The 72,089-nt window shown below is 43.4% G+C and overlaps 1 protein-coding gene across 1 annotated transcript; it reads left to right on the forward strand.

The window, feature by feature from the left end:
- The first annotated feature begins 259 nt into the window (after positions 1–259).
- On the forward strand, positions 260–38,115 carry LOC109990648 (B-cell lymphoma/leukemia 11A). Its single transcript, XM_020642827.3, has 3 exons — positions 260–692; positions 3,414–3,806; positions 32,598–38,115. Exons 1-3 carry the CDS (start codon positions 638–640, stop codon positions 34,583–34,585), a joined length of 2,436 nt encoding a protein of 811 aa, XP_020498483.1. The 5' UTR covers positions 260–637; the 3' UTR covers positions 34,586–38,115.
- Positions 38,116–72,089: the final 33,974 nt, after the last annotated feature.

Genomic DNA, 72,089 nt, shown 5'->3' on the forward strand with positions numbered 1-72,089 from the left:
TGCTTTTTTTTATGTTTGCTCAACGCGCTTATACTCGTCCACTTCCTTGGAAAGCTCAAGTCCCCTCTCTCTCTCTCTCTCTCCCTCTCTCTCTCTCTCTCTCTCTCTCTCGCTCTCTCTCTCTCTCTCTCTCTCTCTCACTCTCTCACTCACTCTCTTAGCCCAACCCCCTTGATCCCTCCTGTCCATTGGTGTCTTCAGGGTCTCTCCTCGCTCCCTCTCCCCCCCACCCTTCCATAGGTAGTCCATAATGAGTGTCCATTGGTTTTTATTACGGCTTGTACCCCCTCCCCCTGGCCGGCTTCGCCCTGCCCATGTTTTCTATGTCTCAGTCTGTCCATCTCCTGACGTTCAAGTTCGCAGGAACGTCACGTCCGCACTTGAACTTGCAGCTCAGGGGGGCTTCTCCGTACCCCCATCACTCTCTCTTTGCGAAAAAGTCATGAAGAGGTCCGCACGACCCGCCGCGCGCTCCGCCTCAGCCTCTGCATGATCCGCACTTCATTTCTTCTTTGCTTGTTTTCCCCCCCTCTCTTTGGATGTCAGAGGCATCAATGAAGATATTTCACTTGGAGTCTACCTTATAGGAACGGATTTCCCAATGTGAACTCAGCTGAAGAGCCGACACAAAACCAACATGTCTCGCCGCAAGCAAGGCAAACCCCAGCACTTGAGCAAACGGGAGTTTTCGCGTAAGTGGAGTTGAATCATATATTGACTTAATTTAGCTGCTTGCCCCTCTCGGAGAGCAGCCTCTTGTGTTTCTTTCGTATAGGGCAACTTCCTAAGGGGGATTTGAATAGGTAAGAGTGCAGCCACGTACGGACCCACCGCTGTCCTGAGTGAAATTACAGATCGCAAACCTTTCAGAGAACACAGGTGCTTTGAAAGAGACATTTTGGAATCTTCTGACAGAAGTTTTAAAACAGCTTTAAGTTGTGTTGGCGAACGTGTTGTATAACGCAGTCTTTCAAGGTTTCTTTTCGCCATTAAAGGGCATGCATGGGCTTTATGAGCGGAGACCTTTGGCTATATGAAGGCAGCTGAGGCACTCTGCTGCCCCTACACATTCTGTAGTTTCCAGGTGCAGCATGTAAACCTGCTTCACTTCAGCAACCCCTCGCTCTTCTTTTTGTCGTCCGAAGGTGCTTACAGAGGTTCGAGCTGGCTTGAAACACAGGGAAGTGGTGTTTACATACCCACTTACCCACAGCGCAGGGACCTCGTGCGCGTTATCGAGAAGCAGAAGGAATACAGTTTCTGTGCCACAAATTCCTCACAGCTGCTGTTTGAACACGCTGTGGAAAATGCACATAAGCGTTTCTATTGTTATGAACTGACATATTGTGTGTGGATACAGAAGAATCTCCGCGCGCAACACTGTTTTACAACTAAAGTGCATGAAGCCCGAAATGGTTTAATGCGCGCGCGTGTGATAATGCTACCCGTCATTAAAAGAGATTGCGTGAGAGGTATTTTGCGTGACACTCAGATCTGCAGGAGAATGACTCCTCGTAATCCGTCTGGTTACAAAAGGAAATGCTTCATCAATACACTCATCCGTGTAGGCTACCACAGTTTATGCAGACGTCTCCAGATGCACAGGTTGTTATAATTATGAGTTTTAAGTGGACATTTGGAGCCATGCGCTTCTTTTGTCCTTAATTATTCTTGTCCTAAACGCTTCTCTGCATGCTCTTCTCATTTCGGTAGAAACCAATTATGCTCTCGCAACATGTATGCCTTCAATTGTCGAGTAATTGTCAAAAGGTTTGTCGGTGGGGGGCGCAATATGATTGTAGTCCTGTAGACCACTTATGAACTTGAACTTGATCCAGTTTTTCCCCCTGTGCAGAGGCGTCTTATTGCAGAAATGAGTGATTCTTTATTTCATGCTACTAGTGCTCCTCTTGTGTAGGTTCAAAAACGAGAAGAAAATAGTATAATATTTCACCATGCTCACAGAGAATGTATCCATCAAATGATTTTAAAAAAAGACAGTTACTCTTTATGAAAGTCATATTTTAGAAAGATGTAGGCCACATTTGAAGAAAGAACTTCATTTATAATTGCAGAGGTTTTATTTTAAAGCCTTGTTTCTATTTTTGGCTTTGACCCAGATCTTTCAAACCAATTCACTTTTGATTGATGTTTTTTTTTTTTTTTTTTTTACACATTAAAGTTATTAATTTAAACTGCTTAATCCTACAAGATTAACACATTTTAGTTTTGTAGGGCTTTGATTAAATATGAATGAACGTTCTGTTGTTTAAGGCCTCGCTAAAAACATATGAGAAAGTATATTTTCCTCTTTGCCATTTCTCAATGTCTCCTACAGCTGAATAACATTATTGATCCTAATATTATAACAGGGAGTTTGTCATGTTTAACATTGCAGAGGAAGAGGCCTTGTGATTTCTCTGATAGTGAATCAGACCTGCTCCTGTCGCCCAGAGCGAAAACACTGGCCCAAACTACTTTAGATTCTGGCGCGGTCAGATGTCTGAAAAACGGATTATATTTTAGTTTCCAAAGTTATTCACATCACTCTTGCTTGGCATCAAAATGAGATTATTTGGTTTGAAGAAAATCTTTCCACCTAACCCAGCCTCACACACCTCGCCTGTGTCTGTGGCATAAGCTGGTTAAGATAAGCTCTGGTAAAATAGGGGAAAGAGTCCCTCATCTTTAATGCAGCTGAACATCCAGGTAACAGGGCCTATCTTGCATAGTCCCTCACCACCTTCTCATCCGACCCGACATGGAATTAAAGGTTGAACCAGCAGCGAGAATTCATCACATCTTATCTCAACATCCCAGTCGGGGCAGCCGATGTCGTTTACCGTGTGGCTAGATTACTTCTTTAAAAAATGCTCTCTCTCTCTCTCTCCCTCCCTCTCTCTCTTTTTCTCTCTCTCTGTCTCTGTCTCTGTCGGTACTTCAGGGACCTACTCCACATCCAACCCCTCAATGTCTAACCTTGGTTCACGAGATCCCAGCACTTTTAACGAAATGGGGTCCAATCATCTTGAACTCAAATTAGAATCTATTTTTTGATTCTCAGAGGTGTTAGGTTCATTAAAAAAGTGAGATTGGCAGCACAATAAAGAGGGTCAAGCAACTTAATCGTTTGGCTGCTGCCTGTGAGCTGAACATGTCAGTCCTTATCGAAGTCTGTGTGCTCTTTCTTTCTTTCTTTCTTTTGTTCGCCTACTAAACTTTGCAACATGAACAATTTACACCTCAAATCTTTTTCCTCTGTGTGTCTCTATAGATTTTGCATGAGTGAGACTCATAACACAACTCACCGGCTCTCTGTTGCCTCCACTGACACATCTGTTTACCAGCTCCCCGGAATCACTACCTCTCACTGAACCATATCTCACTATCCTCTCTCTTGTCTTTCCTTCCAGCTGAGCCGCTGTCAGGCATTTTACCGGAAGAAGACTTTCAGGACTCCACCAGGCTGGGCGTGGATGAGGGTGAGCCCCTCAAAGGGGACCAGGACCTTCTCACCTGTGGCCAGTGTCACTCCCGCTTCCCCCTGGCCGACATCCTGCTGTTCATCGAACACAAACGGAGGCAGTGCCACGGGAGCCTCTGCACGGACAAACCTCTAGACAGGCCGCCCTCCTCCCCGCTTGCCTCACCCCTCTCTACATCCTCCTCACACTCGCAGACCCACCATCAGCACCCACGGAGGGTGTATCACCCTGTGGAAGTGGCAATTCAGGTGTCGCCGCAGGATGAGGATTGTTTATCTGCACCCTTGCAAGGAATAATCCCAAAGCAGGAGAATATCACAGGTAAACACACAGAGGGAGCTTAAAATGGCTGCCACTCAAAGGTACACAAATGAGAACGGGAAAAATGTGATTTGAGGTCTAAAGGTGTGCAGTAGGTCACACTTTCTGAGGGTCATAGAGAGTTGAGGTAAAAGAAAACACTTTCTCGGATTTATTTGGTTTTGCTTTGGGTAGTGAGGATGATTCCTTCCTTAAAAAAAAAAAAAACCACAGTGTGAATGATCTGCCACTGCATTTAGGAGCTGTGAATCTCCCTCGACCACATGAAGAACAGTCGCCCTGAAAAGGATTCTGAGAAGCGGAAACATTTGCAGAGAGTAAAAAAGACACTCGCACAGAGACAGACAAAGAAACAGATCATGAAAGAGTGAGAGAGGGAGAAAAAAAAAAGAAGATGTGCTTCTTTTGGTTTTGTTGCTGCATCACAGATGTGCTCGGACCGTGTGGCCTCCACATTCTCTCTCATGTGGTGCTGAGAGATGTATCTCCATCCCTCCCTGGCTTATTACGCTGCCATATCTATCCTTCCCTCAAATATGTGCCTGTGAAGCATCACTCTGATGCTAAAGTTAAAAGAGATAGAAAAGAATGTAATTATGCCGAACTGTCAAGGAAGAAGCGTTTATTTGAGGAAGCCTACAGCCACTAATTGTCAGTGCTTTTCTTGATTCGAGTAATTAAGGACTTCTTAAGGCGGCTGGTTTGTTGTTTGTCATTGGGGCTGAATGAGGCCGTAGTGAAAACATGACTCGCCGTGCAAACAAGCATGCATCCCTCATGACTGCTTCTACAGAGTGGGGTTTGATTTTGACCTGCCTTTTTTTGTCGTTATTCATCCCCTTTAGCAGAATTGATAGCGAGCCAGATCAGGCTGATTGTCTGTGCAGTTTTGATTTAATTTGGAGCCAATTGAGGATAAGTAGAGGAATAATAGTACTAGATAATGTGAGCTACTGTACTGCATTAGTCAGCGCTGCTGCTTTGCAGATGGCATTGCAAAGGGACTACTGTTATCTGTTGTTAGCTCGTCAGCCTCTCAATCACACAGAATGACCACTGTTCATTAGTGTGCAGTTTGTCAAACATCTGCCCGTGTATAAGCACACACCCACACACCCACACACACACACACACACACACACACACACACACACACACACACACACACACACACACACACACACACACAATTGGAAATAGGCATAAGCATTCTCACAAACAAACACACTCACACATGCACACACAGGCACACACACTCACACATTTAGTCCAATATGCCTCTTGGCCATGTCAGCTGTTCGAACTTGCTTTTCTTTGCTCATTTAGATCATCATGCAGTGGAGTTCACATGACAACACAAGGTCACTAGCATTGTGAGCTTAGCTTTTTTTAGATGGCTCATGTCTCTTGGCATTGTCTAACAGCGGGGGTTTCGGCTCTGTGTTATAATATAGAGAAAGATCTGGTAGTGGATGTTTTTTTCTAATCCTGGGAGGGAAGTGTCTGAGGTCAAGATTACAGAAGAAAAAGAATAAACCTGCAAAAAAAGATTGAATGCAGCCTCATCGCATTAAAGCTAAAACATCAGTCACGTGTGCATACAAGCCAGACTCCCCCCACCTCTGTTTTCTGGGTGAAAGAGTGATGGATTCAGACTGGCAGTGCCAGCGCGCCACCCCATAGCACATATGCTGGCTGCCATGTTCTCTCACCCTGCTCAGTTAGAAGCTGACACTGAGATGAGGCATCTTGATACATACTGTTCCTACACCGTGTATCTCTGCCTAACTGGTTTATGTCATATGTTTTTTTCCAGGGGAGTGTACTATACGTTACACCCTTAAAGATTCTCCATATACTCAAATGAATTTGACCCCTCTGCTCCCCACCCTCCTCCTGAAATGTCATTTGACGCTGATGGATTTCTGGACCTCAGATATACACGGGTTTAGAAAAGCTGCAGCCATAAAGAAGCTGACACCCCAGCATGGTTGAACTTGGAGCCGGGGGGCAGCGGGGGCAGTTTTGTGAGCTGGAGATGAAGCTGTGTGCCTCTCAGCCTCCGTCTTTGGGACAGCTGAGGCCGTCTGGGATCCTCGTGGCTGCAGCTGGGGCCGGGGTCTGCAGTCTGGAGTTGTGGGCCGTTAGACGAGGGCAGAGCAGTCTGCGTGCCATCATTTGCATGATAAACAATTTAAGATATGCATAGGGCCACGTAGCTTGTCTCCAGATTATGGATGGCCCAGAAAAAAAAAAGCAGATGACAGTTTCTCACACTAAATAAGTGACTGCAGTAGAGTGTAAAACTGAGATTCTATCACAGGATATAATCAGTAATAAACAGATTGATGCTGAAGTTGATTCATAGTTTTATTTATGTTATCATCAATTGTTTGATGTGATTGTTTGGAGTAATTGGAGCTTGCTGGGGATGCTCTTCCTTGTTATGATCCAGAGTGCACAACCAGAGCTCAAGCTTTTTCACATCCTATAAACCATAGTGAGTATTTTTACAAATCATCTCTCTTCACAACACTTAATGACTGTGGAAGCACGTTCTTGTGCTTGTACCGCAGCCTGTATTCAACCAGCCCGGCATTAGCACCTCTTGCATTCTCACCAGTGTAGCCATGTGTGTTAATGAGGCCATTGTAGTCGCTCCGATCGACCACCACCTCACACTTCTGCCTCTTTCCAGCACACTGCCTCTATTGTAACCTGGACTCTCAATCGATACTGAGTTAATTATGGTGGCCACCTTTCCCCTTTTTTCTCTATGAGGAGGAAAACATTCTTACAGTAGAGCGGTTTTTCTTTTAACACCTCTCTGTGGCTTCAGCGTGTCTTCCCGCAGCAGCTTGCCCGTACTGTTTGTCCCTGTGTGTGTTGTGGAGACAAAGGTATTTAGCCGGCTCCGTATTGGCACTGTGCCACCTTTCTCCAAACCACCAGCCCCACACCCCCCTCATAAGCACACATGTATACACACTGGGTATATCTGTCAGGCAGAGCTGGGGGGCTGGGCAGTTCATTGAGAGGGAGAGTGTGTGTGTGTGTGTGTGTGTGTGTTAGGGGGGGCGAGAGGATCCTTGATATCTTTTTTTTTTCTTCCTGTGGACAGCGCGTGTGTGGTTGTGTGCATATGGGATGCTTTTGCAAGTTCACATGCAATGTGTGCTTTTGTTCCGGTGATCACTTTAATTGATACTGAAAAGGCACAGATGCATGCTATTGTAATTATTATGCACTGGCTAATATTTCACAATAAGCACCCCATTGTCTGTAAATCTGACTCTAATTTGATCGTACAGTTGCTCAGGGCTCGTATAAAAAGTGGTCCTATTTCTGGATGTGGGCTACACTAAGTTTTAATGAAAGTGAAAAGGAATGGTTTTAGAATAAATTTTTCATAGAGGACATTTTTATATTCTGAAGGCGAGCTCTAAACACCCGCAAACGTTGTCAGTGGAAATCTGTCAGCCTTTGTTGTTGGATTGAGTGTTAGGGGCTGCGGCTGCATTCAAGTGCTGAAGTCTAGTGGATGTTTACATCTCCTGTGTGGATGCAGTGTTAAACTAATGTATGTGCATATGTGTGGATGTGTGTGTGGATGAGTGTGGTTTTGACCACTTAAACTGTTTATAGCTTTCTGTGTGTGTTGGTGTGTGTTTGAGTGTGTGTGTGTCGGGCTGTTTGTTAAAGCTTTACTACTTTGGGCGTGCAGGCTGAACATGAAAGGGTCTTTGACTTGGCAAGCCTTGCAGGAGGACACCCCTCTGTGGACCATGCCAGGCCAGACTTGGCACACAGTGCAATGCCTGAGGGACGGGCTGGGTCTTTATGTGTGTTTGAGTGTGTTTCTCTGTGTGTGTGTGTGTCTTAAGAGGAAGGTAGAAGAGGTGTAGCTGTATGCCAAAGTAATGTTTTGTGGCTTTAGGAAGCAGGACTTATGGTGAGGTGAGTGCTTCAACTGACAGCCCCAAATGTGTGTGTGTACTTAACGATAGGTGTGTGTGTGTGTGTATGTGAGAGTGTGTGTGCTATCCTCAGGGCTGCAGCCTGGGCTTCCTGTGTCTCTGTTTGTCTTCTAACCACCCTGGTACCACAGCCTCGGGCCATTCAGGTGGAGGCTAGTTCAAGTATGCTCACACACACACACGGACACACACCAACATGCTCACAAAAGGAGTGCTTACACACCCACAAATGTACACAGACACACACCTGTTTTATGAACACCCACAAATGTACACAGACACACACCTGTTTTATGAACACAGCAATCCCCCCCACCCTCCCTGCGCCTTCACCCTCCTCAGATATAGACACAGAAATACACACACATGCACAGTGTTAACCCCCTCCTGTGAACCTGTGTTTTGTCCGTAATAAATGTGTTGTGGCAGAGGCCCCATGATGTGTTGTGAGTTGATGAGATCTGTCAGAAACATATGATACTTATTTCAGCCCCCTCCCTTACGTTTCCCCCCCCCCCCCCCCTCTCTCTCTCCCCCATTCATTTTCTATCACCCTCCCTCGCTCCAGCTCTTTCTCCAGTAGTTTGTCTCGTGGGACTGGAAACTTCAAGTTTTGGCTACATTAGCGTGTCTGCACCTCTTAAAGGCTTCCAACATCCACTCTGGAGCTCATTCTCACTCTCCCAGATACGGCTGCACTGCAAGCCAGAAGACATACACACACACACACACACACACACACACACAATCGCACACATGTACACGTTTGCTGCCTACTTCCATCCCCTCTCCTTGCTGTCAAAGGAAGCAATACGACAGAAACAACCTTGTTTGTCCACAGCCGCGTCGCACAGGTTGAAAAAGTAGCCTCAGAAATAAGCGTGTCCTGCCGCTGTCCTGTCAATAGCGTGGCAGGCAGTCACATCACGGGGTCAGGGGTTGTCTGACAGCGTCAGGGCCTGTCACACCAGCCGCCGGCTTCACCACCTGCAGGTTAATGACTTTATTTTTAGACAGAAACTGAAACAGAGAAGAAAAAGTGTCTTTGATACAGCTGTAGCTCAGGAAGCGGCAGATGAGGAAGCAAAAGAACTGACGTGATATTTTAGGATGTGGGCAAGTTAGCTTTGGTTTCCGATACGGAGAAGAGATTTGAACACACTACTTTGTTTCCCATTTATTCTTAAACATAAAAGTCTACAGAGTCTCATTGTTATTTAGGTCATGACTTAGATCCAGGTTTTATGTGATGGAGGGTTCGTATTGCAATTTCAGTATCACTATTAAATATATCAGGTCAACATCTGCTGCCCTTGTTGTGTGCGTAGTGTTTAGATGAGAACTATTGCTTTGTCTTCCTCACGCTCATGGTGATAACACTGAGGACGTCATGCTCGTCTGAACCCATTGATCCAGGTCACTATCTGTCTCTTTAGTGTTCCTTACTCTACTATCTGTCCCCTTGCAGGTCCCAGTGCTGGGCTCGGCCCGTCAGACTGTGCATGAGGTCCTTTTTGGTGTGTGCGAGTCTATTTGTACCTTTTGTATGTGGGGTGGGTGGTCCTCTACAGCTGTCTCGCCAGCCTTATCTCAAGCACAGAGATAGAGGACAGAGAGGGGCCCTGTGTCTGACGCTTTGTGAAAACTAGCAGTTTGTGTGTGCGAGAAAGTCGAAGAAGGCTTTAGCATGTGCTCGCTCATGCAACTTGTCTGCCGCAGCTTCTTTTTTTAAAATAAATGTATACTAATAGGTTGCTGTTGTCCTCAGGGGGGAACTGTGTTCAAAAGCTCATTGCCTCCTAATAGCTGAAGTTAGCTGTACATTTGATCTTAGATTCAAATCCCACGTCTTGAAACGATGATCAGAAGACATGGGCCTCATTTATATTTTAAGAGAGTGTTAATTTGGTTATTAGAATCACTTTAGGCTATTTAGTTGTATTAGGGTTCTTCGCACAGAAGCATGCAGGCTGAGTAGGCTTAGCACTTCCAGCAAACAACACACACCTTCATCATTTATGCAAGGATGCATGCGCACACACATACTTGCACTTCCACTCCATCCCCCATGCCAAACTGACCCCCAACCCTCATCGCGCACACACAAACACATTCATACACACTCACAAACGCACACCGCTGTCCCAGGCACCCTTTACTTTTGCAGGCTGAATCTCACTGATAACATGCTGGCGCCCTCATTTAAATTTGAAGCGCTTCTTTAATCTTCAAAGGCCTGATTGCTTTATGAATATGCATGGACCGAGCTGACTCTCAGTTCATTACCTTGTTGTAAATTCTAATGACCATTAGGGCCCCGCGCGGTAATTGCCAATTGTTTTGCATTTTTGATTAGCCCATTACCGGAGCGCATTCTGAACATGTCTGCCCCTGCCTGCCTGCCAGGCCACGGCAAGAAGCAGAGAAGGGAGGTGCAGGAAGGGAGGGGGAAAAAAGAAGGGGAGCGCGTGCAAGGGAAGGTGGTGGGGGAGGCAGGGAAACACATTTTAAGCAGCGTAAATTTTGATGCTTTGCCCAAAATGTTAGTTTTGTTTAGAGAGGTGAGCCAGAGGGAAATGAAAGAGACAATGCAAGAGAATGTAGAACTGGATGTTCCCTAAACAAGTATGTTTCTGCGGAGCTTGAGTGCAAGAGCGTGTACCTAGCTGCATTTATGTCAGCATGTGTATTTGTTGACTGTGTGCCTGGATGTCCGCCTGACTGTGTGTACATGTCCAAGTTTGCGTGCAGTTGGTTGAGTGGAATGGAGTTGGTTGGTGTGCCGGGAGTGGTGGGGCGGTTCTTGCAGTGCATCCCAACGCTCCCCGTGCCTGGGACTTATGAAAGATTGATGGCTCCTTGCAGAATGGCATCAGCCTGCTACAACTTGATAACATCTAATGGATAATTTAGCGCTCTAAAACCAGCGGGCTGGTCCCCTCCTCTTAAGCAAGCAGTGGAGGATAGCATCTGCTGGGCATTTGGGGCTGCTGTGTGCTGGAGAGACACGAGGACAAGCAGAGAGAAGAGGAAGAAAGGGAGTGAAAGGAGGGGGAAAGATGGAACTTGCGTGTGAGCGTTAGTGTGACCATGGCGTGAGTGCTAGTCCCTCGCCCATGCCTGAAGTGAGCTTGTGGTATCACATTTGTTAGCAAGAACTCTGTAGTCATTTCACTACAAGCACCTCAACTTTTCTATTCTACGCCTTACTGGAAAAGGACTTAATTATGTCTTCTTGTAAGACACTTGCCGCTAAAAAAAAAAACCAATCAGATCAACCAAAAAATCACAGCCTGTCAAATTACAACAAAGTTAAATCACATTTTATCTCAAGACACTTTTCATAGAGAGCCTTGAGCAAGTACAGGAAGGGAAAACTTTCTTTCGACAGGCAGAATCTGTGAGAAGATCGAGACGAGTGCTGCGACTGTGAAAAAGTCCAACACCATGACAGTTTTTTTTGCATTTGCATCGATCAATTGGAAAAGAGTAGAATGAATGTAATACAATATTCATAAATTAATACCAGTATATATTATATCGATCACATGTATCCGTCATCACCCTGGCTCACTCGCTCGTGGTAAACTCTCCTGAATATTTCCTGCTGCATTCTCACATGGGCTCACTCACTTCAGTCAGTGTTTTTTTTTTTTTTTTTTTTTTACATTTTAAAGATTTCTTTTTGCCTTTATGCGTTTTTATGTAGGCGATATAACAGTGGATACCATAGGACATTGTGAGAAGAGAGTGAGGGATGACATGTGGCAATGTGCCATGGGTCGAAAGTCGAACCAGGAGACCCACTTCGAGGACTATTTCAGAACTAGAATCATAACAAGAATCAGAAATTCTTTATTAATCTCCAGGGGAAAATGTGGGCGGTACAATTGCTCCTACACAGAATATACAGTAAGTCTAAAAACAGAAGATATGAGCATAAGGTGTAACATATAAGCATATTGATATAAATCTAAGCATGGAGATGTAAGATACAAGGAAGGAACACATATGCAAATGTCAATATGTACATTAAAAAACAAAGATATATATATAGAATAAATAGGGATATAGTGTAAAATATAGCAACAAGTACAACAAAAAATAGCAGCATGTACATAGGAATATGTACCGATGTGAAGCCAGACTATGAATATGTAAATATATGTGCATTAAAAAATACGAGTACACACAGCATGTACGTATAGCGTCTGTTAAAAGGCTGTGGGACATCATCGTGAGGCTACCAGCACCCCTCAGTTAAAGTTTTAAACCAGTTTGGTCTCTGCATCTTCTGGGGTGCCTTTACTTTTCCTACTCGTGGCATCTTCAGCATTGTTGATGGGCAGGACATAATGAATGTAAAACCCCATCACTTGTGGAAACCCCTTCCACGGAACATTTTCATACAGTAGACCTGTTTTAAAATGCCCAAAAAGGCTTCCTTCATAATTGAACCCATAAATGTTGCAGGACCCATGTATGGAGCTGGCTTCTTTCTATCTCTCTTGTGTATCATTCATAATCTCCGTAGTGTTTACACACAGCTCCTTGGCCTACTGTCTGTCTCTTATTCCCAGACTATTAAGCTGTTGACAGTTTGGTTAATCGTCCCGCAGTTTGACTTCAGGGGAACCGGAGAGGGGTCAGCGGAGCCCGTCTCCGAGGTGTGAAGAGTAAGTGGCCCGAGTGTGCGCTCTGTTCTTCGCTCTGTGGCGTGCCTTCATGTCATGAGTTTGTCTCGTTTTAACAGGGGTGGGGGGAACTGCATTGGCAGAGGAGAGAGGAGAAGGGAGGAGGAGGAGGAGGAGGAGGAGGAGGAAGAGGAGGAGGAGGAGGAGGAGGAGGAGGGGGCTGTCTGTCTTTGCTCTGGTCTTGGAGGGGCCAGGAGGGGCCACCAACACAATGGGGAGATTGTCCAGCTCTGGATCAGCTATAGCAACTAGCTAGTTTGTGTGTGAGCAGCCTTACTGGTTTGTCTATGTCCAGCTTGTGTATGTTCACACTCACACACATGCATTCAGACTGAAAGAGGGATGAAGCAGCAACAGCAGAGCCGCTATGGCCAGAGGAGTCTTGGGCAGACAGCATGATAGATGGCTTTGTTAAAGGGTCCCAGGGTGTCCCCTGAACTTGAAGCACTCTGTTTATCTTGAATAGGAGCAGCACAGAGTGTTGGAGGGCAGCGAGGGGGAGGAGGAGGAGGAGAACGAGGAGGAGAAAGGGAATGATATAGCTTTCAGGGGAAGGGAGAGAAAGGGAGTGCAGGAGGAGGGAGAGGGAGAGCGAGGGTCTGTATCTGGGCAGGCCTGACTGGGGGTTGGGGAGGTTAAGGGGGGGTCGGGAGAAGGCATGGCTGCTGGAGAGAGAGACGGAGCGGAGGAAAAGCAGGGTGGGGGGGGGGGGGGGGGGGGGGTGGCTCTCCTCATAGCTGTCCATTAACAGATGAACTTGGCAGTGGTCCAGGCCTCAAAGGTCTTGGGAGACAGGCACGCATACACACATGCGCATGCACACGCACGCATGGATGCACACTTCCCTGGTGCCTGCCACCTTTGGATGGAATGCCACTGTGGTTCTTTTCTGTCCGGAAGCGAAAGAGGACACGTCTCTGGCTCACCTATGTCAGAACCAGTTCAGACCGGTTGGCCAGTCAGGCCGAAAAAGGCGTCGGACAGGCCCTCTTCTCTGTGTCTCTCCTCTCTCTGTTTTCCCGTCTTTAGAGGAGGAAACAGAGAGAACCTCTAACCTGAGGGCACAGGACAATGCAGAGGAGAGAAAAAAGAAGCGAGGGAGCGTGGGAACAAAGTGAGAGGCGAATGGATGTGCTCGTAAACAGGGTGGGAAGAGGAGGGAAAAGTGTTTGGTTGTTGTTGGTGCTCTCCTCTTGATGAGGCAACATGAGCTTAACACCAGCGCGCCTATTGTGTGCTGAAAACATTACAGCAAACATGAGAGTGCTGAAAACAGGGAGGCAGAATTTGATATGCGAGATGTACACAATAGACTGTTGAGCTGTGTGGTCAAGAAACCTTCTATTTGTGTCAGCTTTACATGCATGAATATGTCGTGAATCCATCTATCATATATGTACACATGTGCCCGTAATGGAAATCTTGTCCGTGAGCGTGTTTGTGTCTCTGTTTTCCATAAAATATGGACGCGGCCCCTCTCCTAATTACGACTCGGATGTGTCCCTTGAGTTTTGAGAGCAGGCTGTTCAATGTGCCACTTCAAATGCTTTCAGCGAACACACACAAACCTGCCTCGAGACAGCAGATCAGAAAGCTCCGTCACATCCTGAACATCTAAGGAATTCGAGGAACTGAGAGTTTTCTCACTGCAGGACTGCAGAACTTCTTGGAGTCAGTGTTAAAGCTACAGCCGTCATTTTCTGTCAACTTAAAACACATGTTTGTTTGCTGGGTTTTAATGTTTGCAGTCGTCGACAATATCAGATTAAAAGAGAAAAAGCATGATTGTGATCAAAAGCAAAAGCTCGGGTGGGGAAAGCGGTGTGTTGAAAAGTGTAAAACTCGAGTGAAACCTTGTGTTTGAAACTCTGAAAGGGTGTAGGTAGGATGTGGTGTCAGCTTTCCAGCAAGTCATGCAGGTGTCTTTCTCTCTAGCTTTATCTTTTTTCTGCAACCCCCCCCCCCCCCCCCCCCCCCCCTCTTTTTCCTTGTTGGATTTGATTTTGACATATGGACTCTTGAGAAGAGACCAAAAGTTCAAATGCAGCCACTCAAGTATCAGATATCTTCATTTTATTAATTTCCTTTGATTCTTTGAAGTTGGACACATATAGAAATGACAACACATGATAAATGTGTACATCTCTCCTCCTGTATAGACTGGAACTAGGACAGGCTATTGGAAGGTGTCAAATAACAAATGTTGCCACTGAATGCCTCAGATTTCCAGGCTTGTGTAATAAATCTAGTGTGGAAAAATAAAATTGTTTAGGATTAAAGGAATTCAGTGTCTCAAAATGTGTTCAGTGTTATATTCTGTAAACTTAGGTTTGACAAAGTCTTTCAGGCTATACCAAGCCCTGCCCACACCTAGATTAGCTGGATGTCCAAATGCACCATAATTAGCCAGTTCCTGGTGCATCACGGTTATTGTCTTTGAAGGCCTCACGCCCACATGTGATTTTAAATCTAAAGACAGTCGTGATACATCTTGTGCCAATTGACGGAGTTGAGTTTATATGTATGAATTCATCACGTATATGCTGCAGGGCAAACATGGATAATGTATGTTTGCGTGTCTGTGGGTGCATGTGTTTATGTGTCTCCATGTAAATGCATGCAATCCCATTTGCATGTATTTCACACATGCTCACATTAATTTGTTATTTATAAAGAAGGTTCTTCTTTTCATCTTCCCTTTTTATGTGATCTTTTCTTCCAGCCTTCCAGCACTTGCTCTATTTCTGAGAAACACGTTTTTCTTTTTCCAAAACTCCTGCGTGGCTACTTTGGAGCCTAAGCCAACTAAATATCTTGCTTCAGTGTGTGTGTGTGCGTGTGATGATGGCTGTTTTTATAATGCCCCCCTGCAAATTTGCATATGTATATGTGCAGATTGTATGAGAAGGGCTCTCACACTTAGAGCAGTTGGACGGGGAGGGCGATGGGGGCCGTTGCGAGGGTTGTGTGTATGCTTTATGTGTGTGTGTGAGTGTGTGTTAAAAAGGGGGGGTGGTGTTGTCGCTTTCACCCCCCTAGACAAAGCCGGCCACTGCTCCCAGATGGTAGTCTGCTCTCTTCGGCCATGTGTCTGGTGTGTGTGTGTGTGTGTGTGTGTGTGTGTGTGTGTGTGTGTGTGTGTGTGTGTGTGTGTGTGTGTGTGTGTGTGTGTGTGTGTGTTATGGATAGAGACAGATACAAAGACGGAGAGAGTGAAGGAGATATATGAAAGTGTGTGTGATGCAGGCAAAGGATGCTGATGGGACGGTGATGATGGTGGGACCCAAAGTGTGGGTGTGTGTACTGTATGCATCCACTTGGTCACAAAAAACTTTTCAGAGGTTAAACATCTCCACGTAGTATCCTTTATGGATTTCTCTGCTAACGTGACTAAATGTGATGTGCAGTGTCGTCTTTGCCCTGTTCAAAATGCATTAGAATATATAATGCAAGACACATGAATAAAGAGAGAGAGGGAGAAAGTGGGAAGTGATGGATTGAGAGATTGGCTGACAGACAGGCCGACAAGGGGGAAGGGAGGAAGAACAGAGGTAAGGACTGGTGCTTCTTTGTCTGAGTCGTGATGACCTAGAGATGCCCATGGATGTCTGGCTAATGGGGTCAGCATTAAAGACCAGGCGTCAGGATTATGTTTACATCAACTGTCTACTGGACAGTTAAACAATGAAGAAGAATAAGGTTGTTTGTTGTTGAGAGTGTGGCATGAAATGAGTCTGACTGATACACAGAAAGTCGCATTTCAGATAAGACGGACAATTTGGAAATCACTGAAAAAAAGATGCGCGTATGACCTGGTAGGAAACAGGATTTTGTTTTGTTTTGTTCTTTGCAGTTACATAATTTGTTACGGTTACTCACAAATGTCTTGTGAGGTGTAAACATTTCTGTTTAGGAAATAGCTCAGTGTTAAAGAGCCCAGATATTCAATCTAAAATCCTGCCTAAAGGCTCTGTCTAAATCCTGGTATCTCCCCAGAGCCGTGTATTAAAACAGGCCCGCAGTCCTGTTAAGAAGGGGCTATCTATCGCTTGGACAGACTCCAGCCTCTCTGACCTTGATGTTTGTTTTCCTTGTATCCCCAGACATAAACAAGGCTCTCGCATCCAGACACACAGACAGACAGGAAGTTATCCTCTCTGATGTCTTTCTCGTGCATCTGGCTCCTTGGTGAACACCGGGCAGATATGTTGGGTCCGAAAATGTGTGTGCATGTTGGTATTGGTACAAAGTGATGTGAATGCTAATTGTAAGAGAATGTTTTGGTGTCTTTTTTCAGCCCCACACCTACTTCCCCCCTGGCTGTTCTCCTCTCTGCTACCTATCTGACTGGTTCTCTCTCTCTCTCTCTCTCTCTCTCACTCTCTCTTTCATTATAGCAAAGCCCTTCTCCTTTTTCTTGACCAGGTAGTATTCTGTTATCAGACAAGAAACCAGACTCCCTTATGACAACCCTTTACCCCGTAGTTCAAAGGGCCAAGATAACCACTCACTATTTATACCTTTATTGAGGCGAACCCTTTTCTGCCAGCGAGCGTTCTGGCAGCGAATGCTTTCCATGCTGGACATGCCCTGTTCTCCCCAGGCTCTGGTACTGAGGTAGTCTGCCAAGTCGCAGGGCCAGATTGCCTGTAATAGGCCTGCCATTTCCCTCTCATCATCTGTCAGCACTCTGGATCCAACTGCAGGGTCCAAAGAGGACTACCACTCTCCAATTAAAAAGGTTAATTTGCCCTCGCCCATCTCTTCCGCCTCCCCCTCCCACTCCAGCTTGCTATGTCTTCATTAGCACTCATTTGTGCGCTGTGTGTCGCGCTTCTTTTGAATATCTCTGCTCCCGTCGTTTTCTACGAAGCTGCTATGTTTATAAAATAGATCTCAGTATCTTCTGAAAAACTCAAGTTTAACGTCCTCCCAAAAGTGATATACCCGACAAAGCTGCTTTCTTTCACAGATTTAGAAAGGAACTTAAATATATTGCTAATTTCTTTGCAAAAATATTTAGCTACAGCCAGCAACTTGTCAGAACTTAGTCAATAAGCAATGACATGAAATGGAACAGCATATTACAAACACTTTGTTCCTCTTTTTGACCAACCTGACAACCTTTTTTTTGTCTCAATACTGGGGATACATCCAATGTGTGTCATTCTTTGACTTGCCTTCGCCTACCATATCTTGTATACATTAAAAACTGCAGTGTTCTTTCTACCTGGTCCTGACTCCTGAGACCCCCCCCCCCATAGTTTCTCGTGATTTTAGTATTTCAAGAGGTGTAGCATGATAATATGTAGTTTTCAAAAAGGTTTTGCTTTGCCCAGAATTCAGCTTGCTCAACAAGGAGCAAAAATGCAACAGAAAAACCTGCCTGTCGTGCAAGACTAGCAAAACTCCTTCTGCTCTTGTGAATGTAAGTGGTCGCCATACGTCATAGTCATTATTCTCAGTCACATGATGTCCATCTCTTTAGCTTAAGCCGAACCTGAGAGGATGAGCAGCATGCCAGTTTAACCTGCTCCTGTGGGATGGAGAGTCTCTAGCGTACTTTTGTTATCCATGTTCTACCCCTGATGGAGCAGAGAACCTGTTTAGACAGAAGCCTCCATGTATCTCTATCCCTGCTCTCTCGTCCTCCCCCCATCCCCCAGGTCTTCCTCACTCCTGCCATCTTATTATCTGAGAGGTCAAAAGGAAAGGGGCCCCTTGCATCTCTTCCTTGTCTGTTCCTCTTCTTCTTGCCTGAAGCTACAGTGGAGAAATCAAACAGGAAAAACAACCGCTCTCTCTCCTGACCCCCACCCCTTCTTCTTCCCCTCAGTTTATCAGAATGAAATGTATGTGGACGTATGTGGACATGTTGCTTTGTCAACTAAAAGCCTCAGAAGGAAGCTGCTGCCTGTACAGCTGCTTTGTGTCAGTTACTGCTGCTGTCAAAGCTCCATGTCTGTGTCAGGCTAACTCGTCCAGCAAAATGTTGTGGGGCTACTTCTGTTTATCTTTGTGTATCAGAGTCTTTGGAGCAGGATATTGAGTAGGCAGTTGAGATAAAGCGGTTGTTTCTAAAGGATAATAATTGAATGACAACTCTCTCACTTTGTAGTGCCTTTTTAAATTTTGACTTAGGTCCTTGTAGACTTTCATATAGATTCCGATTTTTGTGGAGTTATTTGCCCAACCTTTGTGCAGAGTCTGAAGGATATGAATATTGTTTTTAGGGTCATGATGGCAGGATTTTAAACTTAGATATGATACTGATACTGTTTATTTATCACAGCAACAAGTAACAGCACCCAGCATTTTGCTAATTATTTTTTCAATTGCAAAATTGCACAATAACACTGGCAATGTTTAGCAACTTTGCAAATTAATTTTTTTGTTCAATTTAAAGATATTTTCTGTTCAAAAATATGACTGAATATGTGTGGTGCTATATGTGCTTTTCGATATTATCGATCATTAAGAGTATTACAATTTTTGACATCCATTGTTTTTACAAAGCACATTTGAAAATGATTTTGTCAGAGTGTTATATACCATAAGAAATGTGACACATATGTGAGAGAAAGTGTTGATTTGTGTGGAAGGGTTTGGACTTGATGAAATCGTATGAGAATAGGATTGTGTTTCATCAGCATGAGAGTGTGGGCTCCTGATGCAAATTAGCAAAGAATATAGGGTCAGTCTTTACAATTACTTACCTTAATAAATCAGCCATAGCAGCTGCGTTGTCATCTGCTGTTAAGCATAGTGGCATACTAAATGAAATTGGGGGTCACTCTTGGTAGTTTTAGCGATTAGCATAAGCTAATGACTTGGAAGGATGAACAGGAGGTGGAGATAAAGAGGAGGAAGAGAAGGAGGGTAAAAGGGGCAACGCTGTCTGGCTCTCTCGCCCGCCATTAAGGGCCTGCCCCTGGACTTGAAGAGCGGGCCAGTTTCCCATGCACCGGGCAGTACAGGCGAGCCCTCTTTGGTTACACAAAATGTCTGCCCGTACGGCCACAGAGAGAGATATTATTAGTGTTATTTTGCCTGAGATATCTGAGAGTATGGTGCTTTTAGGCGCTCTTGTTTGAGTGGCTGACAGACTCTTGAGTTTCTGCAGCAGATTAAATGAAATTTTAGCAGCTTTTTCTTGGGGCCAGGCCATAAAACCACACAAAGGAAGCAGCTGCCACTAATGTAATCTAGAATGGGGAGCTGCAGTGTAAAGCTGTCCACCACTCTTTTGTTTTTCCCTTCTTCTGCTCTCCACAGCTTTTTATGCCATTCTTGACACCCTTCAACTACACCCCTTCCTTTTCAGATAATATCCTTGTTCTTTCACTGCCCTTAATTCCTCTTTTCATCAGCTTCCCCTCTGTACACGGCAAAGGTGATGAAACCGGACGAGAGCAATAAAGGCAATGTGTTTTAAGAGCAAACATGTCTTTTTATGTCTTTATATATCCATAGAGCTGTGTCAAAGGTACAAGAGAGACTGGTCTGGCTCTCTCCAAAGCTTTCTCTTTGTACTGTCTGTACGTCTGAACCGTATAAGCTCGACATGTATGGAATGAGCACATAGGATCTTTACAGTTTGACCTTGTGCAAACCTACAAAGTTCAATTCTCGGAATGCAACACCAGCAGTCCGCTGGGGTCGATGCCCCCGCGACCTCTGTGTCAGTCAGGGGTTGTCAGCCCCCTCTCAAAATGACAGGGTGGATCTTGAGAACCTGACTTCATGTTGGCAGGGAGTGGAGTTACATTCCTGTCAGGGCTGTCATTGTAGAAGTGACATGAGAGAGAGAGAGAGAGAAAGAAAAAGAAAAAGAGAGGAAGGAGTGAGAGAACAAGAAAACCAGCAGGGGTGCATTACTATATCCATCCATAATAAAAGCTGTTTGTTAATTACGTTTCTTAATCATTTCTAGTTGACATTTGCTTCAGCGCAGCGAAAAATTTGGCGTGTTGGCGACGCTTTGAGACTCCACAATCGGCCTCCGTAAATGAAGTTTTATAGTCTGTTAGAGAAGCAATGGCACAAACATCTGGCCTATAAATCTCAGGTGGTGCTGCACGAGAAACCAGCTCTTACATCCCCTGATCAGTCATTAATCTAGATTTCCGCACTTCCACACTGGCTTATTTATATATGCTTGGTTAAGTGTTGAGCTTTCCAGGAGGGTAGGCATTGCATTGGAAATAACAGTTAGGAGAATTGACCACAGTGCAGTTTTACATAATGTTGCACGGTTCTGATGCTTTATGTGTATACATTGTGGTGAGTGTAAATGTGCATTATGTTTGCATTATGTCCTTTAATCTCTTATGTTTAAGTGTCTTGCCACTGCCTGTTGAGGAATGTCTGAGTTCATGGACCGTGTGCAGAAACGATGGCTTTAAGGTGGACTCAAGTGTGCCGCTCAACAAGTCAGTCAGTCAGTCTGTACATGCATGTGTCCTGTCCTGCAGCTGTCTGAGAATAAATCCTCCTGTCACCAAAGCACACAGGCTGTCTTTACATACAGCCTCATTCGTCAACCCGTTCTCAGGTCTAAAGGCTCATTATACTCTTTCTCAAAGACGTGTTTTACTTTACCTTAAAGGGAGGAATTTATTGTGACTATATTCCTGATTATACGTCGACTGTTACAAATTCACAGAAGAAGTTTGAACCTGTTACTAAGTCTTTATCTTTCTGTCTCTTATTACTTTTGTCTGTCTTGTCATTTTTCTTACCCCTCACCCCTCACTTCCTCATGAAAGAAAACAAGAGATTTTCGTTTGTAGTGCAACACATGCACACTTACACACCAACATCCCACATGTTTACTTAAACCTGATGACCCAATAGAAATAGCTCTTGCCCCCCTCCATTTGCCACCCTCCTTTTCTGCTCCTCTGCTCCGCCCTCCCTCCTTCCCTCCCCAGGGTAGGTCACTATAGCCCCCCTTATAAACACAGTGATCTATAGGAGCCCTAGACCCAGACAGATTTTTGGCATGGCTGTGCAGGTAGCATTCCAGCACGGTTTGAGATCTTAGGGCGCTAGCCTCGTTAAAAGCCTGATTTATGCTCTACAGCTGGGCACAAAGGAACCTACAGGTTGGCTAACTTAATTAATATCACGCTCGCTACTGCTAAGACCTATGCAAGTTGCAGACACACCTCTAGGGAGAATAAGCGGAAGGGTCCACATGCTGTATTTTTAACAGGCCAATGACAGTGTGTGTGTGTGTGTGTGTGTGTGTAGGCACAGGATGTAACCAGAAGACAGCTGTGTTGAACATGATTCCATAGTATTCTTATAAAGGCTTACAGTACCACAGAGGTTAAGGTATCACTAATATAGATGCACCTTTTTGCCCATTTTGGAAGACAGAGAAGTACGACTCTGCGCTAACTTTCACTTGGTCTTATTGTCCACCATGTTCCCCGCCTCTCTCACATTGCTTTAGTGGCTCATCAGACCATATGTCTTCAATTAGTAGTAGGGAATCTGGTACGGCAAGCCTCGGAGATGAAGTATTGTGTAGAGAGCTTGGACAGCTATTGCCAAGCCTATGGCACATCCATCTTTCGGACTGTTATCGATGTTAAACGTTACATGTAGGTATTAACTGGCTGCCTTCACCTTGCTCTAACCCTACAGCCTTTTCTTTGGCATGCACAGTTCAGCCGTGTGTCGTCTGCAAAGAATATCATGCCCTGTAATGTCAATACAACCTTGACTCATTTGATTTGGAGCATTTGTCCGAATCAACATGACATAAAGGTGTGTTCATGGTTTGGGTCAGGCCTCTAGGGCAGTCCGGACAGATTTATTGTCAAGTCGTTGTATTAAGCGGAGGAGCACTTAAGGAAACATTTGTAGGTCACTTTAGATATCTGACCACTTCCTCACTGTGCCATGTCTCTTCCTGCTTCTGTCACAATGTCCTAAAGGGGTTGAATTAGGGATGAACAGGAGGCCATTTTGCAATTTTAATCATTTGGATTTGGAAAGCGTCTGAGTGGGGAAGTGGCCCAGCACTGTTTTCTCCTCAATGAATTAATAATGGAGTGGGGAATGGAGGGTAGACTGCATGGATGGTGGTGGGATGGGGCACTGAGGTCTCATTGTGAGTGGCCGTGTCCTTATTACACGATCAGGGAACTCAATGTCTTAGACCTTACTAGTTAGGACATTGCATTCAGTTTGACAATTTGGGGGAATTATGAATTGACAACTTAATGAAACTTGTGATAGAATCTATTTTTACGTCCAGACTTCAGTTCTGAGGTCAGCACTTGTTCAAGCATATCTTTCTTGACTTCCAGCTTCTATGTTTCCAAGGAAAATTAATTTGCAGACTTAGTCTGACCCTGAGATACCCCTCGATCTAAAGAGTCTGGTTATTGATGCTTCCTTAACCACTCGACCACCGTGTGCAGAGTCACACACAGCAGATGGGACGCATGTTAAACCCTCTGCCTCCACAGCTCCGGGCCACGGGACACTCCAACACACTGGCCCTCTTGTTTTAAAGTGCCATGTCCTACCACAATGCCTCGAGGCTCCTATGCATAACGAGCTGCTATGGTTGGCCCGAGCTCACATGCCCTGGTCCTTTCACCCTGAGGTGATAGGACAGGGTGAAAAATAACTGCATGTTTCAAACAGCCCTTGTTCACTGGTGTCTAAAGGATGGCCCATGCTTAAGAGCTCCTGGGGGCTTCAGCGAGCATCTTCAAGAACAAACAACTTGAGGTTGACCTTATAGCGGTAACTTTATTTTTCCAAGCAGTGCCCTTATTCCAGTTGAACACCAAGGCAAGGGAAGGTGGTCTTTTATAGATGAACAAAGTGTATCTGGAAACCCAAAGTCGCCTTTGGTGCCACAATACAGAGATCAAGATAACACATTTTTCTGTTTTGCCCCCTTTAGTGTGTCTTTTGCCTGTTTTTGTGTCACACTAAAAGTAATATTTACAGTGACAGGACTTCTTAGGCAAGGGTTTGAAATGAATCTAAGACTCTGGACACATGGATGAACTTCTGGAGAGCTGCTCGAGTCTAAACACTGAAGATTGGAGGTGTACGCATGGCCGTTTTTGAGACAAAGTTAATGCCCCTTTGTGGTGCAGAAAAAAAAGATTTAAAGAAAGTATTTGTGAGTGTGTTACAGGCCAAGAGTAGAGAATCCAAGAGGTGTGTGCTATTTTAAAAGAAAGACCTACTTTAACCTCTCAGTGCTTTCATCAGAGCGTGTTAAAGAAATAGCGTGATGGAAGGAGGAGGAACAAAGGAGTATGCAGGCTGCATGAGGGACCGAAAGCATGAGGAACAGGGAATGACCCTATCCTCAAGACAGGCTGGAGTGTTTGCTACCGGCAGACTCAGTGTGTGTGTGTGTGTGTGTGTGTGTGTGTGTGTGTGTGAGTGTGTGTATGTGTGTGTGTGTGTGAGTGTGTGTATGTGTGTGTGTGTGTGTGTGTGTGTGTGTGTGTGTGTGTGTGGGTGAGACAGTTTGTGTGTCTGTCCTGCCTGACTGCCATTGGCTGAGAGATTCCCTGACTGCAGGTTTGTGTGTGTACATCAGGTGAACTTCCCCACTTGAACCTTTCTTCACTTCCTCCCTTTCTCTCTCTCTTTCTCGCTCTCTTTCTCGCCCTTTTCTTCAATATATCTCAATCTTTGTCCTCCTCTCTCTTTCAACGCAGTCATTCATTCAATATAGTTTGCACACCAAGTGCCATCTTACTTCTAAAATGTAGTTTTCCTCTACTCTTATCTTACGCTACTTTTGACACGTGTGTGTCTCTGTGTGTGTTTGTGTGCGTGTGTGTGTGTGTGTGTGTGTGCGTGTGTGTGTTTGTGTGCCAGTGTGTGTATGTGTGTGTGTGTGTGTGTGTGTGTGTGTGTGTGTGTGTGTGTGTGTGGCACTGTAGTATTAATGCATGACTAATTTATGGCTGGTATCCTTGCTTCCTACCAGTGCATGTATTTTTTTATGACCTCCAGCCTATATACTCTTCACTTGATAAATTAGGAATAAAAAAACACAAGTTCACACTTAACAACAAAAAACAGTTCTAGTTTTGTGTTGGTCTTTGATACAGATCATAAAAAACAAAACCAAAGCAAAGATATATCATTGTTTATGAAACTTAAACATCATTGATATAATCAGTATTTGTATGTATGTTACACAGACAGTCCCGGAGTCTGTTTTGAGTCATCACTATGTGGTTTTGTAATAGTTATACTCAGACTTGGACTGGAGCTCAAGCAATTACTGCATGGGACTCAGAAAATGGAAAGGAGGACTCAGACTTATTCATTGAAAAATACTGTTTTAATGTTTTTCCTATATTTTTTTGTATAAGACCGTCTTGTTCATAAAGAAGCAACACGAATTGTGCATAATGCTTTCAAAAAAAATTCAGCAAATGCAAACAAACACAATTAGAGAATTAGAACTTGAACTCAGGCAATGGGGACTCGACTTGGATTCTGCCCGAATCCTTCATTTGCTGACTCTGACTCGAAGTTAGAGAACTTGACTACTACATTGCTTTGTGAAATATAAAACTTTCCTGTTGCCTTTATTGGCTTTTATTTAAAACGCACGGTCTAAATGACTATTGCAGTTTGTTTTCACAAGAAGGATAGTTTAGTTTTTTGTAATACCTTAACATCAGTTTACATTCTACTGTAAAGCTTTTCAACATAGGATATAGATTTGATTATAACATTTTCGCTGGAAATCTTGTTAGTCCTTCTTTATGCTGTGGTTGTAATTTCCTGTCCAGCTCCCTGCATGTCTGTGAAGACTGAAGAGGGAGAAAGCTGGGAGGTCAGATACAGGGCCCTGTATGCTCCGGTGAAGCTGTATCGCGTCCTGGCAAATGGTATGCAGGCTCATAACGCGCTCCACTCGTCCAATAGCCAGAGACGAAACAGTTTTGACAGTGTCGAATGCCCTGCCCCGGGGGCCTTATCATCCTCTGCTGCTTGCCTGCCTCCCTCCCCTGTTTCTCTTCTCCTGATGCTATCTATCTGGAGATTTATGCAGAAATGTGCAGCTAGTCGACCTCCCTGGTCCCCCTCCATCCTTTCTGCAGGGACGCCCGCCTGTCACAGGCTGAGCTATGCAGAGATAGTGAAGCTCGGGCTGCTGGCCTCATGTCTTGCGGTGGCTTTCTTGTCCATGCACTTCAAACAGGGATGATTCTTGTTCAGAGAGAGACAGCAGGCAATCTCATCTGAATGATGCGGCCTGTCTTTAAAAAGTAAAGAGAGCAAGAATGTCTGTGCTTTTGTGTTTTAGTGAATTCTGTTTTACCCTGTTATATTCTTCTTCAACCTATTTTCCTCTCTTCTCCTTCCCTTAAGCTGCAGATTATTGAGACGTATCTTTTCTTTGACAGAACTCTTTTCACATTTCCCCTCTGAAGTGCTCAGAGACTCCTCACCCATCTGGGATATTGCCCGAGTCCAAAAATACTCCCGCTTGATTAAGTCTTCTTATGTACCTGGATATGTGTGCTTAAACTGACACTTGGCATCTTTGATTCCGCTCCTTTTTTAGAACCTACAACACCGAGCGTCGGCTTTTGTTGACGGCGGTTTGATCCTGTGAAGCAGATCTCAACTCAATAAATAATCTCTGCGGATGCTTACATAAGCTATGGTCCATTTAATTAGACTTGTTAAGCTTAGAAGCCCAGAGGTCTTTTCACTGTACCATTAGAGCTGGGATGAGAAACAACAGCATGCGGCCTCCCACCGCCGCTGGTAAGCAGAGAGCAAATAATGATCTGCATCAGACACACGGCTGGCCCGGGCTATTATAAGGTCTGCTGGACCAAGCCGCACCCAAGCACGAAGCTGTCCAGCTGGGCTTAGATGGGGTGGGTGAATAGATGGAAAGATGGAGGGATAGAGAGACGGACGGACTGATGGACGGGTGGGTGGACGGTCAGTTCAATCACAGTTCAACCGAGAAAAGATCAAAGGGAGTAAGGTTACACAGGGAAGCAGACAGTGTAGAGCGATGCTAATTTTGAAATGATTGTAGCAAGCTTATTACAGTCTATTGTCCACACACACACAAACACACACACACACACACACACACACACACACATAACACACACACGCTTGAATGCATTCAGACATGGACACACTCATGGTGTAACTCGCTTACAATAAGCACACATGACAAATAAGAAACACCCATGCCTGCAGAAGCACATGCATATAAAAAAACACAGACTTCCCCACACACACCAACACACATTTGTCTATTGTGTTTGGTGCAAGCATTCACTGGGCCCTGTGTGGGTGCCATCTGTCCATAATGGTGTCTCAGTTGCTCAGACGCTTCAGTTCCACTGTTGCTCTTATCAACTTTCAGGAGCAGGAGACGGGGAGAGGAAAGCTAAGAAGTGTGAAAGTCTGACTGGAGACAAAGCCACAGCCAGCAGATTACTTTATACTGGGCACAGACCCCTAAAAGACCACCATGCATCTCTATCTGAAGATCTGCCTCCCCTCTTTGCTTGTTCATGCCAGCTCAGCCTTATTGTCCCAGTCTACTTCTCTCTGCCCCTGTCTTTTGCTCTCTTAGCTCTCCTTCTCTCCTTTTTCTACCTCTTACTTTTATTTCTCACTGTGTGTAATGTGTGCCTTAGTGGTCAACTTTCTCCCACTTGTGTAATGTGTGACTCTGACACCAGCCAGCATTGCAGGCCCACATCAGACTTGTAAAAAAAAAAAAAAGGGCCGGGATTTAGGCCTGTTCTTTTCTCTGGCTGGCATTCTGTTCAGTAAACCGTATTTCCTGCATCCGGCTTTGTCTCAGGAACAAGTGTTGGTCAAACAAGCCTTTTGTGTGTGGCCAGTGGCTCAGCGCACCACAACCAGTCTGGCCCGGGACAAAGAAGTGAGTGTATGAGCCCAGTTGTGGCTGTCACAAAAAAAACACAGACAAACAGAGGGATAGAGGAGGAAGGTCAAGACCATGCAGGCAGCTGCTCTATCAGGTATATATTTTTTGAACTTCTAGAAATGAGCGTAAAGACTGATAAAACAGTTGTTGAAACTTTTTCACACATGCACTCCTGAAAATGTCAAGAACATTTCAGGTCAGCCTACTCCTGTAATCTTCCTGAGTTTCCTGAACACATACGTATCTACCTCACAGTTTGAATTTTTCCCTGTCAGAAGGGGGGACGTGGGGATACACAGAATGAGGAAAGTTTTTCAATGCTATGTGTAACTGGATACATCAATGAATGAGCGGTAAAGAACATATTAGCAAGCAGGAAATAGTATGAAGCAGCTTCACTACATACACGATCAGACCGGTCGCTCGGATAAACATCATTACACCTGCTCGCTTGCTAACTGTGAAGTTTCCTGGACCTGACATCATGTGGAAATTTCTAAAAGGGGGCTGGCAGGAAAAATTCCGGGTAAAGTCAGAGCGAAAAATTGTATGTTTGCTTTCACACTCGCAGCTCATACTGAATATTTTGGTACATTTTCAGAGTTTTTGGTAATACTTTTTAGGTTTAAAGTGAAAGAAACCTAAAAAGCCTCTTGCCAATGATACTAGCTATTTTCTTGTATTTATTTTCCAACTCGGCCCTTAAAGTCAAGTGAAAGTCATGCACAACACAGTGCATTTAGAAAATGCAGAAGAAGAGCTCTAATGTGTGCCTTAGAGCCTTCCTCCACCCGTCCTCTCCTGATTCACCCTTCACCTCTGTCCAATCCCTGACTGTGAATACCCTAATGACATAAACAGAGTAGTAATCACATTAACGCCAGTTACGGCTGAGGCACTCTTAAGAGGCACTGTATTGACAAGCCTCTGTCTTCCCAAAGCACTCACTCCAACACCTATAAACACTTATGAATATTGGCAAAGACCTGCTATTAGCATAATCACTTTTCAGGTGTGTGAGTGCTCCTGAGCCCAGGCGACTGATAACTTTGGAAAATGGGGGTGACATGTTGTGTCCCTCTGTGTCTCCCCTCTCGATGCCTTCCTCCGTCTCCTTTTGGAGGCTCTGTGTGCTAATCCTGTTAGCTTGTTCCTCCATTAGCTAAATGACCAATATCAGAGAGAGCTGCATGGTCACACAGCGACGGCCTGAGCCCACGACGAGGCTCGGTCAAGGACAAAACAAAAACATGAAGGCCAAGCCAAGTCTGCCAACTCTTGGATTGAGGTCTAGAAAGTTTGAGAAAGTTAGTTGGGTTTAATGGGGAGATACAGAGAGGAAGATAGTCGATGTCCTTTTTTTATGTTTTCCCTCATTCGCCTTTCACACAGCAGCTACTTTTCTCTGTAACACACAACCCATTAGCTACCAATGGATGAAAGCAACTTTAAACATTCAGTCACTTTCTAGCTGATGTTACCAAAGAAGTGGTTGAAGGCTAACATGGCCAATTTATAGAGTTTACACAGTATGATGGGAAGAAGTTGTTCCAAATGTTAGCTAGACAGCAGTTGAATACTCCTGTGTTGTTTAGTGGATGACAATGGATTATCAAATATGTTGTCTACCTTTTAATATGGTAAGATTTGTCAGATTTATAAAACTCACAGCCTTGGACACAGTAATACTACTACAGCATTTAATTCCATTCCCTGACCGTGATGTCAGAGGAAAAATGGCAGATGTGTGAATATGGTGAATGAACCTGCCAACAACGGGTCAAGGTCATGATCGTCTTGGCATCTGTTGTTTTGTTTGTTTGTGTTTGTCGCTGTGTTTTGGGTTATGCGGTAGCCCGAAGGGTTGAAGAGGGCAATATGGCGTCCGTGTGAGTGTGTGCGGTGATTGAGAGACACTGAGTGCGTGTGAGACTGGCTTTTGGGGGGGGGGGGGGGGTTGGGTCACAAAACAATAGAGCAATCTGCATGAGCAAAGAGTACATGATGCCTCGGCCTCGTAGACTGCGTGTGTGTTTTGCTTTGTCTGGTCAGCCCTGATGTCTGGGACGGTGCTGTGAATGTGGTGTCAGCAGCTGCAGGCCGCCATATCTGCTGTTTAAGGCGCCATCATTTCCTCACTGCCCTTGCATCAGTTTGGCCTTGTGCTTTCTGCATGATCCCGGGATCATATTCTCTGCCTGATAGCAGGGTCCGTAAGACACTATAATAGCCTCCTCCTGCTTAGTGTTGCAATGTGCTGAAACTGCTTTGAAGGAGTTGTTAGCCCCCCTTTCTCTTCTCTTCCTCTATGCTTAGCCTCTTTAGTTCTTTATATTTTTCTTTTTTTTCTCCATGATTATCGTTCTTCTTCTTTTCTGCCCCTGATCCCCCTGCCCTCTCTAACTTCTCCTATACTGTTTCGCTTTCTCTCTCCCAAAGTCCCCTCTTTCAGCCCGTGCTATGAAATGGCAGCTAAGGGGTTGTCAGTGTGGTTTCTCCTCTCTGCTGATCCTATTTCAAAGGGACCTGGAGATCCAGCATTAGCTGTGCAGCTCTCCTGCTCTGCAGCCCTAACTCTCCACAGACTTAGAGTTAATGGAAGGAGAGAAACAGACGCAGAGAGGGAGCTCTCCTTTATTCCATTAGAGGACATACTCGTTTATAAGATCATCTGTCCTCCCTTACACAGTTCTCAGCTCTTCTTACTAGCAGAACAAAACAAAAAACCTTCAAGGCCGTCAAACGCCTTGTCAGAATGTCTTCACCGTCCTTCCATTCCTTTGAAGACGTGACTTCTTTTTTTGAGTGCAGCTATTAAGGACAATAATGGGCTTTTGATATCTGCTCTGTTGTTGTTGCGAGTGTGTGTTGGTCTGGCTTGTTGGTGCCCATCAATGTGACCGCTGCCTGCATATGAATAACAATTATTATCAGAGTTTGCGGCACATGGTTTCTCAATAGATAGATTTGTGATTGCATAGCACAAGACATGCTGTTTTTGATACAAAAGGAAATGAACTGACTACCAGTGCAGTGTAGTGGCTCATGCAGCCTTCAGAAATGTGGTGGGTTGTCAGTAGGTTTGTCCTCTACATGCCACACTTCTCTCCCCACTTTGCTCCCTTCATTTTCTTCTGCGTCCTACTACCTTCAATTCCATGATCCTTTCATGCTTTCTTTCTTCTGACGGACGTGACATTCTAACTCCCCCCACCCTCCTCCTCCGTCTCTTGTCCCTTACAATAACAGCAAAATTAATCCATTATCCTCCTCATGCATGTACAGTCTTTGCTCACACATTGGAACGGAGATGAGGAAGTGTGTATGGGCTGTGAATCAAAGCAAAGTGAACAGAAGAGGCCAGGTTATTGCAACTGTTTTACGAGTGATTTGGGGCTTTCTATTTAAAGCCATAAAAACACACATATAATCAGGAAGCATACATACAGCTTAAGCCAATGTAATGGGCAGATTTTATTTGTGCTTGCGAGAGAGGGAGCAAAAAGCGTCTATGGGCAAATGGCTTTTTTATGATGGAAAAATTCCATAGTGGGTCAAAGCCCCTCGCAGGTGGCAGCAATTAACTGTAATTCTTGCAGATTGTAATGATCCATAATTTACCAGTATACCCCCCCCCCCCCTCCCCCCCCCCATAACTCTTTTCAGTCAAGAGAAAAAGGTTTGCATGGAGGTTTGATTGGGTGCACATTTTATGCCGTGTTCAGGTCTTTAAGTGAGATTGTTCGGAGGGGGCGACTCGTGGCTGTGGACACAGTAAGTAGAACCACAGACCATCAGTCAGTTCCATCTATTGCTCATCCACGACATCACTCTTTTCTCACAGCAGCCATCTTCTCTTTCTGCGCCCTCTTCAACCCTTTGTCTTTCAGATACAGCAGGCTTAAAACATGCAACACTGTCCAGCCGACATTTTAGGGATCGCTTATTGATGCAAACACACACACACACACACACACACACACACACACACACACATACATATGGACTAACTTCCTCCCTCCCTTTGCCTTGTTCTCCCTCTTTAACACAGTATGGCCATGGTTATGGGTTCAGTGTTTGCAAATGACTTCAGAAAAAAAATACCCTCCAGTGAAGAAAGGATAAGAAAGCTAAAAGATGAAAGGGGGAGCACATTTGCAAGTGGCGGATGCTTCTTGTTTTGCATATCTCTCACTTCTGCTTTCCCCTTCTTCTCCTTTTCTTTTCACCTGAGAGGATTTAAATAAATCCATAAAGCATGAAATATCAGAAATAGAAAAGTAATGCATGAAATGCATTTTCATAGGAGCCTCCCCACCCACACACAAACACAGCGACACATTTTCCCCCTTTTCGTCTTTTAGCTGCGAATGTGTTTTTTGTGATAAACGCTGCTACAATTTATTAACATGTGACCTCTTGTTTGTATTCAGCATTAATATGCAGCATCAGATACATGTCCCACTGTAGCCTATCTAATTCTGTAAACACAGCATTGGAAGGAGGATGAATGTGTTTAACGAGATTAGGCGTGCATTGTCAGGCAAATCTCTGGTCAGTGTGCGAGTGCTATTGAAAGTCAATTATTGTTGCAAATATTTCGATGCCTTCTCAGCTGTGTAAATTGTGTATTTGCTGCCTGAGTAATCTCTCATTATTGTTTTATTTATTCCTTTGTCAAGTGTCATCCCAAGGGAACTGATTTAAATTGATTTTGTTCAAAACGTATTGTAAAACGCATTTTTGAATTTGGAAATGTAACACATCTACACATATTCTTACACAACAGTATCAAAAAAAAAATGTGCAGCTTATTTCACCAAGCAGGTCTAATTGCAATGTATAATTTTAATATATTTTAAAAATCATTGCAGACAGAGATAACGGCTGGTTAAATTTGGACTATGTAAAAAAATGCAAGACAAAACAAATCAATGGTGAGCACAAAGTATTACAATCAGTAATGGGTATTCACCTTATCATGACACATTCTTTTATTTATTTTTTCATCACATTGAATACTTTTAAAATATATTCAAAACCTCTGTCAAACAACTGAGGTGTCTTTTTTTTTCATTCAATAATTGTTTAATTCTGGGGTTCTAATAAGTGGTTTAAAAAGTTGTTAAAACATTTACACAGGTTATAATGACGTTTGCCTCTCTGTGTGTCCTTTTTCCAGATAAAGTTGAGCCCAACAGCTTCACCTGCACCACCTGTAAGCAGCCTTTCACCAGTGCCTGGTTCCTTCTCCAGCATGCCCAGAACACCCATGGTTTCCGCATCTACCTGGAGAGTGAACCTGGCAGCCCCCTCACCCCCCGCGTGGCTGCGGCTCCTGGGATGGGGGGTGACTGTGCCTCCTCCCAGCCTCCCCTCCATGCTGTCCACTTGGCTGAAGGCAGTCCTTACAGCCTCCTGAGGATGCCTGGCTCTGGCTCTGGTCGGGATACGGCATCCACGCCTCGTGAGGGCCGCTACCCCCGTACCCCACCGCTGTTCAGCCCGCCACCGCGCCACCACCTCAGCCCTGATGACCTGGCCCTGGCAACTCACCATCCCAGCGCCTTTGACAGGGTTATGAGGCTTAACTCGGTGCCACTAGAAGCCCCTCCCATGGACTTCTCAAGGCGTCTACGTGAGCTGGCTGGAAATGCAACTGGGGCTTCCCCGCCTCTCTCTCCAAACAGGCCCAGCCCTATGCAACGGCTGCTGCAGCCATTTCAACCAGGTTCTAAGCCTCCATTCTCAGCTACACCTCCCCTGTCCAGCTCTCAGTCACCCTCTGGTGCACGATCCACCCCAAATCCTGTATCCAACGCGGCCCAACCTGGAACTCCTCTCAAGGCAAAGTCTTGTGAGTTCTGTGGGAAGACCTTCAAGTTCCAGAGCAACCTAATAGTTCACCGGCGTAGCCACACGGGGGAAAAGCCATTCAAGTGTCACCTCTGCAACCATGCCTGCACCCAGGCCAGCAAATTAAAACGACACATGAAGACACACTGTCAGAGTAAGTCATCCTCGCTAAACGCTAAGTCTGATGATGGCCTCTCGACTGCAAGCTCCCCGGAACCCGGCACAAGCGATCTCATGGGCAGCGCCACGGATGCCCTCAAGTCAGTGGTCGCCAAGTTTAAAAGTGAAAACAATGGACTTATAACTGAAAATGGAGAAGAGGACGAGGAAGAAGAGGAAGAGGAGGAAGAGGAGGAAGAGGAGGAGGAGGAAGAAGAAGAAGAGGAAGAGGAGGAGGAGGGGGAGGAGGAAGAAATGGAGAGCAAGCCTGGAGTGAAAGAAGGAAATGGGAGGAATGACTATCATTTTAGTCTGCGGTTAGAAGGCGCCCACCACCACCAGAACAGTGATGCCCTGCGCCCGCGCCGCCGAAGCTTGTCCCGGGATCGGGGTGATGAAGACTCTGCCTTGGAGTCTGACCGAGCAGATGATGGAACAGTTACCACTGTCAATGGCACGGGACCCTTATCTTCTGACAGTTTGTCCAGAAAGTTGCTGGGTGGACGTGTTAGCCCCGGCTCTCTCAGTCCGCTATCAAAGCGCATCAAGGTGGAGAAGGACCTTGACCCCCCCACACCCACCATCCCCAACACGGAGAACGTGTACTCCCAGTGGCTCGCTGGCTATGCTGCCTCACGACAACTCAAGGACCCTTTCATCAGCTTCACAGGTGGGGACTCTAGACAATCGCCCTTTGCCTCCTCATCTGAGCACTCTTCAGAAAACGGCAGCTTACGCTACTCCACGCCGCCTGGCGAGCTGGACGGAGAACGGGCCGCCTCAGGACGCAGTGGCACCGGAAGTGGGGCCAGCACTCCACACGGCGGCAGCGGGAATGGCAGGCCGAGCTCCAAGGACGGTCGGCGCAGTGACACTTGTGAGTATTGTGGCAAGGTGTTCAAGAACTGCAGCAACTTGACAGTGCACAGACGCAGTCACACTGGGGAGCGGCCCTACAAGTGTGAGCTGTGCAGCTACGCGTGTGCCCAGAGCTCAAAGCTCACCCGCCACATGAAAACCCACGGACAGATGGGCAAGGACGTGTACAAATGTGAAATCTGCCACATGCCTTTCAGTGTATACAGCACTCTGGAGAAACACATGAAGAAGTGGCACAGTGACCGCCCTCTGTCTGCTGACATTAAGACTGAGTAGACAAAGAGCGGCATACTGGCAGCTCTATCTCAGTTCCCCCGGCTAAAAAAGTGACCCTGACTAACTAGCCACTAAGTGAGGGGAAAGGACAACAGGGTTAGAGACACGCACGCGGTACAGCCCTGTTATCATCCCTGACTGGAAAAAGCTGAATGCATGATCCATCATTGGGGCAATACACTTGCATCAAACGCAGAACTTTTTGAGCCTTTCTATTGTGCAATAATTTACACGTTTTGTATTTTTTGTAACTGGACAGCATGCTCAGTGTGTTTTGGCTACTTAGAGAGAAAGTTGTCCTTTGCTGGTGGGTTTGGTTGTACATGTGTCACTATTGGTATTTTGATTTCTTCGACGTGAAAAAAGTTAGTCATGAGATCCCATGCTGCAAACAGTTCAAACTGTTTTACATATCATGTACAGTTTTGTGTTCAAACATATTGGACAGTGTCATATTATCAAAACATCAAGACAAGCAGGGTCACACTTCAAACTGATCTTTGTGAAAGATTTTCCATGCAAGATTGAGATGAGAGATATTATATATATGTTTATGAAAATTGGCTGCCTATGAAATGCTAGGCTCTAGCGCCATTAGATATTCCTTTGACAAACAGCAATGAAATTAACAATATGGTGTGAAATGACAACAAGAGTGCCTTGGATATTTTACCTGCATTAGTTCATCCTCCTTTTTGCTATAAGCATGGAGTTTCAGCTACACAAGATTACAGGACATTTTTGTGCACATGTGGAACAAGCAGGTCCTTGCATCAAGCACCTGTACAACCCTGTCATTTTGTGACTCAGCAGAGCATAAGGAACCAGCTGAAACATAAACAGAAAAAAAGACTATGTGTATCTCTGGTAAATCATTTATCTGCCTGACTCGTGTATATTGTTATTCTCCAGATTATGATTCTGTTTACTGGCATGTTACATGCTAAAAAGGAGTAGAAGTTTGGTGTGTAGACTTTTGGTTTAGGTGTTTTTGTTTCCCGGTACACATGTACCTTACTGAGAGCGTTAGTCTGACAAGTTGTTTTAACCAACGTGAAGCTCTTAATTTTCCAGAGTGTTTATTTTCTTTGAAAATTAAAAGTTTGCAGGTTTCTTTGTAAGTAGCACAGAATTATGTTTTCTTCAGTGTCAGAAAGCGGGCAGTGTAGCCAGCAGCCATTTGATGACCACAGAGTGGGTTATAAATTGTTCTAAGCCAGACAGATTTCGGGTGGTGGTGGGGTTTGGGTGGGTGTCGGCGGGTGAGGTTCAGGGTAGTGGGTGGGGTGTGGGTTAACCAGTCGTCTCTACAATTCAAATGTTTATGTCCTTATAGCGCTTATTCTCTTAACTGCATAGATCTTAGTAACCCTTAAGTAATCTGAATCCCTTTTGATGAAATGACATTGGAGACGATCTTAAATGGAGGTCAGAATCCAAAGTCAAGATTCATAATTGAGTCATTTTTGCAACACATTACCCCTTCCACACAAGCTTTTAGGATTTACATTTCACCACGTTTTCTTTTCAGTTAACTCACCCTAGAATTCATTGTGGTAGTTTATTTCTTATCTCCACCCCCCCTCATTGTCGATATAGCACTTGTCACTCTGCCTTGGATTCTGTATCTGTCTCTCTAATCGGAGGTACAGTCGGTTGAGTATAAAATGAGGACCGGATTCAGAACCGGGACTACCTATACGTGCACTGTTCAATTTTCCCAGTTTACAGTTGGACACTCAAGGGAAAACTTGCTCTTATGCTGACAGATTAGTGTGGTGTCAATGCTTTGCATTAAAAAGAAAATAAAAAAGGAAAAAAAAAAAAGAGTTCAACTAGAAACTGTTGCCAGCCATGTCTCCTCATGAGAGCTCAACATCAGTTTGGCTCTTTGGGGTATCAGAGCAGGAACCGCCATAGAAATATCCTGCCTCATGAATATACTACTCACTACAGAAATATAAGAATTCTACAAATTTGATTTAAAAAGTTAAGAAAATTGTGTTGAGTTTCTAAAGTAACACTTCAATATCTTTAGGGGAGAACATTATTTAAATTGTGTTTTCATTTTTGATGGTTTGTTATTGTTTCTCTGTCCTTCTTGGTCACATCTGGGACTTGATCACTATGTAATGAATTGTAATGAACATGTCTCTCGTCTTTTTTGCCTTTACTATACACAAGTCTTCAGGTTGAACAAAAAGTTTGCATTTGGGAGAGATTTATGATATATAAATATATAGAGAGAACTTAAAACACATAGGAAAATGCACACTCATGTAAGTTCCTATGTTCAAAACACATTTATGGTCTACTTTTTTCCTGTATTTAGAATGGTATTTGAAATTAATGTTCACTTAGTGTAGGCACTTATAGTATTTATGTTGGAGCCTGTATTTTTAACTGTTTTGCCTGTACTCTTTAAAGGTTTCAATGTACCCTTTTTTTCTGTAGTGAAAAAAAATCCCAACAAGCTGCCACCGTATATTTTCTTAATTTGGCAGGATAATATAGTGTGAATAATTTGTATGCTTGAAAATAAGTATGTTTTTTGAAAAAGAAAAATGTTGTGGTGTCCTAAGGGTGAGAGGTCATGTGATGACCTTTTCAGGCAGTCCCGCTGGAGTGGCCACAATGAGGTAATAACTGGTGGTTGTACATATCTTTTTAGTTTGTTTTATATATTTTTCTCTCCTGCCATTTTATATGCAGTAATTCAAGCTATTGTTGGGTTTTTCTTGGTAGCCAACTTTTTACTGTCCTTGAACATGTACCACCTGATAACATTCCAGCTGTTTTTGAAAGAGACCTTTTGTCATATGCAATCAATCCAACATCAATCTGAAAAGTATACCTTTTGCTACAGTTTTTCCGTATTTTTTTTGTTACTTCAAATTCTTATTTGTTTTTCATTGCCAAAAGAACCATGGTGCTTTATAATTTAAATATGGTACATTTCATATGCAAGGCATATTCTAAATATAATGGAAATCACAGAAAGAAAAAAAGTTTGGTACATGTTGTCAACGCTGATGGTTTTGAGGTACATTTGAATTTTCAGCCTGATTTCATCCTGTGTTCTGTATTTACTCTCAAGCTATTTGTTCTGAACTGAACTTGAAGTTGACCTCCGGCATTGGTCAACATTATTTATTATGACTATACACTCACACACACACACACACACACACACACACACATACACACACACACACACACACACACACACACACACACACACACACACACACACACACACACACACACACACACACACGCTCTGTTCAGAACAGAGTCACTGCTAACAAATCAGTCCATTTTTCTCCCTCCTGATGAATCGTGATGGCTTATTTTCTCTGTTTGATGACCAAAGGTCATTGACCAACATTCATGAGTTTGTGCTTGACTTTCAGATTTGACTATTGTTATTTTTCAGTTATGGAGATGCCACTCTATTTTCAGCTGTTGTCTGCATTATTCTCTTCACTCAGCCATTTTGTCTTGAAAAAAATAAAAAAGTATTACATACATATCTGAATTTGTTTTTTTATTGGACTCGTTTGACTCTCTGCTTCTCCCTTTATCCTGCTTGCTTGGCCCCAGTGGTTACAGCGAATGACTGTTCACCAGTGTATCTGGTTCAGCTCGAAGTTATTCCTGGACACATTTGCAGAGTGGTTGCTTATGGTGGGTTATTTTGGGGTTTCTGTATATCATACAACAAGGAGCACAGTCCAGACCTCTTTTTGAAGATGTTTCCTGAGATAACTTTTATGATACGGAGTTATACTAATGAAACTGATGATCCAATACAAACGTATCCTCACTACGTTGAAGTTAAGTCATTTCTTTTCCTAGCACGTTTTCCGCCCTGGCTTAGCTTGAGTCATCCGTCACAGGGGTGGAGGTTTACCACCATATCTCTGGTCTGTGGCCTTGTCAGAGAAGCGTCTGTGTTATATCTCCACCAACCATCCCATTTCCCCCCAGCCCCCATTTCTGTTTTTTTTTCGTACACCCACCACCCTCACAACCTTTGTTCCATCTTTGTGCTCCATGTCTTTTTTTTTCTCCTTCATGTGTTTTCTCTCATTTCTTTCTTCACGCTGTATCTATGTTTTGAATATCATTCTATATCCCAGTGTCTCCCTTTTCTTCCGACCTCTCCCTTCCCTGTTTCCTTCTCTCTCCGCTGAAGCACTGGAGGGCAACATGACAGACTAATCGCTCTCCTTGTCCGAGCCCGGCGCTGTTTGCCTAGCAGGGCCAGATTAAAGTTCACAGATAGAGAGAGGTTCCTGCTTAGGCCAGGTGTTGACAGTTAAGATAAAGCAGAGTCGCAAGGAAGTGGGGGTTGTTGGATCGGTGTTGGGAGCCAGGAATTGCGAGACTGTGTGTGTTCCATGCTCATACACACACTTATAATGTTCAGTAGGGTGGTCACCTCCCCCTCCTTATCCCCCCCCGCCCTTCCTTGTCTCCAATCTCTCAAGTTCAATGTCAAGAGAGCAACAATGCTCTGGCCCACAAATCCCGCCACCAAACACCCCGTGCATAGCAGACATACTTTTCCCAGAGCAGAGTCTGGGCCCTTGCCTACCATCCCTGACCCCCCTCCTCTTCCTCCTTGTGTAGACATATGTCCTTAACTCGTAAAGGCAACAGTCACAGCTCTCTGACTGAAAGAGAAGCTTTCAGCGAATAGCGCCTCTATTTCAGTTTGAACACTTTTCTTCTTCAAGCTTGTTTGCCATTGGCAAAACAAGAACTTCAGGAAAGTAAATGTGATATTTCGATACTCTAATTTCTGCCTATAGTGATTTTACTAAATCCTTGTTAAAGGGCAAAAATGTTCAAGTTCACGAAGCTAAACAAAAGTAGTTCACAAACACTCTTCAAAAGATAAAGATTTCCCCCTCCCTTGTTTGTCTTCCTCCCCTCCTCCTTCACCTCTCTTTCTGTCTTAACTTGCCTGTGTGTTTAAAGCAGGGAGGCCTCCCAGGCATAGCCGGGGAAATCCTTATCCAGGAGAGAGTCAGAGCGTTGAATCGACTCTCCAATCCTACCTTATATGCCACTTCTCCCTGTTTGCTCCCTCTGTTCTTCTGCCTTCCTCTCCATCTCTCAGTCTAAAGTTGTGCTAACTGTCAGATAGCGATCATCTCTATCTCCCCCTTGCCCTCCTTTTCTCCATTTCATTTCACATGTTATATGTCTTGCTCTCTTTCTTTGTCCATTCCACTTACTCTACTTCTTGCCACTGTTTCGAGGCTCATTTTTTTCTCTTGGGCTCGAGCCCATCTTACGAGTGTCAGTGAGCAGAAGAAGGCTGAAGCACAGAGATGGAGAGGCAGACTGCAGCTGTGCTATGCTGCAGTGAAGAGGGGGCCTCGTCCGGGCTCCTTGGAACAATATAAAAGCACTAATCACCCAGGACAGCTGACACCCACCGCCTCACACATACACACTGTGCTTCATGCACACAGACACACAGACACAGACACACACACACACACACACACACACACACACACACACACACACACACAAACACACACACACACACACACACACACACACAAAGATCTGAGGATTGCTAGTATAGGGTGGAAGGAGAGGAGCTCTGCCCAGACAAGACTTACAGGTCTGGCTCAACTGGAAAACAAAGTCTGTGTTTTGTCTAAGGGGCAGCATGGCTGGGGGGCTTGAAGTGCTTTCTCACAAACACACACATACATTGTGCCTTTACATGTGCACACTCATATTTCCTGTAAAAAGACATACATACATGCACACACAGAACACTTAAAAGGAAATTAAGTACACAGGAGTATACACGCAGACACAGAATCAAACACACATGCCGATGCTGGAACACAAACCACATAATAGATCGGGTGCATGCACACTCACACTCACACTCACACACACACACACACACATAGACACACACACGTGCGTACACAAAAGTGTCTTTGGGAATGTGACCTTTTCCCAAAAGCCTCCCTTTCCTGCCCCGGCTACCCTCCCCCTCTGGCTGTGTGAAGACTGAAGGGGTCAAGGGTGAGGTTTTGGGGGGCTGGAGATTAGGTTTCACATGACTGAGCACCTTTGTTGGGGCAGGCCGGCAGAAAGGAAACGTCCAGGAGGGTAGCTGTGTCTGTCTGAGGAGAAGGAGCGCGAGACAGAGAGAGAGAGAGGGGGAAGGGAAAGAAGAGAGACAGAGGGATGGATGGTGGTTTAAGTTGAAGTTTGGTCAGGCTGAAGTTGAAGGACAAGAGCGAAGGGAGAGTGTTAGAAACTGAAGAGGGAAAGAAGAGATGACCGAAGAAGGAAGAAAGAAAATGTGAGCGAATTGGTGTTTTCACAAATGTACAAAACTCCCGAAAATGTCCTGAAACTTTTCGGGGTGAGCTGCATGTGTTCAGACGAAAGGCCAAATTCTATATCCTGACTTTACCCTTAGCTTAACCTGATAGCCCCCGAGTACAATTTCTGCATGATCATTTTGAGCTCATGTGACAATGCAGCAGAAAAAAGCCAGTATAAGTCTCTACAAGCGGGCTTGGGGAATGATGACATTTATATCCCGTGAGCGGTGTGCTAGTAATAAAGCTCCTTCATTCTCTTTTCTGATTGTAAGCATGATCTTTTCAACTCTTTCGTGCATGTGTCCATGTAGCTGTGATATAGCTGAGATATAAAGGCAAAAACTGTCATTGAAGTGTCAAACGTTGTCCGCCATTTTGATTTGGTAGCGTCTTTTTTTTTTCTTTTTTTTTACCTCATGTCTTGCCAAACAGGAAAAACTGCTCACACAGATTTCAGGGGCAGACTGTCTTGAAGTAATTTCCTAGAAGTTTTTAGAAGTGTACATCTGAAAAAGGATTCTGAAAGAGAAAATCTGACCAAGCTCACCCAACATTTCTCACCGAACAGCTTTGCCCTGCCTTGCTCTTACACCTCAACCTCTCTTCATTTTTCTTTTTCTTTCCTCTCCCTCTCGGCCATGTGGCTTCTGTGTCGGGCTGTGGCCAGCCTGTGTCCTCAGTGCCATACTGGCTGCGCTGATCTCCCCCCATGACCACACAGCGAGAAGAAAGCCCAAGCCAAAATAGTAAACTGGATCACAGCGGAGTCCCCCTTCCTCCTCCTCCTCCCCCTCCTTTGCCTTCACAACATCTGAGTCGTAGTCTGCCTGCTCGACAGTATGTGCCGTAACTGGCAAAGAAAGTCTTGGCAGAAACCCGGATTACCTCGCTTGTGAAGTATTGCTCTAAATGTCTGCGTGTGCGTGATTTTTTTTTCCTTTTTCCTAAATCTCAGACCTAGAGAACGAGCGAGAAACAGAGACAGAGACAGAGACAGAGAGAGAGAGAGAGAGAGCTTTTAACGATGTGTAACAGTTTCAACTAAATGAGTCACAGAGGTGGGACTGGTACTGCTGATGGCTTCCAGATAAGGTGAAAACTTTGACCCTGGAGTGAAAAAGAAGGACATGGGGCGAAGGGTGAGGGGGAAGGAATGTCCTTTTCGTTTCATAGTGCACAATAAGACATGACATGTAAAGCTCCTGTCAGGAACTTTTGGTTTGTGTCGATTCTGGTGTCCGTTATACAAAGTGGACAGATTTTTCCCTGTACATGTGTGGGTGGTGTTTTTCAACAGAATTCTCATCCTACTTTCCTTGAACAATTTTTCCAGGAAAATGTAAAAAAAAAGAAAGAAAAAAAAAAAGCATGTTAGCAGCTAAACACTTCATCTGACACCGACCTCTCTGGCAGTGGTTTCAGGCTTTAAACAAATGCTATAAAGAAATAATTAGTCCATTGATGACAGTCTCTTTTACTCTTGTAGGTCACATACAGACACCAGTATTCACTTTCTTTTATTTACAGGTCTATTTCATAACCAGCTTAAACACTCAACATGAGCTTTAAGGTATGCCTATTGTCTTTACTAATCAACCTTTACGGCTCAACATTCCAAAAACATTGCCAAACTTGTAAAAAGTCTTCTCTTTATGAGTGAAAGCTGGACTGTACGCGAACATGTCACAAAAGGGGTTTCCTTTGGCACACTGCTGGGGCAGCTCATTCCAGAGCATGGCTGGCTGAGGAGAGGGGAGGGTCAAGGGGGGAGGTAGGTGGGACGGGGCAGGGGCAGCAGATTCCAGAGACCAACTGATCTGACCTTGAACCTCAGGGTGTGGAGCTCACCATGTTCTGACAGTGAAAGGCCTCAAACTCAAGCTGTCAAAAACTGAATGTTCTTGCATGTGTGTTATGCTTCATTACCTGTTAAAGTGCAACACAGAAGAAAAAAAAAACCCGTACAAGTCTGTGTGTGCATGTGTCTGCAGATAGCTAGGCTAATGTGTCATATTTGTGTGTCATATGTATGTGTGTGTTCTCCAGGTGCAACGCTACAGGCAGAATTTATATGACCAGTAAAACAGGGTCATATTATCAGTACCCTCTGACGTGTGTGTGCTTTTCAGTGCACCTGCATGTGTGTGTGTGTGTGTGTGTGTGTGTATGTGTGTGTGTTTGTATGTGTGAGCTGTATGCTGTGGGCAGGCAGAGACAGCAGGGCGCCTGTTTACAGTCCTGTGAACAAAGAGGCAAAGTTCATACTCTGGCCTCTTTATGTCACTTCTTTGGTGTCAGATATGGCTGGACAGTCATCCAGCTAGTACATCATTTAGACCTTGAAAACAATTACAGCTAAGACACCTGGGACTGATTTACCTAAAACACAGAGGAACTGTCTTTGCAATTAGCTTTTTCTATGTTGCCTTTGACCCTATGTGTATGTAGCCTTAGCAGCCACATCTACCTGGTTATTATAATGCTACAGCTTACAGCAGTTGAGTTTACTTCTCAGTAATACAAGGTGAGATGGGCTAGCACAGCTTAGCCCGTAGCCCATAGACTGTAGCATCCTCGATTAATCACTTCCATAATGAGTGGCAGGTGTCAAGGAAAGCCCCCTTGATTTGTTGATCATTTGGGCTGAATTCATTCTGCCCACAGGCCACCAACTTTTGACCAATGATACACCTGTAGTGTTTCAAACTAGATTTTTTCTCAAGTTAAATTACTGTGACACAATTGTAATTCTGTTAGCCCATTAAAGGCACTTTATATTACCTATGTTAGCATCTAGCTAACGATTTAAGATGCATGTTCTGGTTCACCTGTGAGAGATTGTGCCCTCCCTAAAGAATATTGCACTATAGCTGCCAGTGAATACGCAGTAAGACTTCAGGAAGTCAAGGCTCCAAGACCAATAGACCTTCCTATAATTTACAATTCATTTTTTGAAAAATATAATCAAGATACATCGTAGTAGAGCTACTGAGTTTCTTGTTTCTCCAAGTTTTCAACTCAATGCTAACCTAACCAACTCTTGGCTGCAGCTTCATCTTAACACACTGGACAAAATGTATGAGTGTTATGGATCTGACCATCGAGGACTTGTCAAGAAAGCAGATCAAAAAACTTTCAAAATGTTAGGATAACTTTTAGACTAACTTTTAGACTTTTAGACTTTTTCCAAAAATGTTTCTAGTGTTCTAACCAAATCATACACATTCACATGCCTCTGTGTACGCTATCGGGAGCAAGTAGAGGTTCAGTGTCTTGCCCAAGGACACTTCAACATTCAGATTACAGGAACGGCATATCGAACAACTGACAGACTAACGACTCTGCACTGAGCCACAGCAAAAAAGTATTTTTTAAAAACTTTTTAAATGCAATTGAGTCATTAAAAAAAAGACATTCTTCATAAAAACAACTTTGATGTCATCTGGATTATGTTTTCTTGGGTCAGGACAAATCTAGAGAAAAGAAAGGTTGCAAACAAAGGTCATGGAGTTTGAAAGATTTAGCAGAGGTCACTGAGTGTGAGAAAACTGCAGCACTCTGAGTAATAATCCCTTCATTGTTTATTTCTTATTAACCATTAAAAAGATTTTTCCTTGAAGTTAAGCTAACCTATCACAATTGCACAAAACACCTGAAAACCTATGCTGACATTTTTGGGGTGAGCTGCATTTGTTAATACAAATAGTCACATTTTGCTTTCTAACTTCAATCTCTACTTTTCCAGAGAACACAGAAGAAAATATGAAATAAATGACTGTGTGGGAGGGGGTGATGACATTTATATCCTGCAACCAACAAGTGACCAGCACTACAGGTGTGATCTCTGTGCATGTAATGAAACTGCTTCTTTATGTTTTCTGTTTGCGGTCCAGGGTATCCTCCCTCTGTGAGATGCATGTGTGAAAAAGTAACTCTTTTTCAGACTATACCTAAAATTTCAGGTGTGCAACTGTAAAAACAACTAAGCTTCCTTCAAATATTTTCTTGACTCACAACCTGTAGATATCCACAGACCTCCCCATCATTTCTAAATTCCGACCTATAGCCCCAGTTGTAACCTTTTTTACATTAAGTCTTTCTGTGTTTACACATGTTAACTCTCCCCCATCCTGTCTTATCTTATATAGTTTTCCCATGTGTGAGTCTTTTTTCGTGTTTGTATTTGTTAAAGGTATATTTGGCCGCACTGACCCTCCCTGTGGGGGCCAGTAGAGCTCTCTGAGCCGCTCCAGCTGTTGTAGGGGCGACAGAGGCTAAGACCGCTGAATCTGAGGGGTGAAAGGGCGTTGGAAGTTTCTGAGAATTACCGCGGCAATCCTGGTTCACTCCTGGTTCATTCCTGTGGCCCCGGGGTCAAAGAGAGCAGGATCTGGGGGGAGGGAGTGGGGACTGCAGGGCTGCAGTCACATGCTTGACCTGCCACACTGACCTGGTTACACCCTGCGCATACTTCCTTCTCTCTGCAGTATTTTCAGAGTATGTTTTAAGAGTTTTTTAGAAAGTTAAAGAGTCCATGTCCATTCTATATTTTGTCTGTTGAGTTGTATCTCTTACCTCTTTCTGTTCCTTTGAGTTATCTTACTGTTTCTTTCAGACAGACCCACTTGTCCATCTTTAAATTACACCTTTTTTACCCTCATCCACATGTTTTCTATCCATCTAGTTTACACTTCTAATAAACATTTCACCGTCCTGGAGGATGGGGGTTGCAGTTGTCTAAACTCCTCCAGGGGGTCGAAGGAGTGCAGGCCACTGTCTGGACCAGACAGCCTGTAATATTCTGGTCTTTAAGGGGCCAACCGGTGGTCTTTAGCAGGGACACATTCATTGTGGGCCTCCTGTCCTACAAAGCGCTTGTCAGTCATTGTGCTGAACTTGTGTTGTTTCTATGCAGAGCTCGGCAGCACAGCTGTCGTCAAAAGACCCAAGGCTACTTTACCCTTGCATGAAAGAAACAAACAAACAAAGCCGTAAAACACGAAAATGAAAGACAAAACAGGGTCACAAATAATGAGTGTACAAAAACCATCTTGTCCAATTGCACCTTGGGAGCCCGTCTTCAGGAGGAGTGAGGGGGAAAAGCCTCTGAGCGGACTTAGGGCACAATAGGAATAGGCCCCTCCTGTGTTACTGTTAGCCAGGCCCTTTGGATGAACTTGTCTCCTTTCAGCTGGCGCTCTTATGCCCAGGTGTGTCCTTGTGTGTGTGTGTGTGTGTGTGTGTGTGTGTGTGCGTGTGTGTGTGTGTGTGTGTGTGTGTGTGTGACTGTGTGTGTATATCCACGACATTGACATCTCTTTGGCCCCAAGTGCTCCATTGAAAATAAGACGGAGAGCGGAGCGAATGAAAAGAGATAAAGTGCAAAACAAGGATGAGAGGAGGAATAAAAGAAGAGTGGCTTCCTTGCTTTTCAGGGCAAGGACAATGTTCAGGCCTTTCTCCCACGCTCTGTTCAACACTCACTCTGCTACCATGGTCTACTTGTGCTGAGACCATCGGTTTATATTTGAATTAATCAAAAAACATTCACTAATTTCATGTTCAATGAGCTGCTCTCTAGTATATTTCAAGGACATGGATACACTTTCAAATGTTCCTGAAGTGATGCTTAGAGGAAATGCAAACTACAGATTTTTCACCGTTGAAAGTGTCCGACACACAATCTCGTTCACCAAAAAGGAGAACAGTTTCCTCCGTGTTGTCTCCACCCGGATATCACAGATTTGCCTCCACTGAACTATATGATGTCAACATTGTGATTCAATATTTTGATGTAATATTCTGTCCATACTTTCCCAATATAGCAATCATCTTTTAGATCTCTTGGGTTGGGTATCCAGCCAGCCGGCCAGCCGAGCAGCCATCCAGACAGGCCGGTGAATGGCTCGATGCCAAGGCCAATTGAGAGGTGCTGCTGTGGTGGAGAGCCAGAGGGGAGATGGTCATCCATTATTCATCACTAAGCCAAATAATCCCCAACAGAATTGGTCTGGTCTTGTCTGGCCCAACGGTTAGGGAATGGATGGGATGGTCCGGGGGCAAGAGGGGAGGGTTTCTGGGGCTGGGGGATGGCAGGTTTGAGGGTTTTTTTTGGGGGGGAGGTTTAGCAGGACTTTTTTTTTTAGGGGGCCGAAAGGGGGACACAAGCTCTCTGTAAGGGGTGGGTGGGGGGTTCTTTGAGGATTAGATGCAAATATGTCTTTGATAGCTTTCACAGTCTGGGAGACCCATTCTGTTTATGGATATTCATATTAAGTCTAATCTTTGGAAACAATCCCTGGCACGGTGGAGTGAAAGGCTGCTGGGATGGGTACGGAGCGCAGAAGCAGCAGGGGGTTCTGGGGGATGGAATGGACCTGAATGGGGTCTCCCCTGACCCAGATCAGGGGCAGAAACCCTTATCTTGTGCGTGTGTACTACATTTGCTTGTGTAAAGCACCAAGTGGATGAATGACTGGTCGAACTATGACCCAATGTTCCAACCATCGATTCCTGAATCTGTAAACATAAAAAAAGGGATGACACTCCATCAGTGTCACGGACAAATAACTTATTCAGACACAATAAAGCCTTCAACTTTTGTTCCACTCTTGCTTTCTTTCTTGGTGACTTATCCGTATATTTGTCCTCGACATGGGTTCATATCTGTTTTGTCTTTACGTCTCTGACTGCAGGCAGCTGCTCTCAGAGCGACATCACGGAAAAAAGAAGAAGGAACTTCTCAAGTTGAAGTTAACAACTTGCAGTCTCGTCTGTCTATGCAGTAAAATACACACTATCAGAAGAAGGCACGATAGAGTAAGTATACTGCAGGGTTTCTGCAGGTGAACACATCAGAACGACACTTCACCTGGTAACCAAGGTAACATGTCCAGAATCTTATTGACAATGTGAACGTTCGATGGATGTTATGGACACGTTTATTCCTTTGGTTGATTGTTTTTAATGTTCAGAATCGTTGCAGTAAAGTATCACACAGCAATGCTTTTTACCCATAATTTTCTGATTGTCCTTTTATTAAATGTGCCGTAAAGCAAGATGATTTCCCATCTTGTTTTTTTATGCTTATTGTTTTACCATTTCGAATGCTTTACCATGCTAAAGTTTTCATTATTATATAAGTTTATACAACAGTGGAAAGATAAGTTAGAAGGTGAAGGTGTTTAAAGGTTTGAACCGACACAGAAGTTATTCAATATAAAGAAGACACATAGAGGAAAATGTTCCCCTTTGAGTTGTCTCTTTTTTTTTTTTTACCAACAAATTAAACAGTCTGACTATGCATGTACTTAAAAAATACATGTAAACATGTTATTTAGACTAAAATCTTATTAAGTTGAATTTCTTGAAGGGGACAGACTAAACTCTTGTTTCTGTCTGTTGCAAGAGATGAACATATAAGTGAATGGATGGAAGAGAACACAGATGAGTTTGTTGATTGTCTGGTATGTGATGAAAGGTGGACGAAGGACCAATAGTAATTAGCTGAAATGGGATATATATCACACAACCTACTGTAGCAGAGTCAGATATACTTCTGTCAATAACTATATTCTCCTCTGGTGCTTGAATAGGACAGTAATCCAATTAAATGGCTTTATTGGAAGCTCAAGTTAACTGTGCATGCAAACGTACTAAATGACCACAGCCAAAATCTGGAGAAAAGTCTGGTGAATTTGCAAAGTTCCTGCCCGGTAGCAATTTTGAAGAGAGGTTAATAAAAATCCTGATTGCAACAGGATTGATTTTTAGCTTGCAGGATAATGTAACTCTGAATTGCAACATCCCTCCATAATTGAATTAAGAATCCACCTCTCACCATTTTCCTCTTTGGTTCAAACAGAAAACAGCAGAGCTGGTTCAGTAGAATACATAAAAGTTATAAGAAGATTTGTTTTTTCCTAGTGAAGAGTTCTGGACAACTCATGCACAGACATGTAGTGGACCAGACATGGCCAGTCCTCTAACTCGCAGCAGGTCAGAGAGCAGAGGGTGAGGGAGCTTTTTTATTCTCCTCCCCCACCCCAGCTGGGCTCCCAGTCTCACCCCCCCCCCCCCCCTGTCCTGGTAGGCTGTATAGGGCTTCAGGTCGGGAGGTTCATGAAGGATATAGAGGGTTTCCTTCTCTATCGTAGACAGTGTGTGTCTGCGATCCTGTGTGTGTGTGTGTGTGTGTCTGTGCCTGTGTGTGTTTGCATGGATAGGACAGTGTCTCAGGGGCATCCTGGGAAAAGCTGATGCCCCTGACAATAGATAGGCAGTAGATTATCTGAGTGCACACCCAAACATGCAAAAACACTCACACTAAGCTATAAATTCACAGACATGTATGCATATGCATATGCATATTTCTAGATTTCTTCTTGATAGTCAATGGTGGGATTAAATTATTAAACTGCATGCACATCCAAACAGTCAAAATAATGTTTAAAAAGTGTCACTTTAACACCGGTGGTCACACGGCAGTAAATATGACATCACTGACAGCGGCTGCGTTGTTATCTGCCGTTGCTACAACTGCACATTTCTGTTTGCTGGCCAGTGTAGCTATTTACATCATGAGGAGACAAAACACCGGTCACAATGGACTATGTTTTCCATTTGAATGTGTTCACTCTCTTCTTTCACAGAGGTCGAGGGGTAAAAGGGTGGAGGGGTTGACGGGAGGTGCACTGTCTGGGTGGGGGGTGGACTTGCTGACCAGCGCACATACATTTCTCTCAGGTCCTCACATACAACAATATAAGGTACTTTGCTGTGTTTGTATTTTATCTATATGTGTGCACATAATTTGTGTTATTGCAAATCCCCATCAAATTTAATAACTTGAGTGTGTGTGTGTGTGTGTGTGTGTGTGTGTGTGTGTGTGTGTGTGTGTGTGTGTGTGTGTGTATGAGTGTGTGTGTGCGTGTGTGGAATGGCAGGGTTTGGGGATCCTGGGACCCCCTTTCCCAGACATGCACTGACCTTTCCAACCAGACAGGGATAAAGGGACAAGGAGGGAGGGCTGAGGGCATGAGGGCACTGGAGTGTGCACATGTGTGTGTGTTTGACAGAGTTCATGTGTGTGTGTGTGTGTGTGTGTGTGTGTGTGTGCGTGTGTGCTGATGTGTGTGTGTGTGTGTGTGTGTGTGTGTGTGTGTGCGTGAGTATTTGTGTTAGTTGATAAGGCGGACCTCTGAACCAGTCAGTTCTTCAAGTCCTGCTGAGTTTGGTCTGGTGCGACCAACCCCCCACCTGTAACCCCCCCCCCCCCCCCATCTCTCTCCCTCTTTCTTTTTCCCTCTCTCCCTCCTCATCCCGCTCTCCTCTCGTCTTTTGTTGGACCAAGTCATTGTGCAATCCCCGCAGCGCTCTGTATGCAAAAAAGGTGGTGCTCTGAGGGCTCGCCAGCTCCGGACCCTTGCAAATCAATTTGTCTGTGGAAAGGGTGAGGGCAAGGAGGTGGGATGGGGGGGGGGGGGGTCGTGGAGCTCGGAGGAGGACTCGGTGAAAAGCCTGAGGTATGCAGCTCTCCCTCCTGAAAACAATGACATAGTCTCGATTCTTATCCAACTATTAGTTGCGAATGATTGGCTTTTGATTAGGCCAATTAGCAACAAGTTGAATTAGCACAGACAGATTTGATTTTGTGAAATCATAGGAACACTAGAAGTTCAATTTTGTTACACTTTTGTAAAATATTTGATAGATTTTGTTTTTTAGTTCATACTGCATTGCCATCAGTTTCACTCCATTTCCGTTCTCTGTATTTCTTTTCCCAGCAAAGACACAAAGAAAGAAACGTGAATATTGATATATATATATATTTTTTTTTTATTCAGTTGGTCATTCACTGACATGTCTTGTTTTACTGCTGTTTGTCAGGAACAAAAAAGAGAGGTAAATTTGGACTGACTCTGGGAGAAGGATCAGACATTGATTGTGGTCGCCCCGCTCTCCCACTCTCCTGCTCTCCCTCTCTCTTGCTCTCTCTCTCTCCCATGGATGCAGACAGGACTCTCCCCAAAGCACACAAGCTTGAGAGGGTCTTTGCTTGACTGGAACAACGATGATCAATACCTGTCACTTCTGTCTCGTCTGGCCATAGCCCTGCCCCCTTCCTCCCCAAACACACAGTGGGAGGGCTTCATAATGCACACACAAACACACATACACATGAAAACACAGACAAGCATTCACATGCTCACATGCATGTGCACATATATGCCAATGGTAAAATATAAACAGGTGCCCAACATGCATGCACATATGGGCATTATAGGGTGTGTGCATGCAAACATGCACAGGAAAACATATGCCAAATAGCCAGAGCACACATAGACATGCACGCAAAGCATCATGTCACATGGAGCACTGTGCACGCAATCACACACACACACGCATAGGCTGTGACAGTGAGGTCAGACAGGGCATTCAGACCCAGACACCAGTCTCTTCCCTGGGGTCAGACCACAAGGCCAAGGTCTACTCCCTGACCCCTATGACCCCTCTCAAGCTCACACACACACACACACACACACACACACACACACACACACACTCACACACACACACACACACACACACAGTTATACACATTCACTCACACTCACACGCACTACAAACCTACTGACCAGCCAGGACAACAGAGGGGGTTTACCGAGGAGCAGGGAAGAAAGGGCTGATGGGGGATGGTTAAAGCAAAGGCAACTGTTTGAACAGAAGCATTGATTCTTGTTGTTCATTTATATTAACTTAGCAGATAACTTAATGAAAAGCAACTTTTCTATCATTTTAGTGAGAGTTAAAAAAAAAGTTCCTCCAGTCCAAACTGCCATTATTCAGTAGATGTGAATTAATCCTTATAATCCAGTTATTTTCTTTATCAGCCTGAAAGTGTGAAAGGGCGAAAATAAAAAGAAAATGCATTGTGCTGGCTGTTACAGAAGTGACGGGAGGGTAGAAAGTCATCAGCCTGCTCCTTTTTTGTAGCTTGCCCATTCATTTGCTTGAGGTCGCGTTCCCTACTTCTTCTTTCTTATTTTTTAAAACTCTCTCTCTCTCTCTTCCTCCTTCTGTCCTCCCCGTCTTCTTACTCAAGAGACCCTTGCTCTGCCCAGCCACAGAGATAAGGAAGTGGAGGGGGCCAAGTTTACCACTGCAGATAAGCTGTAATTGCAGGGTAATAAAAAAGATTGGAAAAAAAAAATAGAAAGAAAGCGGAGGAAGAGAGGAAGCGAGAACAGGACACAAAGGGGTGAATTGAGCATGCAGACGAATGATTGATGTAAGCGGTGACACTCTGGTTCACTGACAGTTATCAGCGAGGGCAACCTTTTGCTCATTACAGTCATGTACGTGCGGCAGAGGACCAGTGGCTGCTCTCTCACAATAACTGCCAGCCTTGACCCCTCTGATAAACAGCGACTGCAAACCAACTGGCTGAACAATCACTTCTCTGTTCTGTGCTGCCGTAAAGAGCTGGTTATTAACATGGATGTTCTGTTCACACACATAAAACCAGCTGTTCCAGTTTTGTACATTTTTGTTGGTGTCATAAAACGAGGAAGTCATTCAAACAGTTGTTATTGTTTGCTGTGATTTATCAGAGACAACATTGACAATAACAAGATTTACTGCTGTACATTCAAAGTTTAACACAATCATTTTAAAGAGAGCACTTTTTCAAAAACAGAAACATAAAACTTAACTTACAAAGTTAATAGGGTGAACCTGCTGGTCCAGGTGTGAAACAACTACAATATCTTTTTGGGATATTTTGTTTTTACAAGTGAATTGTTATATTATTGTACAGCAACCTTATCCATACTTACTGTATATGAGGCATAAACAACACTTGGGTTTTTTTTTGTTGCAAATGCACTTACATTACTTTACTTTGCCAGCATAGATATCTTGTATTCCGTTCTTCATCAATGATGACTAGTCAAAAGTTTGGACACACCTGATTGAAATTCAAGTTATTATCTTAAAGACATTTTGATCTAAAGGCTTATGTTTAAATGTTTGACATGTGTTTCTTATAGAAATAGAAATAGTGAAGTTGATGCCTACGTATGTATGCATTTCTTTAAAAAAAAAAAATAGAATCAAATGTTTTATTTGTATTGTTTTAATATCTACTGTTATTGTAAAATGTGGAAAATAGTAAAAATAAAGAAAAAGCCTTGTATAGGTGTGCCCTAGATACAGCGTACAGTAGCTGTATTATAATAATTGAAGTGCTGAATTTGCTCTGTAATAAACACTCGATGTGAATGCTTACCATCCACTTAAGAGTGGAAAAAGTAAAGGGTTGAAGTTCAGTTACTTCATCTGGACTTTATATTATGAAATATTCAGAACTATTCAGCCTTTTATTCGACACTGAAATATCTTTGGTGTTGAACATTTTTTTCAGAACCCAACAGACAAAATGTCCTCATTTCTTGTGAAGTTAGTCACAATAATGTCTTTGGAAGTCAGCGTGAATCATACAACAATAAAATTATTCTGAATCGTTCTTAGTTTGATGTTCCAGATTATGTGTCAAGGTTCAAAGTCAGACTGAACCAGCTTGTAGCGGAGAATCTTTGTCCTGACGATGAATAGAACTACCTCATGTTTGATTAAATAAAGGAATAAAACATGTGTTTCATGAAGTCGTCTGTTGAAGTGGAGTTTACGAAGAAAGTCAAAGTCAACTGGAAGTGTGTAACAGGGCAGGTTTACCGTTGGCGCATTGTGTGACCACCAGCCCTTACTTCCTTCCTCTCTGCTGGCCTGGTGAAGAGTGTGTGTCCTGTTGCTCTGTTTCTCCGGGGCTTTTGCATGCATCTGTGTGTTGTGTTGTGTGTGTGTGTGTGTGTGTGTGTGTGTGTGTGTGTGTGTGTGTGTGTGTGTGTGTGTGTGTGTGTGTGTGTGTGTGTGTGTGTGTGTGTGTTTAGGTCACACTTGAACACGTACAGGAGGTCAGGTGAGTTTGGGTCTGGTTCCTGATTCCTGGAAGAGTGGACAGCTGCAACATCTCAAACAAATGACATGACATAAGACACACACACACACACACACACACACACAGCACATTTTTTTCACGACTGTTTCTACCCAGTGAGCCTAAACCAGGATTTCAACATTGACTGGATGAGTAAAGAGCAAGATCAGCTCTAGTCTGCCATGACTTCATCTCAATCATTTTTTAACTGCTTAATATGGTTACAATTTCAAAGTATCACGAAACACTTTTTTGTTGTATAATAGATACAGTCAGCCCGCGTCATAGTTGGGGGCGGGGCCTCCTGTGGGGGAAAATAATCCTTTCCCCCAGCTACCAATTATTCAAACACGCAGATTTTAAACTGCAATGCTAGCGCTTACAAGCTGTCATGTCCCATATTCATTTATTACTGTCAGTTGACAAATACATTTATACTGTATAAATAAACTGAACAGAATAGGATGGAATTGTTGTCCAATACGTTGGACAGAAATGAAGATTCTAGCTGCATTTCTCAGAAATCATTTTGCTGGTACAATACTTTCTTCACAAAGACATCATCTCAATTAATTTGTTTCTTCACACAAAAATCACAAGTGTGGAGCTTTATTAGCTGCAGGATATAAACAAGAAGGTTCAGAGGCATCGTAACAAGAGCAGTTTAAACATCCATCGCAGAAGAAGAAGAAGAAAAAAAACATATTTTGTGCTGGTATTAGGCCATGCAGTTCTGACTTTGAAGCTGAAAGACTCGTCCGACATATTTGAATGATACGGAATGGGAGAGTTCGTTTGTCAGAATTTGATGGCGAAGGTGGTGAGCGGCGGACTGACATGCAGGAAATCCTCGTGAGAAGGAATCAAACCTCAAACTTTTTTTATTGTTGACTGTGATGCGCTGCTCAGCAATTCAGTCCTTTTAACTGCAATTTATAGGATGTGACTTGAACACTGCGATAAATATGTGTAAATGTGTAACGAAGCGTTCGGAAACCGAGTGTGTCTCCCCTCTAAGCCTGCTGATATAAGATGCATAAGGTTTATCAATCACTGTTTTGGCAGCAACCAAAATGTGTTCAGGGAAGTATTCAAAAATGGCAGGTGTTGTAAAATTCAGGCCAAATTTCTGATCAGGTTTCTAACCTTCCCTGCTTACTTTGTCTTTTAGAATCCAGATTTAGGCTAAATCTAATTTAATGATTTCAATTTTGTTCTGCCGATAATTTTGTATGGCTACTTTGAGAATAACCTTTAGAGAACTTTGAATAAATCCGTCTCTCTCTCTCTGTCTCTCTCTATTTCTAAAGAATCATACCTGACCCGTTGTTTAAGATGTTCAAACAATACTCAGCCTATAACTTGGCATGTTTCCATACATGCACGCTGACTGGCAGTAATATGGAGCATATTGTGTTCCAGTGTATGACCACCTTTTAAAATGTAATCATGTGTTATCTGCCCACCTCGCTCTCATGCACACAGACTTATCTAAGGGGCCATTAAAGCAGCCTCCCTGTACACTCCTATCTTTACAGACAGGGATAAGATACCTGGGAGGGAGGCAGACCAGAGCGGGGTCCCGGCAGGGTCTCACACAAGGCCATAAACAGGTTGTCTGGGTAGTATCACAGACGTGGCTGTGCTGTGATGCAGTGGAGGAGCCGCGGTCTCCTGCTCTCTTACCTCTGTGTAAATACACCGCTCATTGTTTATACAGCGCGGTGTGGCTTCAGGTTCCAGGGACCATCACTCTGGGTCTGGGTCAGATCGCCAGAAACACACACACACGCAAACATGCACACGCACACACACACACACACAAACACACACACACACACACACAAACACATGCACACACACATGCACACACACATACGCGTGTGCACACACACACATACGCGCGTGCACACACACACAGGTCTTACACATGTGGCTAAACACACGCATATTCACCCTTAATGCAAACCAGACTCCCCCTCTCCCTCTTTTCTTCTTGGAGAGAGAGCGAGCGGTAGTAGGGAGACCGCACAGCGTTGGATCAGGGCCAAATGGACCAGCGGAGCTTGTTTGGAAAGCTTTCAGTCAGAAAGCCACTTTTTGGCAGGGGCCCTGTGAGTGCTGCTGAGCCCTCTGAAGCGGGCTGGAGCTGCTAAAATAAATAATGGTTAGGGCCGAGGGGGTAAGAGTGGTGTTGGAGGGTGGGGGGTAGAAGGGTAGCAAGAGGAAAAAGAAGGAGAATGTGGGGGGGTAGTGGAGGAGGAGGAAGGAGGGGGAAGGAGGGGTGAGGTTTTAGAGATCGCTCCTGTAATTATATCTGTCAGTCGACACCAAGGCACTTGGACCGCCAACGCTCACGTTTCCCCCTGGCTCTCTCTCTGTCACAAGAAGTGAGAGAGTGGAAGAGAGAAAGAGTGTGTATGTACTTTGTGTTGGTCCGACTGCATACACCATTTTTTATGTGTGCATCAGCATGTGTCTGTGAACAGTCTTTGGAGCTCCCTGGGAGGTGTGTGCATATGTGCATGTGTGTGTGTATGTGTGTGTGTGCATATGTGTGTGTGTGTCTGTATGTGTGTGTGTGTGTGTCTGTGTGTGTGTGTGTGGGAAACAAACCTGGTCATTCTGGGAGAAGGAGATAAGGAGGTGTTTCACACGAGAGTATGTTGGTCTTTCAGCAGGGAGTAGTGGCCCCTCTTTACACCGGCTCACAACAAAATGTCCCAGCACAGCTTTTCACACAGAAGCTGAGGGAGCTGAGCGGGACATGTGTGATAGGTATGTGGAAGTGCAGTTAAATGTATTAAATGTTGTTTAATTCTACATTTGGCAATCACAAATTTAAATTACTTTTTGATTCGATGGAGAATTGCACAGCATTATTTGGCTCTAGTAACTTTGGGCGGCAGTAGCTCAGTCCGTTGGGAACTGCAGGGTGGCCGGTACAAGTCCTGAAGTTGACCATAGTATGGAAGTTAGTTAGCTGGAGAGGTCAGGGCAGGGCACTTACCGACCGAGGTGCCCTTGATCAATGCACTGAACCCCCAACTGCTCTGGTGCGTTCCCTGCGTAGCTGTGTGTAGCAGCCCCACTCTGACATCTCTCCACTAATGCATATCCACAGGTCTGGTTTGTACATGTGTGTGATGTGGGCCTATGTGTATGAGAAGCATGTCTCTCAATAACAGAATGTAAAACCAGAACTTCCCTCAGGGATTAATAAAGTATATAGATCCAAAATAAAAAATAAAACAATAGTATTATCTGTCCAATGTCAAATGATCATTATAAGATCATCTTAAAAAGGTTTGCACTTCTCTTCTTCTTTTTTTTTATTTTGAAATACTTTATTAATCCCTGAGGAAAATTCAGGTTTACACTCTGTTATTGAGAGACATGCTTCTCACACCCAAAAGCCAGAATCACACACAAACAGGACCTGTGGACATGCATTAGTGGAGAGATGTCAGATATGGCTGCTACACGCTGCTGCCTGGGAAGTGCATCAGAGCAAGGTGCCTTGCTCACAGGCACCTTGACAGTACTTGGGAAGTGCCCTGGCACCTCTGCAGCTACCAAAACAACTTCCATATTTTTGGTCCGCACCGGGACTTGGGTTGGGACCATACGGGTCCCAACCCAAGTCCCATACAGACTGAGCTACTGCTCCCACTGGGGTCTTCCCAGTGAGATACAAATATTTTTGACCATCCTAATACCTTCAACAATGATTAGAGGCCTGAGGAATAGACTACTGCACAAGAACATTTTAGAATAGCATGAATTAACAGAAACAATATGTTTGAAGATTTATATGCCAGATTTCCTTATCAAGAGGTATAACTTAAATTTTAAGTGATTTAAAATGATAGGTAAAAATAATCCCTCATGGCACTGGTAAACAACATATGTGCACTGATATAAGGCTGATATATGTTCACACACATTGCATAGCTGCAGTCAGGTCTGCAGAATTGATTAACAGGAACACTTGCAACATAAACTGTGTGTACTGTATTTCCCTTTAAAAGAAGAATTGATTTTAAAGTGCTGATATTGGATTTTACGAAGATGTAACTTTCCTCACTGGTGGTCATTCAACCATGGTTTTTCCAAGATTTTTTTTCGGGCTTTTGATGCTTTAATACAGATATGACATTCGGAAACTGAGGACTGAGAGAGTGGGGAATGACGTGCAAGAAAGAGCCGAAGATCGGAGTTGTACCCGGGACAACAGCCTTTGAAACTAACAGTTTGTACGCCCAATGTAAAACAGTAACCAATTAGAGACAGAGTAGGGAGAGTCATCTCTTCACCATTCGAGGAAAAAAATTGCAGCATACCACAGATATTGTCAATCAAACATTTGTGTGAATCAGAGGGGATTTAGAAGTGAGTATACTCTATAGAGACTGAAAAGTAGTTGGGTATACGCCGTATACCTGCGTATACCCTGCTCTACACCACTGTGCCCAGCTCTGTACAGGTTGTACAAACTCTATGCTTCATTATTGGTACAAATGTGATGCACACAATGGTACATGATTTCTATGCTACACATTTATGCTGTTCCACTAACCACTCATAGCCTAAGCCCAGTGCGGGAACTGTGGAGCATGCACAGAGTGATTAGGACAGTTTTTCTCCAATTGAGGCATTTACATACAAGAGTAAACAAATTCCAAACCACATAATCTAGATCTGTTAGTCAGACGTGTGTGTTAGTCAGAAGTTTGACTTAGTACCATTTCAGTCAGACTTGTTTACAAGCATTTTAAAAGTCCAGTTTTTAGTCAGACTAACGCAGTAAATCGACTTGTAAATGCACTAGCTATGTTTATTGTTTCATACTAATATCTCTTATCTTATCTAATCTGATCTTGTTTGCTCAACTTTACAGGCTCACTGGTACCTACACTTCATCTGACCTCAGTGAGAAAGAATAGAGATGTGCACGCACTGATACCAATGATAATTACACCAACCTACATACACCATATAGAACATTCTCCTTCACCCTCGCTATCAGTCTAATTCTTTCTCTTTCTTCTTCTTCTTTGTAGAGATCCGCTTGGCTCTCTGATCTCTAGCAGGATCAGGTCCAAGGATCTCACCCCAGAGACACAATTACCACACCAGGCTAAATGTGCCGCCTACAAGCTACAGTGCCCATCAAAGGCCCTGCGTACTCTCTGTAACCTTCTTTTTCCTCTCATGCATTCTGTCTTTCTCTCGGCATCATTAGAAGAGTATATTTCATTCACATGCTCCTTCTGTTTACTCTTTTCCATGTCTTATTTGTGTCTACTCTTCTCCATCATGATGCATATTATATTGCTTATTATTACATTATAAGACGAAAATGATGTAACAGATGTCATTGACTTGACTCAGTGTAAATGAAGCAACACATATTGTATCTTAAAAGGACACATTGGGGTATAACTGTCTGCCGATATCAAAAATAAGTTTTAAAAAAAAAAAGCTGATCGACAACTTAAGTCCTGTCAAGTCAGGCAGCGGGATAGAGCAGCAGACAGTCAGCTGTGGTGGTCCGAACCAGCCCGGAGTGTGTGAGAGGTGTTGATTTAGCTGTAAGAAGGAGGATTAAATGGCTCATTGGTGGGGCTAGGAGGGGAGAAGGTGTGAAGCGATCAGCCCTCCCTCTCTCCCTCTCTCTCTCTCTCTCTCTCTCTCAGACAGGAGAAAGGCCATTGGGGCTGAACAAACAAATCATATGGCCATCAAACACTACTCACCACTGCTGCTCTGGGACTTCATTCAGACAGCATTTTACTGGTCTCTGCAGTGTGCTCACACCCACATTCAAAGACACACACACACACACACACACACACACATGCACGCAAACATACACACTGCTGAGTCTCCCCATCAACATGACAGTGGTTTTACAAGTCCCCACAGTGTGAGGTCTCCTATTCCCCGAGAAGCACTAGAACAACATCAGCAGTGCAGACGGGGGAAAGGGAAAAGAGGGACAATTCAACTATTGAACCACTGCTGCTGCTCGGGGTTGCAGGCAGAGTTGTCAATAAAGCTTGTAAAAAAAGGTTGTGAAAGTTGTAACTGTTTTGTGAAGGGAAGTTGGTGTCAACTCCCTTTAAAGTTATGGCCCATTTAAAGAGAAGTGTGCTTAAACGTTACAAGGATGCACCTTGCAGGACATGCAAGATTGATGGTCGTTTGAAACGGTAGAAGTGTGTGTTTTTGTGTGTGTGTGTCAGTGCACATGTGTCTGTGTGTGTCGTTTTGGAGGGTGTGAGTGGTACAGAAACCTGCCTGTAACTGAAACCTTAGACTGGTATTTTCTGTTTTAAAAATGAAACTTTCACTTTCATGTTCTCTCCCTCGCCCCTCGGTTAGCCACTAAATGTCAGTCTCCCCTTTTTAAAACAAACAAAGCCAGTTGACTCTAGTATTAGCTGCTGTTTGAAATGGCTCAGAGCCCTGAGAGGGGAGACCCTAAAAAAGTGTATCATACTGTAAGCACGCGCAAACACCCCATTAGTTTTAAGAATCAGATGGAAAATATCTGAGAAAATCTCTGACTGGATAATCACAGCCGTTGGATATTAAAGGGCTGCTGTGTTATTATGGAGGGATGTGGGAGAGGCTGAGGGAGACGTGGGAGAGAGAGAGAGAGAGAGAGGTAGAGGGACAAAGGGATTGAGAGACAGATAGCAAAGGGCACACACTTTGGTTTAGGGTGATGCTAAATACCATCTACCTCCAAACTGCACTTGTATTGGAGTTATTGCCAAAGATGCATCCTCAGTGTCATCACTGTCACAACGTTATAACAAGGAGCGATCACTAAATGGGGCTCCCTTTGCCATTGGTTAATAAAAACACATCTCCAGTGTTGGGCAGTAATGCAAAGTTGATCTGTAAAGCACCTTTCAGGAGCAGACATCAAAATAAAATATAAAAAATGGGGGAAAAAAGAGATAGCTACAGAAAATAAAAAGACAATTACATAAAAGCAGATAAAGACAGGTTAGATAAAGCTCAATGTTTCAGTACTTATTAGGACAACTTAACATGAAAAAAGCAATGACTGTGACCAAAATTGGTTCAACAATAACAATAAATCTGTGTAATAAATGACAATAGCTTAAGAAGTAACAAGCTACTTTCGCTGTGTGGCTGTTAGCTTAGCTTGCTACATTTCTCCTAGTGGTAGCTTTAGTGTCCTGAAGCTTAATTTTATGGAGAGTAACTAGTAACTAGTGTACAGCTCACTACATTTTACAAGTAGCTCTCCCGACACTGCATAGCTCAGTAAATATGATGTTTTATCAGCTATCTTCAAATTGTAAGGAGGTCTACAAGGAATTAGAAGAACAAAATAAAAAATAAAATTTTATTCTGAGTTTGTGACATTTTATTTGAGTTCTGATCCAAACTGAGGTGTGAATTTGTCTTTGGTTTGATGGGATCTCTGCTTGTTCCACGAGAGGTGTGGGACAATCACAATATACTTCTTGAAAAAATTACATTTACACAAAATATGGATGAATGAATTAGTGCTTTGCATTTGAACCCTCTACCAGCATGGCTAAATGGACACAAGCAAAAACAATGCGAAGAAATAACAAGTCATTTTTAAATTCAAAACCTTTTTTCATCTATTTATGGGCCTCTATTGTATTTATTCATTCAGTTAAACAGTGAATTACCCCTCAAAGATTCTGCCATTGTTAAAATAATAGATAAAAGGACAGTATTTCTATACAACAAGATCACTCCACTCATTATGACTTCATAACTCATCCACACATGCTTAACGGATGTCCACTGATCTGGACTAAAAACCTTCTGCACAACTAACCTTGCCCTGCCTTGAATACCTGAATATATCTTTTGAGTAAATCAATGAATGGAAGCTGGCATGCTTACTGTGTGTCAGGTAATACTTGGTGATCCAAGGTGCTCGAGTGGGAGCAAACTGCAGAAAACACACAAACAGCAGACCAGCTTTCCTATGGGTAGAAGTGAAATGGTCTCTGAAGCGGTGAAGGCACTCTTGTGTAGGATGTTAAAGTGGAAAGGAAAGAAAAGGAAGAGAAGAACATATACTCAATATATTTTTTTAGTTTGTGTTATATGAGATATTGTGTATTTTATGTTTTTGCCACAGCAAACACAACCCTGTGACTTTTACATGTCTAGGTGTTTCAGGTGTCTGCTGCCTAAAGTGGTAAATAGACTTGAGCTTATATTTTTAGAGTTTATTTGAGTTTATTTTAGTGCCAAAGCTAAGGTAAGAGAGATGGACCTAAGCTGTTGCAGCCTTGCTTCAGTATAGCGATGCGTCGCTTTCTGGACAAGCTAACTTTTATCGGTTCCAATTTTTACAGTCTATGGTTCCAACGCCTTCTTCTCTGTGTCAGATGACAGGTCATTATTATATCATAAAACATGTGACAATAACTCAACATAAACTATGTTACAAAGAAAAATGGGGAAGCAATAAACAGTGTCTCTTTGAAACTCTCACCAAAAACCTCACAGTCTCAAACATTTTCCTTCCTGCCAACCTTAGCTAATCCAGCCATTGGCCGTACGACCAGGCAGGAAGGCCTGCCCCCTCTCTAGCTTTACATCCATACAATACAAGCTATCAGGGACGATGTTGTCGTTATATTGTAATCCTTGTTCCTATTGTATTATCATATAATGACAATAAACACTGTTCTAATTGTTATTAGTCTATGACAATCCAATGTCCCTCTGGGATAAATACAATCTATATTCATACTCATTAAATGTTCACGCAGTTTATGTTAAAACATTTTTGTAATGTATATTGATGTAAAGTTCCTTGCTTTGACTAACATAAAAGCATAAAACTAAACCAAATGGGACAGCCTGAGAATACTACTGTAATACACACAACATCTCAGGAGCAGAGCACATATTCTGGTGACAAGGAGACCAGCCTGAACACTGCAAAAATGAATTTTTCCACCATTGTTCTCTCAGGGCGAGAGGTGTTTGTCAAATCTCTGTCTGTATCGGGAGCCAGTCTGACATCTGTAATGCATTTTTCTGTTCTTTTTGCATGATTAAGCAAACTTGGCATGCAGGTGCTGCCCAGTGGACTGCACCAGTACAACAATATTCCCAGAACAAATTAAAGTAGCTGTCGTATGGATCAGTCTCTCTCTCTCTCTTTCCCTCTCTTATATTCTCTCTTTCTTGTACACACACGCACACCCACACACACGCACGCACACACACGCATGCACACACGCACGCACACGCACGCGGACGCACATACTTTCACACGCACAACCACACAGCCAAGACCATGCCAAACACAAACTAATAACATAGTTGATCTGATATCACAGGAGAGCGGCAGAAATCACACAAACAGAGATTCATGAAACAACAAATCTCTCAAACTAGAGTAGATGGGTCTGCAGAGAGCCTCAGTTTCACTGTCTAATGTCTGCCATATGCTCTGCTGTTGGTACATCGGCACCATGGGCCCACTAACAGAGAGCGAGAGAAGTGCTGCAGCAAATCTTCTAACCCAAATCCACTGCGTCCTGCTCTAAGAGCAGTGATGAAGGGGCCTCGAGTGACATCACTAATGCGCTAACTAGTTTCAGTCCTCTGCAGTCTCATCACTTATTCACATGGACCCAGAGAGAGAAAGAGACAAATTTAGAGAGAGGGAATGAGTGAGAGAGAGAGAGAGGCGACAAGCACTTCACACTCTCAATTACGCAGTGGAGCTCATCACTTGGCAATCTGTCCCGATCGCTTTAATTGGCTTGTAATATTGCCTCTGATCTTGTCGCCCAATTAACAGTCCTGTCTGGCAGTAGGACTGGGGAGCCGGCGAGCGTGTGATGCCTCCCGATCTGTGCCATATGGAACAGAAACACTGATTGGCCACTGATGAGGCACCGCTTTTGCCCCTCTCACACCGAGCCACTGTGTAACAAGGGTGGGTGTATGTGTGTCTGTCTATGTGCGTATGTGTATGATGGAGCACATAATGGCTTTCATTTTATGTGGATGAAGATGATTCTGTTTTGCAGTTTTGGGACCAGAGGACTTGCCAGAAGCTTTTATGAGTGAGTTGATCTAAAGAGACACATTATAATGATCAACTTTGTACAGTTGCAATCACACATGATATGACACTTGCTCTGCCTGATGGTCCCGAGGACACTCAAAAAAAATGAAGGCAAATACTAAATTCACTTAGTTTTACAAAAACTATTGCTGAGCCGTGCTAAGTATGCCTACAGAGTTAGAATGAATTACTTGTTTTATTATTTGTTATTGTCAATGCCACAATGATTATTTTTTGTGCAGCACTTGCAGTGACAAAAAAAGCCCATCTATTTGCAAACCTTTAGTTAGTTCACTGCATCATTTGAATTGATACAAGCTCTGCAAATCAGTCTCTGCATTTGCCGTAAACAGTTTTTCTACAAATTTATACCACAAATTCTGTATTGGTCAGAATATAAGACAAACCTGATTACATGACGAACCCCTCTTTTCAAGACTAACTTTTGGATTTTGTGAAGACCAAACATTTTTTTTAATAAAACAATTATATTTGAAAAGAAAAAATTGGGACACAAACACATGGAATTAAACAAGGTAGATAATTGTTAAATCAAATCATGTTTTCTATATCTTGAGATTTAATCGTCACATTTAAATCAAATATATTCTTCAGTCAGTTGTTTCCGGAGGACTTCACGATGGCTGATTTCACACCTCTCTTGTGAAAAGTGGCAGATGTTGGCCATCTGATCCACGGGTGTATGAGTGCTTTTTCTTTAAGTATTGCATGTAGTGCTAAAAATACACTTTTATCTCGTCAATATCTTGAAAGTGGATGCTTTGCGGACTAGTGAAAGATTTTCTCTGACTATAAATCTCGCTCAGGGTGAAGCTCAAAAGTTGTTATCGTATCTCATTGATGTGCTTCATGTTTAAGTCTACTGAAAATCAAGAGACACATCGTGCCAAATTACAAGTTAAAAAACATATTTAATAACCCATTAGCTACCGCTAACCTTAGCATTCAGCCTCTTCCTAACGTTACAATGTGACCTTAACTGAGTAGATCTACCATCAAGCTCCACATTTCACATTACTTTAGAATCCATGCAGGGTATAGTTTTTAGCCGTATAGTCGTACTAATAGTATAGTATTTGTTCATTAATGTTACGGTTCAGAAATACACTGTTTACAGCACGATATGGACAGAAACTTGTGGTCCTATATTTATTATGATATGTTTTTAATCTGAAAACATTATCCAGTATGATGCAAGTTTCACCTTTGATATTAATATTAATAAACACCTTAATCGTATAATTGACAAACATAATGATAACTAGGAAATGTTCTATTCTTGTTATTCTTGTCACACTCAACAGTTATCCAGACTGGCGACTTCATTTGGTACACTATAGTCAATTATTATATGGTCCACTCACAGCTCTAACATAAAATGTTACATTTGGTTTGAAACAGGACACTATTAGTGATAGGTGTTACAAAAATATTTGTCCAGTCCATTTACTTGTATAAAAGCGGCAAAATAGACCAAACCCCTTTCAAGGATTCCTTCACCCATAATGAGTTCAGAAGTAATCAAGAAGAATGATATCTCCTCTGACAGTGAAAACAAACACTTATAATAATATTGTTAAGTGGCATGTGAGGATAAGCTAAAAATAGTATCCTACACTATTCACTTTTATCAGTATAAATGTGTGTTGCTGTTCTTACTACTTACAGTGTGTGCCAACACCACATGAGCATTGCATTGTGCAGCAATGGACGCTCACTGTCATCATTTAAAAGAGGCTGATAAAGGTATAAAGTAAGTCCTTACACGCCAGGGAGAAAAAAACCTGTTATCTATTAATAGATGTAAACAATAGGTTTCAAGTATAAAAAAAAAGCTGGTGCTCCCATGATGAGATTTGTCCTTCTGAGATGTGGCACGACTAACTGAGGATTCAGTCAGTTACTCACTTGAATAACCTGTAAGTAAGCCAAAATATTAGGCCTTCTCTCAGCTCTTACCTTATTTACAGTCTGAAAATGTCTCTTGCAGGGATCAAACTATACTTTTGGCTTACAAAATTCCCTCTTTAACACACATACAACACAATAAAAGGACACAATCTTCCTCTTCCCATAATGTGTTTCCTTTTTGTCCTTCTTCCCCTCAGGACTTGATGACATATTCTGCAAAGATCGTACTAGTCAAATGAGTGTAGTGCCTTTGATTTCAGAGTCCAAGGTGTTTAACTTTCTGCGGCTCCGCCAGCTGACCAGAGCTCAAACTACAGAGGCCTGGGCCCCGGCCAGAGCGCCAGTGCCAGACGAGTATCCATGGACGCTGAGCTCTTGGCAGGAAACCCACTAAACACTACAAGGCATGAAACCCAGTCAGGGCTTTAAGCATCACCTGAGAAGAGGAGACCGGGGAGAAAGGGCTGAGGAGAGGAAGTGACGAGAGGAAAAAGGAGATCAAGGGAAGAACAGTGTGGAAGTGGGGAGAGTAAAAGAGAAGATTGGAAGAGGAGATATAACAAAGATATAAGGGTATGAGTAAGCCTGTCTGGCCTTGTCTTTGTGTCCACAGCTTCTTTTTTTGGCTCTTTGCAAGTGACTGCTGGGCCATCCCTTCACTGCTATTCCCCCATTAACTGGGCCCCACATCTGTTTCTCTCATTCCAGCCGCGCTTTAAGGTCCCTGAAGGTGCAGTTAAATTAGAGCCAGCACAGGTTTATAAATGTAAAATCCTCCAATAATCTGCAGCTGACATGACCCCTAATCTTCTTGCTCTAGTCAGCAGTGCTAACAGCACTAACCATGGCTTTGGCAGCACCAACATGTGTTTTGGCCACCAGACTTTTAAGAGGAAGGTGCAGAACACGGGGGATTTTATGAGGTAACAAGCTCTTATCTGCGTGTCTTGGTTAAGACATGTAGGTGTGTAAGGAAGGTTTCTATCAGCAGAGCTGGGAAGTAATGATGTCCAAATATGTACAAAGATAGTTTTTGTTTACTTTTTACCTTTATCACTTCAGTTAAGAACAAAAAATTCAATTCAATTCTGGAAAAGGCATGTTTTAATGCATTCGAGAAGAATTATAGAAATGTATTTTGGGCTTTATTGCACAAAGCATTCGCAAAATCAACCAATCTCAACCTAAACACATTGGAAACAACATACAGAGGGAACAATTCCCTGGTGAATCCATTAGTGAAAATCATTTTCAACAGTTTTACTAGAAGAAAATATCACAAACATGTACCTCGACAAGCAAATAAAGTACAGAGTTCATTATTGTTTCTATGTTTTTTATAATCTTATCTGAAGTTAGAACAAGTTAGGTTTAATAAATGATTTTAGAAAAGCCTACAAAATGGTTATTCCAAAGTCTTAAAGTGTGTCCTGGTTGTTTACTTGGAAAGCATTTTTCATGCGGTGTTTTCTTGAATTCAATTACTTGCTCCTTCTATTAACAAAACATTTTTTCAACAGCGTTCCATAAAATCTTTCAAGATCATGACTAAAAACCTTTGGGGATATAAATGCCATATAAAAGGATGGAGAGAAGAAAAGAGAGACAGAAAACCCCATGTCTCTGAGCTCCAGGAGAGGGGGGGGTGGGGGGGGGGTTTTACTAAACTAGCCTGTCTAATGCAATTAATCTAATTGGAGGCGGCGTAAAGTGACAAATTACTACCTTTCACACCAGAGACTAAGAGGGAACCTCCAGAGATGGATGGAGGAAAAGGATACCTAGGTAGTTAGTGCTATATCTTTTAATTCCTTTTTAAATGCTTTTGTAAATGGTCGGAAAAACTGTCAATTAAATAAAAAAATGATTTGCTATTTCCCATGTGGCTTTGTTCAGAGCATGTGTACATTTTCTGACAGGTGATGTGCAGTATAAATGTATAGATTTTTCTATAGTTAATAGTCAAGCGCTGCCTCTGGCTTCCAGCTACAGAAACCAGCAGACGATCTCTTGCACATTTAAAGGGTCTTATATGAGACCCATGTCTGCAAAACAGATGATTAATAAAATAATTGATTTTTGGTAGAGAGGCAAAAAATAGCAAGCTCCAGTTATTTTTTAAATTTGCATTATTTGACCGATCATTGACTGGACTCTATACCGAGCCTTTCAGCCACAGTATCACTATCAGCATCTCTGCCCTATTTGCTCAGATCTGCATGCATTTACACTTGACATTTGAGTTTTTGATTTAATCTCGGAACATATGCACATGAACTCTGCATATTTCACTGAAATTGTGTTAATGCGTGCCCTTTTCCCTAACCTTGATTACTTGCTGTGGTATCAAAAACCTTTTTGTGGACATTGATTTCCGCCTGGGGCAACACTACTGAACCTGGAGCAGCGTATCTCCATGGATATAATGAACTTAAAGAAAGCTAGCTATTACCGAAACCTCTGACATTTTGACATTATCAAATGCCTTGGTTAAAAAGCACATATGGAACAAAACACAATGTGATATACATACGATTTGCATTCCATTTCCATAAGTGATGGGAACTTGCACATCACTGTTTTTTGGGGGGGGTTTGCTGGCATTTAACTCCATCGTTAGATAAAGGTTTTAATTGGATTTTATTGCTTAATATGTCAGGTGCTGTTGAAGTATTTATTGAAAGTGGAAACCAGCCACTTTCAAGAGAGACTTGTTGTGCGCTGTGAAATTGAACATTTGTGTGATTCCACTTACTCACTCTAACCATGAACTCTGATCCCAATAATTGTTCCAAATTGTGGCCTGTGAACCTTTGAGCTTGTGAAAAAACAGAGAGGGAGTCATCCAGAGCAGGAATGCTCTCCCATTTCTCTCCCAGGGCAGGTTCTAACGTGCTCCGAGAAGGAACCTCAGTGACCCAAAAATGTGTCTCTCCTCCCAGAGTGATGTTCCAACTCAACCCCTCCTCTTCATTCCCCTTTTTTCCCCAGATCTTGTTTTTTTTTCTTTTCTCTTATACTGTTTCGACTTTATCTCTTTACCTTTTTCTTCATCCTTCTCCTCTTCGGTCTTTCAAAGTCCATTCCAACCCCCTCCCTCCCTCCCTCCCTCTCTCCCTCTCCCTCTCTCTCTCTCTCTCTCTCTCTCTCTCTCTCTCTCTCTCTCTCTCTCTGTCTGGAGAGGAAACGGTGGCCATTAAACGTGTCTGCTGGGGTCTGGGGGTCTGGAGAACAACCGTCACATTGTGTGACCCCGCCTTGGACCCCAGACGGACTAATGAATAAGGGTCCCCCCCAAACTCTTTCTCAACCCCAAACCCCCCCTCCCTTCATGCCAGACCCCTGGTAGGTAATTCTCCCACTTCTTTCACAGGGTCCCAGACATCTCCCGCGGCCTTTGACTGAGAGCTTATCTTTTCAGAGGGAAATGTGTGTCATTTGGGGTTTAAGGAAAAACAAAAACAAAAACACTGTCACTACCGTAGAGTTTGACCGCCCCCCCCCCCCCCCCCCCCCTCTCCCTGATACCCCCGGTCGTTCACTTTCCCTTCTCATCCAAAACTTGCATGGTCTGGACGCAGGCTTAAGGAAATACTGTGAGACATCTTCAGTGTCTCCAATTATCTTAAGCAATATGTAAAATAGGTGAAGAGACAGTGGTGGGATTATATGCAACTGGCAACGGCTCCTGACATGAGATGGACAAAAGGCTCAGTGGAAAACAGGATTATTCAAACACATAGGGGCCAGCAAATGATTGAGAAAAGTTCCCTAACCTAATTTAAGTATAAAGCCAGAGGAAAAAAAACGTAGCCAAAAACATTACATTTGCAGAATATATTAGAGATGTACCAAATACAGCTAAAAAGGACTTAATTCTATTATTTCTTTTTTAGGGGATAACCCTGCATCATGTCTTTTTTCATGCTCTTCATCTGACAATTTGCACAACGACAAACAAAACCGCAGCCATGAAAAAAGAAAATGGTCCGTCTTTTTGTTCTGAGACACCCACGCCTGCAGTAGACTCTTCAATAACCACATGAATAACACAAAGCACTGGTGCTCCTCTGAAAGGCAACCATGTATCCCTAGGAGATTTAACAATGGTGACATGTGTAAGCTCAATGCATACAAAATATCTCTCCTCTGCTCAGTCTCTCTCTCGCTCTCTCTCTCTGTTCTGCCTCCCTTTCTTCTTCTTCTTCTGTCATGTTTGTCTTACATGACTCCTGCCCACAGCACAGAGAATCATTTCACGACACTCAGCAATTCAGAGTGCTCTCATTATTAGTATTTCTTCTGTAGCTTTGTAGCTAAAGCACTTGCACTTACGGCTAATGTATTCTGCACACACCAAGACTGACTGCCGCTATCAAAGGACTTGCCTGTACGGCGATAATAACTGGAAAATTATTTCTGATAGCCTGAAACAATCTTCCAAATCATCACAGAACTTTATTAAAATAATATCAAATCAAATTAGCCAGCGTCCCCCTGTAATGAATTAAGTAAAGGGTTATGCCAGCATTAATCCCATCATGCTCGAAGGCATGGGGGCGGTGGGAGCGTTTAATAAACCAGTCAGTCCCTTCAAGCAGCGGGGCCAGCTTTCGGATCCACCATCCACCATCCGCCCTGATGCCCGCTCTGCAGAGGGAAACACATCAAAAGACTTCCTCTCCCTTTGCTTTCTCTCTCCCCCTCTCCTGCCTCCCCCCTCCCTTTATTCTCTCCATCACCTCTCCTGTTTCCATCTTTTTCTCTCCCTTTTTTCTTCCTCATCCCCCCTGAAACTATCCCTAACTCTCCTTGTGTCTTTCTAAATAATCTGTCGCTTTCCTCCCACCCTTCCAGTGCGCCATTGTGCCTGTGGGTGAGTTTATTCATAAGGGGGTGAATCTTGGTGGAATCTCAGAAGGCTGGTGATAAGTGGTAGAGCCCATTGGGACGACTCGGCTTGTCCTCCCAGAGCAGTCTTTCCTTCCAAACCGGCACACAGTGAGGGGAGTGAGATGAAACCAAATAGGTCACTCTTTAGCCACGGAAAGACAGAGGTATTTTGGATCTCACTGCTTCCAAATATCAGAAAATAGCTCACACATATAAAGGCATGAGACTTCAAAGTGAGATGTTTTGCGAAATGCAGTCCTGAACAAACCCAATGTGTGGAATCATTCGGGTTAATGCTATCTTTGTTGGAAAATTAAAAAAACAAGGCATGCTATGCATGGGAAATTTGATCACAACATTTAAGGCTGCTTGCTGACCATTGTACCCTAACACTGTAATGTTAGCCTGTGGTGTGAAGCAACAGGGACAACTTAAATGTGACTGAGTATTCTGATTCTATATCATCTCTACAAGGTTTCAATGGATAAAATGGGTTCCGTTTCCATTTATACAAACGCACAAGATACCCTAAAGCTTCTGCACACCAGGCTTTGAACTAAATATCAATATGAGACATTCAAAACAATGGTCACCGAGATGTTATAAACAGGATAAAGTCTGTTTGCCGTGGGTGTTGGTGGTGATGGGTGGGTGAAAGAGCATGTGACAGATTTATTCAAACAAAAAAAACATCATAAAATGAAAAAGTCATTTGTCCAAATGTCATCATAAACATAAGTTACAGCATACAACTACTCACTTGACATTTAACCTACCTAACATACTTGGCATAGTTGTTAGACAGTTTTTGAGTGATGAGGGAATATGACAGAAGATTTTGGGTTTGTCACTAAAAGCTACACAGTCAACAGTCTGAAGTTATATATTATGTCTCAGTATGATCTAGAAAGTTTAATGAAACCATCAGAAAAAAAAAACATTGATTTTCTTTTGTTACAGCCACTGGACAGGTGTTTAACAAAGTGGTTAACAGCATTCTTCAGAAAACACCTCTGTTGACACTTTCCACAGTGACGATCCACAGTGGGTGATACCATGGACTAGACAGCAGGATGCGATTTTTGTTTGCAAAAACACAACTAACATTACAATATCAGTCAAGAAGAGGTACCTCTTTGTCCACAAAATCTAAGCAAACCAAAGGAAGCTTTAACAATAAAGTGGTTTAGACAG

Source organism: Labrus bergylta, chromosome 1 (assembly GCF_963930695.1).
Source record: "Labrus bergylta chromosome 1, fLabBer1.1, whole genome shotgun sequence".
In the NCBI taxonomy this organism is placed as follows: domain Eukaryota; kingdom Metazoa; phylum Chordata; class Actinopteri; order Labriformes; family Labridae; genus Labrus; species Labrus bergylta.

Coding starts and splice junctions, on each gene's coding strand:
- LOC109990648 (XM_020642827.3), top strand. CDS start 638: ATGTCTCGCCGCAAGCAAGGCAAACCCCAGCACTTGAGCAAACGGGAG. Junction 693..3,413: donor GAGCAAACGGGAGTTTTCGC/GTAAGTGGAGTT, acceptor CTTTCCTTCCAG/CTGAGCCGCTGTCAGGCATT. Junction 3,807..32,597: donor AAAGCAGGAGAATATCACAG/GTAAACACACAG, acceptor TCCTTTTTCCAG/ATAAAGTTGAGCCCAACAGC.